The sequence below is a fragment of the Ananas comosus genome, linkage group 8 (assembly GCF_001540865.1).
Source record: "Ananas comosus cultivar F153 linkage group 8, ASM154086v1, whole genome shotgun sequence".
In the NCBI taxonomy this organism is placed as follows: Eukaryota; Viridiplantae; Streptophyta; class Magnoliopsida; order Poales; family Bromeliaceae; genus Ananas; species Ananas comosus.
Window position 1 is genome coordinate 5,724,104 of NC_033628.1, and position 72,089 is coordinate 5,796,192.

Sequence of the window (72,089 nt, forward strand, 5' to 3'; positions counted from 1 at the left end):
ACCCTCACAAGCATGTGCGAATGAGCACAAATGGCAAGCAAGCATAGTCCAAGTCTCAAATATCCAACCCTCATGTCTCTAACATGGTATAGTCACTAGCATCTCGAAGATCTAGTTCTAAGTCACAAATGAAGTTCCAACATTCTCTAGGTCTAGTGCCCCTTTATGGCACTTAGACATTTAATATTTAAGCATGTTCCACATTCCTCAATGGCCCTATCCACTAGGTTCCCACATGCCCCGAGCTCAATGCCGCTTGATGACATTAGCTCTCTAGAACACATACCTTCTAATGGCGATTTTGTCAACTTTCATGTCTCAAATAAACTTAGGTTTAAATGCATGAATCCAATCTCATTTACACTATAGGAGCATGAAACCACGTCTCATATAGAATGCTAAATGCAACTATAGGCCTACCAAGCTACTCTCTACTACATAGAGGTCCAAAATTTTATCATATGTAACATCTGCATTTTAAGCATTCTAAAAATCATAATAAATACATTTAGTATGAATATGCATGCTCTTTCAATTAACGATACTTAATTAAGCACAAATGAGAATTTCTCATTGTGTGGCTAGGTCAAACCCACCGAACCGTCGCGTAGGGCCTCGTTTCGCCGAACAAAGTTGTCCCCGAGTCCCAAAATACCCTAAAAGCATTGAGCAACAAGATACACGGGCATTACGATCAATCTATAAGGTCAAACTTTAACAAAATTAGCAAAAGGGCTAAAACTCACCCAATGTGTGGAAAATCTCTCTCAAGCTCCAAAAGAGAGCTAAATCCCTTCCAATCCAAGCCCAAGGAAGGTTCTAATCCAACCAATTTAGTTCCAAAAGCCCTAGATCAAAAAGCCCCAAAATCAACCCTAAAATCTCATTCTAGGGTTCCAATACAATAAAACCTCAAATCCAAGGTCTAGATGGAGAGAAAGGGCTACCAACCTCTAAGAAGCTCCAATCCAAGCTCCAAGGGTGAAGTTCTCCTCTTTGGAAAGCTCCAAGTCCAAGCCTCATGCACCAAGGGAGAAGAGAGGGTAAGGAAGATGCTCCAAGTCCACTAGTAGCTCTCAAACATCTTTTTCTTCCTTCCTTCTTCTCCTTCTCCTTGTCCTTCTTCTTCTTCTCTATCTAGGGTGTAGAGAGAGTTGAGAGGAGAGAAATGAGGAGAGGAGAGAGGGGATGGGTCATATAGACCATCTATTGTAACAAAATCCAGCTAGGTCCTCCAAAAATCCAAAATTGCATCAGCCCGGTCTGGGCAATTTTCGCCCAGAGGGACCGGTCTCTCCCCAGCAGGGACCGGTCTCTCGCTGCGAACCCGAAAAACCAACGTTTGGGAACCGGTCTCTCCCTGTGTGGGACCGGTCTCTCTCTGCGAAGGCGCGCACGGGGACCGGTCTCGCCCGCCAGGGACCGGTTGCCTCAGGGCTACCGCAACACTGTTCACTGGGGGACCGGTCTCTCCTCCCAGGGACCGGTCCCCGAGAGTAAAAACTCTCAGGACTTATCCAGAATTCCAGTTTTCGAACTTTTTAGGTCGAAAAACATTCTACAACCCTCCACCAAGTGCGAAAAAGCTCGAAATACATCCAAATACTCGAACCTCGCAATTTGCAAAGGCCCAGTGTGTTACAGTGGGTGGCACGAGTATTTACCGATGGCGGAGTTCGCTTACAATAACAGTTATCAGGAAAGTATAGCGATGGCGCCATTCGAGGCACTCTATGGACGTAAGTGTTGCTCCCCTATCCATTGGAGCGAGGTGGGTGAAAGAGTCACCCTTGGTCCTGATGTGTTGTGAGAGGCGGAGGAAAAAGGTTCGCCTTGCTCGCCAAAGATTGTTGACGGCACAATTGCGGCAACGAAGCTATGCGAATAAGCGCCGGAAGGATTTAGAGTTCGCGGTTGGTGACTGTGTGTTCCTCAAAGTATCACCCATGCGTGGGGTGAAACGGTTCGGAATTCGGGAAAAGCTTAGTCCTCGATACATTGGACCTTATGAGATCTTGGAACGTGTTGGGCCGGTGGCGTACAAGCTTGCATTACCACCGAAGCTTGCAGGAGTGCATAATGTATTCCACCTGTCGAATCTCTGCAAGTATTTTCGCAACTCCTCACATGTGTTGGAGTATGAGCCGGTAGAGCTACACAACGATGTCACTTATGAAGAGTTTTCGGTGAGTATCCTTGCTCGGGAGGGAATCAGACTATTCCATATAGGAAGGCCCAGTGGAGCAATCACTCGAGGCGTGAATCAACGTGGGAACTCAAGGAGAAGATGCGCGAGACCTATCCTCATTTGTTCGAGCAAATGAGCTAAGGTATGTGTTAAGTTTCGCGGACGAAACTACTTTTAAGGGGTGGGGAATGTAACATATCGAACCCCCGTTGTGTGATGCCGAGCTTCCGTCGAAATGAACGAAGCGCGGAGTCGGACGAGTTAGAACGGTCCACAAAGTGTTTAAAACGATTTGGAATGAGTTGCATAGGGGTTGGAGGACCCAGGAGAGCTAGCTGGGAAAGTTGCAACTCGAAATTTGCAACTTTTGCTCTCAGAGTCCGGACCCTGTGCAGGGTCCAGACCCCGTAGCCGAAATTTGCCAGGGCTGGCAGCCCTGTTTTGGTAAAAGTGGAGGGGGCTTTTTGAATATGTGTAAGTGTGTGTATGTATATGTTGGATGGCTTAGTGTTTAGCCTCCATTTACTTACACACCAACCACACTAGGGTTTCCCTCTTTCTCTCTCTAAGACTTTTCTCTCTCTCTTCTCTCTCTAGAGTTTCGGCAAGAGAGAGCTTTGGAAGAGCTTGGGTTGGAGAAGAAGCTTCCTACAAGGTGGAGGCTAGCTTGAGCAAGAGCTTTGGAAGGAAAGCTTGAAACCTAAGGTAGGTTTCTATTGTTTTAAGCTAGGGTTTAGCTTTTTGCTTCTAGTAGTAGATCTAGAGGTTTCTATGGTCGTTTTCTCCATACTTCTCCATGTGTTAGGGGTGTGTTTAGAGAAGATGACATTGTATAGGGTTATATTGGGGTTTATATTAGGGTTTGGTTCAAATGAGATCCAAATGAGGGGTTAATCTCTTGTAACCCTAATTGATAGGTTTTCTGACGCGTTGGTGAACTCGGATCGGCGATCCGATGAGTCTACGAGGAGAAATCGAGAAAAAAGCCTGTTTTGGCTCAGTTTTGCCGCAGTCGGATGAAATAGGCGTCTAAAAATCACGAGAATTGAATCATAGCATCTCGGCATTCCTACAAGGTGGGGGGTGCCATCCAAAATCTCTGAATTTCCTATTATATCTATGTTACCTTCATTTGAGCATATATGTATAGAAGAAATCATGCATCATTGGGCTATGAGATATGTGTTTATGGTTGAGAATCATATGTATGCTTCTAGGCTATAGAACATATGAATTGAAATGGACCATGTGTGTTAGAACCCTATGATTGTGTGATGTGGACTATGACAATAGTAAATAAAGGTGACATTGACATTAGCGAGCAAGATTGGCACCGAGAACATGAATGGGTGAACAAGGTTAAACCTATTATAGCATTGTGGCAAGTGTTGCCTAGATCATTGTGACATGTCGAATTATGATACTAGTTACATTATGACATTATGGCAAAAGAGGCCAAGTAAGTGATTGCTAAACATGGTATGAACCTATTGTGACATTGTGGTATCGAGGCAAGAGTGGCCTTGGGCTTTATAGTATTGTGGCATTGTGGCTTATAGCAGGTGTGGCTATGCGTTCTCAAAATTGAGGACGACTACACTCACTTTGGGTCTTGGCTTGAGGGCGGTAGCGCCCTCTCAAGCGGCGCATTCCGGAATTGACACCACGAGGAGAGCGGTCCCTAAAGACGGTCCCTCATGTGGTAGTGCTTGGAGCCTCCCTGAATCGATAGGGATTTTGGTTGTGAGTTTTGGGTAAACCAGGAATACCCCGTGATGATTGAGTAAAAGCCAAGTGAATGTAAAGGATGCATACATTTATCATACATATGATTATCTATTTGTTGATCAATTTTCTTGCAGGCATTGTAATAGCATTAGAGTGGTTTGCTATTTTCTTTTCTTTCATTATATATGCCTGAATAGACCTAGTCGGCGAGTCGTCGAGGTCGGCGGCCGAATCCACTGGGAACTTCTTTTACTTCTCACACCACTAACCCTGCAGATCCTACCACGAGCGGGGCGGCGGAGGATCGGGGCAAGGGTATAGCGCTATAGTTAGTGGCCACCGGAGTTGTAGTCGTTCCTTATGTACATTCAACTTTCGGTATGTTGAACTTTGATGTAAATGAGATGTAATCCTTATGTTTTGGAGTTGGATGGCTATGTGATGTATATACATGTATGAAAAGCAAAGAATGAATGTAATAATTTTAGTTCACTTGTATTTGGTTAAAATGTAATCAAATGACATGTGTATGGAATGGTTTAGTTTAGTACATAGTACTTTCACTTGTGACTGGTTGTTGTTTGCCCTCGAGCAAACCGTGTATAATTGCATTCATTTTGTATTGAATTGCTATGATTGTACATGTTGGTAGAGCCTTAGGCAGACAGGGGAGGTGCTGTCCGTTCGGCGTCTATTGACGTGCCCGAACCGACCAAATTGGCGGTCTCGGGGCATGACATGCGCACAGGGGGAGGTACTTTGTGCATACGCGGGTCTGTGCATGTGCCAGTTGGTGGGCACCCGCTGGTGCCCGGGTGTGACATAAAATATTTTTTATGCTTAAATATTATCCACTAATCCAATTTGTGATAAATTTAACTCTTGCGCATAATTCTCAAACTGATTCTGAGACGCTAATCTAATTCGGACTATCAGTTATAATAGAATTGAATAATTAAATCTAATTTGATTAAGCAATTTTTTATTTTTATTTTTATCGCTTTCACTAAACTCTTTAGTGAACGACTTTTATCCAAATGATTCGAGTGCACACAATTCCTAATGTGTGTGACTGTATAGGTTCATTACATTCCGTAGTGGAGCTCAACATCAAACTCTTTGATATTTAATTAGAACTCTTCTAATTGATAAATGAACAATTCAATTTGAATCATTTATATTCTCTCACTGTCCGTGAGTGATAGCTAGCAGTATATCATGCAGTCCAGAATGGTGATGAAGAATAAACCTTTCTGCTTAAAGTTGTCATGTGATTAATTCCTTCTAACATACAACATCCCAATCTAACAAAGGTCATGGTTACTCGCCAAACCTTATCATTGGACCATATGACTAGAATATCTGAAATCAACTCAATATGGCAACACAGTTGGAAACTCTTTCCACATACCATATACCCTGGCTAAGGGTTTTCCGAGTCGAGTCTGATAAACTGCATAGGACGTTCTCCCTCGTTATTGAGAGTGTTGGATTCTTTATTGCGCATTAACATGCATCCTCACATAAATCACTACAGCCAATTAATACTAAACATAGACCTGTGTCTAGAGTCTAAGTATTAATACTGTCAAACGGTCGCAACCTATACGTGAAACAATTATAATGCCTCAGGTTTGAGGAGTACTTCACACGACTGTAGCAATGAACTTGTCACTGGCGAGCATGAAACCTAGTAAGTACCTGTATGCTTGTTCTAGTGTACCTACATGTTTGCTTGTTCTAGTGTCCCTACACTAGTGACTTGAGATTCGTCACTTCAATAGAAACATAGCATATATCGGCCTATCCGGAATATTACCGTCCCCGTAATATTCCTCTGGTTAGGAGCATTTAAAGAGTCTCGTATAAAAAAGTACATATCTCAAATTCCTAACTCTTAGGAATATGTCTTCTCAAATAAAGACCCTATGGACGATTCATGTTAATATTGTATTGCTGTACAATAGACATGAATGAAATATCTGCCCTCATATTATGAATTATAAATGATTAATATATAAATACCCTTAAGCTAGTATCACCAGATTGGCTTTTGGGTATATAACTAACACTATGTACAAACAGTAATGGAAAGTTAAATCTTACCCGAATTTCAATTCAACTAGAAGCCATTTTTAACCTAAAAATTAATTACGGGCAAACAAACTCGCATACTAGTAAAAGTGTATGGAAATCTCGCAACTGTAGGCCATTATGAAATAGCTTCTTCAACTGTTTTCTTTTTCCTTTTATTTCTTTTTGATTGAGACATATATTCAACTTGTATTTTTTTTAATTTAAATGTTTATACCAATTAAAGTAAAAATTTTATCAAGTTTAATGACTGTATTAGTTATTAATCATAAAGTGACCTAGTATTATCTATAATAAAGTGATTAAAGTCTTTAGATTTGTGGAAATCGCTAATGAACGTCGGAGAGGAAAGCAGTATATATTATAGAAAGGTATTGCAGCAAAGTCAATTAAAAGATTTATTAATTATCCTTGGCCTGAATTCGGAGGTGGACTACTCTACTCCATACAGTCTACAGGAGTGAGGCTGGTATGTTTTTGGAAGTATGGAGTTTTCTGTGCTTTCAAGTCGTTTTCGATGTTGCTTTCGAATCGACGATCAGCCCTGTTAGGCTTGATCTAGAGTATTTGAAGTATGTAAAAAATAAATTTTGTAATTTTTCAATATCATTTATCTAATGATCAAAGGGGGTCAAAAAATTAATAATTTTAATGGCCGTGGTGAGCCATTTATAAGTTTAAAAGTGTAGAAATATCCAGATCACATCAAATTTTAATAGAAAATTCTTTATACTAAAGAAAAAAAGATCAATATTTTTGATTTAAAATTTTAATATCATCACATTTTGTAAGACTTTTATTTTCAATCGTTGATTTTGAGCCCCCTCGATCACTAGGCAAATAATATTGAAAAATTGCAAAATTTATTTTCTATGTACGTGCTTCAAATTAATACTCTATATCAAGTTTAATAGAGCCGATCGTCGATTCGAAAGTCGCAACATTGAAAACAACTTGGAAGCATGGAGGGCTTTTTATTTTCAAAAGTATACTAGCCTCAGTCCAGTCTACAGTAGCCTATATATAGGCGTCAAGCAAAAATTCTAATGGCAATAACTTATCTCTTATATATGCGTAACCAACTAATTTTAAGAGATAATCTAATGGAAATAAATTTAAGTTACTAATACGGCTAATTCTAAATTGTCAAAAATATTGGGTTACTTATCAACGATGAGTTCTGTAAAAGCTCCAAACATTTTAACTAAAATTACTTAATTCTAAAAAACTTTCAAAATGGTAGGTAACTTTCAGAATGGCACATAGTTGAGGGGGTCTCAATTCATTATTGCGGTTAGCTTGTTCATGGTGAATTGGTGAGCAACTAACGCGAAATCCTTAATTAGGATGGTCTTTAATCAATGTTTAAGCAAGTATGTTTAAGCAATTAAGTAGGGTATAAATAAGAGCAACGTTACCTATTATAGCAACGTAAAGATGCGCGAACTGAAAAAAAAAAATAATAAATAAAATAAAATATTTGTGTTACGTACGTGCTTCTTGGTAGTGTGCGAAAACTATACATTAAAATAATTATACATAAATCGGCCTGATCCACTACGGTCTGAGACCAAATTTTTTTGGGCCTATTAATAAAGTGACTCGAAATGAAAAGCTTTTTCTGAAAACAGTAACCTAATTAAATCCCGAATAAATGAATACAAAGCAGCCTGAACAGTTTCATGCATAGGGGTGAAAATAGATTGGATATTATTCGACAATACGTACCCTCATCCATGTCCAATCTCATTCGCATCCAAATTGATAATATACCGGATATTGATGAGGATAGGATTTTAAAGAGTCAAAAAAATCCGAATATACGAAAGAAAAGAATACCGATACAGATATCCAAATATTTTTTGTAGTATTATATAGAGTTCGGCTGTTGTGCTTGCATGTAAAAACACCAAGCATCTGTGCTTGTATGTTTTCTACCGTTAGATCTACCCATTTGATTATTTCCATCCGTTAGATCATACTATTCAACCAACTATTCACTCAATTCTACGGGATCACTATCATTCCAACCGCACATCCTTTAATTGAAGGGCCGAAAACCTATAAGCACAAATGACACTACAATAAAAACGGTGTATAATGACACTTTTAAATATCGGTAAAGATTAAAAAAAGTGCTGCTGTCTAAATTACCGACATTTTTTAAAGTGTTGCTATATATGGTGTCGCTATAAGGAGGGCCGTCTTAATATTTGGTACCAACTACTCTAGTGACCTGTGTTGAGGGAGAGGTGGCGATTGTAATCATCTATGGTCCCTATGAGATCCTTGTGGCCGAACTCCAGCCGCCGGAACCCTACTTGTCGATCTCCGACGGCGGAGGAAGAGATGGGGAGATGGTGATCATTTTTTTTTTCTTCCTTTTTTATTTGTAATCGGCCCAAGTGGACTGAGTGTGGTTGGTTGAGTAGAGGAACTTTTTATTTTTTATTAGATTGGGCTTTATATTTAAGCCTTAATAATTTTTTTTAAATTTTTTTGGCATAAATGGGACATTTATATAAAAATGTCTCAAGAATGTGTCCCTATAACCTAATTCTGTTGTAGTGTGGCTTGATATTTTAAAAATATAGAAGCTCAATTCGTAGTGCGTATTTACATCTATATTAATATTTAAGGGGGCGATAACATATATATTGTAGGAACATAACATAACACTTTGTAATCTTCTTTTGTTTTATTATGCGTTTTATATTAAAATTGCATTTATTAATATTTATTAAATCTTAGATTTTATTCAATAAAATAAAGGTACATAAATTTTAAACAAAAGTATAAAACATTAGTTAATTTGTTGTTAATTTTAGTTTGTAAATTATATTTCAAATATCTGTGTATATGATAATTCATATAATATATCCAAATTCAAACTTGATTCATATCCAAATCTGAAGAAATATATGATCACCTCTAAATTTATTTTCAACGGATATGTTAACGAAAATTTAACGTTCGATATATATCCGCACCTAAATTCATATCAGAAAGAAAAAAGAAGAATACATTTATGAATTTATCCAATAGCCAACCATATCGGATCGGTTTTCACCCCTGTTCATCTACATGGATGGAGCACACTAGAGAAAATTGAATATATATATACACACACACACACGTGCCTGTTGTTTGAAGTGATCTTAGTAAAAAAAGTAATTTATAATTAATGAAGCAAGTCATGAACAAGACATTATCTTCACAAAAGAGAGTAATTTATCATAAACACCTAATACGACTACAGGAAAAAGCCTCTGTAGAGGCAGTTGTACAAAGACGGTTGAAACAACCACCTCTACGGAATCTGTTACAGATATTTTAGAGGCAGTTTTAGAAACCCGCCTGTAAAATCCCGAAAAAAAAAAATCTAAAATCTTTTTTCCCCCAACACTACTCCTAAAAAACCCTAACTAGATCTATTTCCCCCCAAAACCAGCCACCTCCTCTCCAACCCTCTCCTTCCAAAAAAACCCTCCTCTCCAACCCTCTCATCCCAAAAAACCTGCCACCTCCTACCTGGACCCCGGCGGTGATGACCGATTTTTCCTCGATGGCTCCCACACTCCTTCTACTCCCAGGCCGCGTCCGCTGAGGTGCCGCATCTGCTCCGGCGACCTCTCCCCGTCAAAGTTATCAGGTACGCCGCTCCCCCGCTGCGCACCCTCCTGCGACCTTTCTCCGGAAGCAGGCCAACCTCCTCCGCCCGCGCATGCCCCCCGCGCCCCTCCCCCACCACCACGCAACCTACCCCACCCACCCCCGCTGCCCCTTTTCGCTCCGCCTTCATCCTGGCAGCGAACCACCCCCTCCCCCCACCCTCCGCGCGCATCTTTTCCCCCTCTGCCCTCATCCTAGCAGCGGCTCTCGCACCATTCCCCCCACCAAGGCATGTGTGCCACGCGCCCTCCCGCCCCTTTTGTAGGGGCGCCACGCCCCTCCCCGCCCCTCTTTGTAGGGACGCCGCGCCCCTTCCCGCCCCTCTCGTAGCTCGCGCCGCACCATCCGCAGCCCTCCCCAGCCACTGTGCCCCTCCCCTGGCAGCGACAACCTCCCCCCACCTCCACCCCCCGATCTGCCTTCCATGGTTAGCGCCCCCCCTGTAAGCGACATGAGATTTATTAAGTGCAATAAAACTCTCTATGATGATGTTTATGTGTGTGCTTAATTTAATTACAAGCACTCGTCAAGTTTCAGGAGGAAAAATAAGCCTAAAAGGAGGAAGATACACGTTATTAGTTATTAATTAATGTAATAGTAACCCGATTTTTCGGAAGGGCCATGCGAGATAGCAGTTGGGGCTTCTGGTGTGTATCGCGACTCCGTTCATTAGCAGTCCAAAGTAGTCATTTCGAGGATTCAGCTATTCTGGAAACTGGCACTGACGGATTTTGAGTTTGATCACGGATTTGAGGAAAACCAAAAAATACGCGTTTTATATGTAATTGTGCGTTTTTGGCCTTATGGAGGAGGAATGGATTTTCGTCGGAATCCCGTTGATCGAGGGTGAACGAAAATTTGATAGATCTGGTTAGTTACGAGTTGCTGATGCACGTCGTTGCAATCCGTTCCGCAATCTGACGGACGGATCTGGAATTGGCCGTTTTGATCGAGGAGAGGTCTGTATTGGCAAAACAGGTAATTTTCCGCAAAAGTTGACCAATTTCTTATGTACCGTTTCGGTGGGATCGCCGCACATGGAGGGGGTGAGACAACGCCGCCCACGACTGTTCGCGCGTTTACATACACTGTGATGGACTCAGTATTTTAAATACTGAGTTTGGTGCGACTATTTGCAAAGTCATGCACCATGTCACTTTAAGCATTTGTTCTACGGTTTGCTCATTGGGTACCCTACACCCAGCTTCTGCCCTGCCGCCCCAGCCACCTCTCACCCTTCCCCGCTGCCTTCGCCTGCCACCACCCCCGGCGCCAGCCAACTGAGCCTCGGACGGCAACGCCGCGCAGCCACCACTTCTCTCTCTCTCACCTCTCTTTCTTCTCCCTCTTCTCTCTCGGAATGTGAGGAGAACCAGAGACGCTGCCGCCACCTTCGGACCCCTCCTCGTGTGTCGCTCGCATGCTCGGACGCATCATCCCCGCCGACTGCGCGTCGCTGCACCGCGCTTGCACCCCGGGCCACATCTGCCAGCCTTGGCCGAGACCACTCGCGACCTCCTCTGGCCGCCCGCCGCCATGGAATCCTCCACCGCGCACGAGCCCCGCCACCCCTTTCCCACCGGTCGAGCGCCGCCCCAGCGCGCCGCCGCCGCCGCCTCGGCCGGCTGCAGCCGCCGCGGCCCGAGCCCAGCGCCGAGGACCTGTCGACGCTCTTCCTCGTGCCGCGCCCGCCACTGAGCCACTGTGCCGCCTCCCCCGACCTCCTTGCAACCTCCCTCGCCGTCCCCTTCCGGCGCCGCCGTGGCCGGAAACCCGCCACCCGAGCTTCCTCTCGTTGCGGGTCGTGGTTGCTCCGCCGACATCGCCGCCGACTTCTTCGCCGGCCTTACTGAGGTGAGCACCTCACTCCTACCTCCCCCGCACCCATCCCTGGCCTCCGCGCGCGCGCCGTGCCGCGGAAAGCCGCGAGCAACCTTGTCCGGACAGCCGAAATTAGGGCCTATTTTAGATGTTTTTGGTTCTGAGCTTCCCGAGCCTCCGCCGATCTACTGACGGAAGGGGCACGATGATCCGCCTAGCAAATTGCTGATCCATCGGCTGCTCACCTTTAGATTCTGTCGGGAGACTTGCGTCAGGCCTGTTTCGGCATTGTCGCGCCTATCTAGCCTGTTTGGTAGCTGTTTTTGGGTTTTGCGCACGCTTATTCGGCGATCCAGAGGCTGTCCCTGATGCCTCCGGAGGTGAGCACGGTGATCGGTATGGCAGTAACTGTAACAGTGCTACCTCACTTTTGGACTCAACAGTGTTCGGTTAGCGCCTTGTTTGGCGCGATCTCCCAGACTGCGCGCTGTTCGCAGAACTTCGGGTTGATCCCGCGCTTCCCACAGTGAGCCATTGTGCCTCCAGATCGTGAGCACCGGCCTCAGTACGTCGAGACTGCAGTACGTGTTCTCTGTATGACCTTGGGTCATCGGTATGCATGAACGAGCCATGTATCGAGTGCCGATTTTACATAAAATGTTGGGATTTTATGGGTAATATAGGCGGGCTTTAGGCCATATTGTGACTAATCTATGTGGCTACTGTGGCAGTGTGTATGAGTGTGATTTGACTTCTGGACTGATTGTCCATGATCCTGTAGCTTTGCGGAAATCGAAAAGTCGATCCGCGCGCGTTTTTCGACGACAATCGCCGACAAGAACGCGATTCAGAGTCTCGGATTTCTTCGACGTTGTTGGCGTTGCTCTGTGAGTAGTCAGCTAAGCCTTGTTGGGATGGTCACCATCATCACATTGTGGTTCGGTGATGAATGGTCCGTGTAGCGACGGTGAGGTTCCGGTGTCGGAAATAGACACTTTCCGGGAACCGAATTTCGAAATTATCCGCGCGCGCGGGGGGGGGGGCGGGAAAAAAAAAAAAAAAAAAACCCAAAAAATCATGTTGTCAGGTTTCGGGTGTTATTTGTGATTTACTTACCAAAACATCCAAATTGGGAGTGTTTTGGGGAGTACGGTGACTTCGTGCACACGAGTCGTGAGTTTCGGGACAATTAGTGGGTCCGACGGACGTCCCTGTGTTGGTTTTCCGAGACTTCCGGCGGAGTTACGTTAATCGTCGTAATTGGGAATCTGATGCTCCGTCGGATTGTTTGTGGTTATGCTTTTAGGGGATTTCTTAGTTGTGGGTAAGGAACTAAGCAGTGGATCCCCCTTAGGTCCGGTTGACGTTTTTTGCCAGTCAGGAGACAGAGCCTGACAGTGTGTCAGGTGGGGTCTTTCGACTCCCGACGTCGGACAGTGCTTCGGTGCACGCTTAGGTGACGGTTTTCTTACCCTTACTCTTTTGTTGTACTATCCATAGTATATTGAGCCTTGCACCCTTGTTTATCGATTAAACGACTACTCGCCCTGTTTGTATCTTTGTATACGAGTGGAGAGATAGAGCAGTTCTCTTTATATATTGCATATTGTTGATCTAGTATGGTTGGTTGTTTTCATTGTCGTATCTGTTACCCTAGCTTGGTCTGGTTGTTGCATCGAGGGTTTCAGTATCCGTTGACCAGTTGGTTTGTTGTTGATTCAGTATCTGTTGACCTGCGTCTGGTTTGGTTCCGACTCTCGTTCGATGACCCTTGAGGTCGGTTATACCGTAAGGGTGGGAATTGTCGGCTACGCCGACGGATTCTTATAGTTTACTCAGTTTCCACTGTTTGGTATGTTGCTTGACCTAGTAAGCTCAACAGTCAGACTTCATGAGTCCACGTCGATCGATGACCTTTGAGAGTCGGTGCTACCCTTAAGGGTAGGGATGTCGGCTGTTTCGAGCTGACGTAGTTGACTATACTCGAATACACTCCTGTGACTATATCGGTCGGGTTCTTGCGTTCGTATTTTAGTTTGACATCAGAGGCAATATCTAATTCTATCTATTTACTCTGCTGGTATGTTCATATGTTGTCAGTATCCTGATAGCGGTAGAGTAGATGCACTTCGTATACGTTAATTTGTGACCTGGTTGGTCGGTTCTCTATTTTGCATCGGTGACTGTTGGTTGTTCGGGGTTATTTCCGTATAGTTGACCATATTCGGTCGGTTCACGTTGTTACTTAGATGACTCCGGTACATGAGCAGTGATTATCGGTGATTGCGACGGTTGGCCTATTGATTTATATCGCAGTTGATCGCCACAGTCGAGTGCATTTCAGGTCACCAGCGGGTTGCATCCCCACAGGATGGTCCGGGAAAAGTGGTCGTACATCCGACCCGTGGAGCCCAGCGTGCTACTCGCTTTGTTAGGTTACATGCCAGGTGAGCAGGTAGTGGCTTTTGCCTTGACGGGTCCTTGGACCGACACGGGGTTTGATTGGGGTACTTTTTGGACTTCTCGTCCCGGTTGACGCATATAGCTATAGCTAGCGGTTGTTGATATGTATACTTCTAGTTCTTTATTCTACATGTTGTCTTGCTTACCTTAGTTTTATATCCTTGTATGCTCTGCCAGCTTGTACATTACTTTAAGTTAGCAAAAAAAAATTATAACCGGTGTTATGACTCTTCATATATATATATCTCGTTGTTCATTATCCGTTGCTACTGTATTTTACTTACCCATACTGTTGGTTATCTCTTCCTGATCCGGCTGATACTCCTCGCCTTCTTCGGCTTGCGGTTACCACTGGAGGGGAGACATGTTTACATGTTCTTCCACCTCCCCCACCATTTTTCAGTATTGCAGCGTTGAGTTTTGCGGACGAGACAGAGATGGTACCGTTCGTACGCGGTCAAGATAGAGCTTACCGACCCAGGTTATCGGTTTAGTTTATCCCTACTATTCTGTTGTTATAGCTTAGTGTTCAGTTTATATGGTTCAGTATTTTTATTACATTTGCGATATAATATGGACTTTCATGAATGTAATAAAAGGATTTCTGATTTTGGTAAAATAAAAGGTTTTCTACCCCTCCGTGTAGCTTTATAAAGATTAAAAGTTTCATCGCAGCAGCGATAATGGAACAGTTTTCAAAAGGTTTTCGTGGACTATGTTTAACCATCGAATGTAAAATTACGGTGTGAATGCGTGAATGTGATGAATGTATAGCTATCTGTATATTCATTAGTTGTGCTGTTGTAATACTGTTTTCCTTTGTACTTGCTCGCGACGCCATTGAAATACAGGGGAGACTCTGTCCGTGTGAACAGGGATCCCTGTATTGTGGGTGATCTTGCATTTACTCTGGGCGGGGGTTAGGGTTTTCAAAAGCAAAATTTTAACGGTTTTCCGCTCGACCAGCGTGTATCAAACAAAAAGGGGACCCCGGGGGCGTTGACCCCTCTTCCCCCCTGCCGCCCCTGCCCACAGGGCGCCGTGCACCACCCCTATGCCCCTCCGCCGCCACCGCGCCCCTCCCGGGCAGTGGGCCCACCCTCTCCCCGTAGGGCGCCATGCACCACCCCTGCACCCTCCCCTGCCACCGTGCCCCTCCCTAGCAGCCGGCCCAACCTCTCCCCGTAGGGTACCGCGCACCACCCCCGCACCCTCCCCTGCCACCGCGCCTCTCCCTAGCAGCGGGCCCTCTCGGATGTTGGCAATGATGAGCCTGAGCTTGGATCTGATACTGAAATGGATGATTTTGATGCAAAGCGAAACAAGGCGTTACTGCCGCGGAGAACCTTGGCAGTGAGCGCAAGTGCAGTAGCTAGTTCGTGCTAGAGTGCGTGACGGAGTTTTGATGATTCTTCTCTATTCTTTTGTTTGAATTTTCGTACAGTGCTGAATCTGCCAGGTACCTAGTTTGAATAATTAAATCTTCTTTCTTATTTATAAATTATTATTCAGTCAAGAAGGAAATTCAAATTCAAATTGAAATTAAAATTGAAATTGAAATTCAATTGCAGCCTCTAGTGCGTAATATTCATTTGTGCAAATTAGTCCGATATCTTAGCATTTATTCACTACTGGCAAGTTCTTTTAGCCAGCATATTCAAATGTGCCGTACACCCAAAAGTGGGTGGGTGTAAATTCCCATCATATGATGTCCAAATTTTCAAATTAGTCTAATCACCACTTTTATTCCGCATCATATGATGTCCCATATTTGAATGTACAAATATTTCTCTATTCTAATTGAATTCGTGCTGTTGTCAAGATGTTAGTGAAGTAACTTTTTATTTTGCATCCACATCGCAATAAAAGAAGAGAAGAATTGAGTTTCTCGGCATCATATGATTGATCAATTTTGTGTTTGGAACACTTGTTATATCTCATATGAAAGTCTCTTAACAATTCATTATGTTCTATTATGTCGAGTTTATAAATTTTATATTGCACTATATTGAATGCAAATGATCTTTTTATTTCAGTTATTTTTCTATAATGGATAAAAGTTGGATGACCAAACCTCGAAATAGTGATGCATATAAAAATGGAGTCTTACAATTTCTGGAATTTGCATTTTGTAATGCATCCTATAGTGGCAAAATAATGTGTCCATGTGTACGCTGTATTAATTGTTCATTACAAAAATATGAGGATGCGAAGATACACTTGATATGTGATGGCTTTCTAAAAGGATATACTAGATGGATTTGCCATGGAGAGGATGCTTTATCTTTTAATTCCCCCATTAATACTGCCACGTCTTCTTCAGCTTCTCAGTCTTTACATATGCAAGAAGCTTTACATGTGCAAGAGTGCATCCCAATTACCCAAAACTTTAGAAGATCAAATGACATACATGGACTTTTACATGATGCTATTGGCTTAGCCGGTGAACCAACTAATGAAACAAATGTACCAACTAACGAATTTGATGAAGGGGTGGGCCCAGAACAATCTACAGAAGAACCTCGCATGGAACAATCTAATGAAGAGACTAATGGAAATCATGATTTTCATAAACTACTAAAAGATGAAAATGAAGAATTATATCCGGGATGTAAGACATTTTCAAAACTATCTTTTATACTCCATTTGTTCCATTTGAAATGTCTAAATGGTTGGTCGGGAGAATCATTTACTATGTTGCTAGAGATATTGGCTGATGCATTTCGTGAAGGTACTTCAATACCCCGTTATTCATATGAAGCAAAAAAAATTATTAAGGCCTTAGGTCTTAGTTATGAAAAGATTCATTGTTGTCCAAATGATTGCATATTATTTCACGGTGAAAAAAAAAATCAGGAAGTGTGCGATGTGTGTGGGTAATCTCGTTGGAAAACTACTAGCACGGAAAATGATCACATTTCAAACAATGAAGAAAATACTTCTAACGCATCTGCCATACCAAAACAAAAGATGAAGATTCTGGTAAAAGTTTTGCGTTATTTTCCTCTTATACCAAGGCTGCAAAGGCTTTTTGCCTCTCCGAGAATATCAAATGATATAAGATAGCACAACGAGGGTCATAGGAAGGATGGGTTAATAAGACATCTTGCAGATAGTAAAATGTGGAAAGCATTCGATGAACGATATGTAGATTTCTCCTCTGATTCCCGCAATGTGAGGCTTGCTCTTTATAATGATGGTTTCAATCCATTTCGAACAATGAGTACTACTTATAGTACATGGCCGGTTGTACTGGTTACATATAATTTACCACCTTGAATTTGTATGAAACAATCATCTTTTATGTTATCGATGATTATTCCAGGTGAAAAATGTCCGGAAAATGATATTGATGTTTTTCGACAACCTTTAATTGAGGAATTTAAAAAATTATGGGAGGGCGTTGAGACGTATGATGCTTCAAGCCAACAAAATTTCCATATGCGGGCTGCATTATTATGGACTATAAATGACTTTCCTGCATATGCAATTTTGTCTGGCTGGAATACTAAAGGAAAGTTTGCATGTCCTCGTTGTGTGGAGCAAACACAATCTAGGTGGTTACGCCATGGAGGGAAGTATTGTTACATGGGTCATCGTCGTTGATTACTTGAGGGACATATATTTCGTTATCAAAAAGACATTTTTGATGGCACAGAGGAGATAAGGAGTGCACCTTTTCGGATAGCTCGTGTTGATATATTAAGGCAAATGCATGGCATGCAATTCAAATTTGGTAAACCACCTACAATAAATGACAAAGGAATAAATAGTAAGAGATCCAAAAAGAAGAGACAGACAAGAAATGATGACAATACAACAAGAAGCGAATGTCTTTCTACTTCAGAATCTAGTGGCGTATTGAGGTGGTGGAAAAAGAAAAGCATTTTCTTTGAATTACCATATTGGCAATATAATTTGTTGCGTCATAATTTAGATGTGATGCACATAGAGAAAAATGTGTTTGACAATTTTATTGGCACTTTATTGAATCTTGACAACAAAACAAAAGACAATTCAAAAGCACGATTGGATTTAGTAGAATTGGGCATTAGATCGGAACTCCATCCCCAGGTACTTTGCTAATGGAAAGACAAGGTTACCTCCGGCTTGCTTCATGATGTCTAAAAAGGAAAAAAGAATTCTTTGTCAAGTTCTCAAGAATATTAAAACACCCGATGGTTATGCTTCAAATATTTCAAGATGTGTGAATGTTAACGACTGTAAAATTAGTGGTCTTAAAAGCCATGATTGTCATATTTTGATTGAGTATATACTACCATTGGCATTAAGAGCATCAAGCCCATCTAAGTAAGTGATCTCGATCGCAATTGAATTGGCCTTTTTCTTTAAATCATTATGTTCGAAGATGTTGGATGTCAATGAGCTTGACAAAATACAAAGCCGCATTACACTTACTCTTTGCCACATGGAAAGAATCTTTCTACCCTCATTTTTCACCATTATGATTCACTTAATGATTCATTTTGTAGAAGAGGCAAGATTAGGTGGTCCGGTACAATATCGATGGATGTATTCTTCGGAGAGGTAAATATTAATTAATTACTTATTTCTTATTAATTTAATTATGCCTAATAAAGATATAAGCTGTCTTAACTTTTATATTCTTTATTATTTTAGGAACTTTGTACGAATGAAGTCATATGTACGTAATAGATCTCATCCTGAAGGGTCAATAGCTGAAGGATATATAGCCGAAGAATGCTTGACATTCTGTTCAAGATATCTAGATGATGTTGAAACAAGATTTAATCGACCCATAAGGAATCCCGATCCACCTAAAAACGGAACAGAAGGGTTATATTTATTTTCAAGTGCTGGTAGTCCTATTGGAAAGATTGAAAATATTATACTGGATGAACAATCATGGGTTCAAGCACATCGTTATGTACTTCGTCATTATGATGACCTTGAGCCTTTTCGCCAGTGAGTCAGAGTTATTTTACTTATTTTATTGATTCTTGAAATTTATATATAAATTGAAATAGAACTAACTTTATTTGAATATAGACAATTTATTGATTCAGAAAAAAGAAAACGATGCCGTCATACGCGTTAAGCATGATGAATTTGGTTTTACCCTTGTAAACTTTTCTCGCTTAATACATACCGGTGCAGAGTTGAAAGATGATCCTTATGTATTTTCATCACAAGTAGAACAAGTATTTTATGTGCAAATACCAAAAGATGAGAATTGGTCTTCAGTGGTGAGAATTAAACCGAGAGATTTGTTTGCTATGGGTAGAGATTTGATGGATGACACTTTTGTAGTTCCCTCACATATTCAAACTTTAGATGAGAATGAACATCCAAATTGGATCAGAGTTAATGCAAATGAAGATGACAATGATGAAGCATAATTTTTCTTAGCATTATTGAAATATGGCCATTTCTCATGCATGCATTTGATAAGTTTTCTTCTCAGGTTTGGTTGATGAATATAGTTTCACTCGATCTATATTTGGTTAATATAGTTTTATTATTTTGGATATGCTTGATTTACATGCTGATTGGTTGTCATATGTAGGAATTACAAAATATCCTCGAGCTCTCGAAGATTGCGCAATTGCAATATTGTCACTTCTACCTCTCAAGATGACTTACAAGGTCAAGAACCAGTAGGAGAGGAGCAAGCAAGTACCATCTTACTCGGAAAGCCTGACAAATTCAAGTAACACCGAGATTGAAAATAATAATCAAAATGAGTTGTTTCTTTGGATCATTGGTAGGCAAAAAATTGATTTTTTTTAATTATGTTGAGTGTAAGCTTGATCTACTATTGAAAATAACATATTTAAATTTATTTCAAGTACAGATAAAAATTGACGTAAGAAGCGAGGAAGAACAACATTGGCAGATATGTGGAACCTTCTTGAAGGAGAAAGGATTGATGTGGAAGTTGATAAATACGGGGTTCCATGCACCTATGCAGGATCGGTCCTTGGATCATTTTTAGGAGTAATCGCGAAGAATGGAACGTTTGCTCCTTTAAATATTCCGCGGTGGGATAATCAAACATTTAATCCATTCAAAGAAAAAATGCTAAAGCATATTGAGGTTCTTTCATCTTTGCTTATTACTTTACTTTTTTGTTTGGTATGTTTGTAAACTTTTATTAGAATAGACTTTTAACATAAAGCTTTTTATTTTATGAGTAGGCGAAGTTTAGATATTCCGAGGGAACAAGACATTGGGTGTTGGCATCATTGAACAAAAAAAAGAGAGATTATAAAAGTGAATTAAAAAGTGAATACTTTTCATATGACAAACCGATCCAAGAATTAGTTAACAATGTGCCACTCGGTGTGATTAGAGATCAATGGACTAGTCTAATAGCACATTGGTCCACCGAGGAAAGTAAGGTATAAACACTTTATGTTTATAGCAATGTTGCTTAATTAGAGTGTTATATGTTCATTTTTTAAAAAGTCTTTATTTTTTATCATAGAACCTTTGTCGAGTTAATTCAACTTCCACAAAATTGGCGAAGATGGCGCACACATCGGGCAGAAAAAGTTATGCAAGGAAGCGAAAGGAAATGGTAATAGCTTGACATATAAATTCTTTTATTTTAAATAATGAGTCATTATCTTTATCATTTAGAAATCATTATTTACAATTATATATAGGAAATTGCTCTTGGCAAAGAACCGAATCGGCTAACTTTTTGGGAGGTAACTCATAAGAAAAAGAATGGAAATTTTGTGAATGAGGATGCGGAGAAAAGTTTGGTAAGTATAATTTTCTATCGCATAGTTATATTTAATATTCATAAAATTATGACATAGTAATTTTTTTTCTCAAATTGCTAATAGGATGCAGCACGTGCAAAGTTTGTTACACTTTAACAAAGTTCTGAATCTGACACGAACAAACTAATGGACAAAGCCTTTCTAGATATCATGGGCCCTGAACATAATGGACGTGTGAAAGGCTTAGGGTTGGGACCTACGCTAAGATTATATTATGGCATGAAGCATATTAATTTACCCACAACAAGCGAATCAAGAGAAGGCCAACCAGGATAAGTAGAAAAGCTTAAAGAAGAAATGCAAGAGATGCGAGATGAATTGCATCGACTTAAAACACTATTTTCGGATACAATATTGCTCAATTCTCGAGTAAGCGAAAATTTTATCCTCAACAAATTTTATTGATTTTTTCATATAATTAATAATATCTATATTGTTTGATTCTTTTAGGTGGTTGCGGCCAATAATAATTTGACTGATGCACTTTCTCCGAACAATCATTCATCGAATGCGAGTCACGAGCCTACAAATGGAGGACATTAAAAAAGCTAATTAATTTTGTGTAAACAATTGACAACTCAAGTGTTGGCTAGTTTTGGAAGTGTTTAAACTTTTTATTACATATGTTGCTACTTTCTATACTAGATATTGAATGAGGTCATGTTTTGGATTATACAATATCTTGAATGATGAATTTTTTGTGAATATCAACTTTTTTTCGTATTGAAAATTATTTTGCTTGTGTTACTAATGTATGTTGTAAATTAAATGTTAAGTTTGATGTGCATTATTATTTGAGTAATATGTTTGTCAATGAAATTGTAATGTTATGTGCAACAAATAATTATTTAATTAAAATTTTTCATGCTATTTCTTACGTAAAAGCTGTTCAAACCGCCTCTAAGTATTATTAGTTTGCTTACCTATAGAGGCAGTAGCAACCGCCTCTAAAGAGCAAGCTGTCTCCAAATAAAATAGTAGAGGCGGTTTTGCTTAGTGGCGGTTTAAACCAACTCTATAAAATAATAATGTTAAAGGCGGTTTAAACCGCCTCTATGATACGACATTAATAGCGGCGGTTTAAACCGCCTCTATGTTATTAGGAAATAAAAATTGAATTATAAAAAAATAAATAAATAATTATATTGAGGTGGTTCAAACCGCCCCTACCGGACCGCTTCTATCATTCCTCGGCGGCCGGTCAAACCGCCTCTACGTCCGTAGAGGCGCTGTCTATGCCGGCGGTTTAGTGGCGGTCGTTGGAACCGCCTCTACAATTCGTACGATCGCTAAAAACCGCCTCTACAAGCAGTTTTTCCTATAGTAACTTTAATTAGTTTTTTATTATAAATGAATTTTGGCTGGCTAATTTTATCTTTTATCATCAGATTTAGATGAATATAACACATTTTGTTGTTTTCGTATATCTTCATCTATGTCGTATTTTTATTCTAATGTATTACTATTGTGTTATGAACCGAATACGTGGTGATACTAACTGGATCACGTTGTTGACAAAATCAAGTATTCCTTTGAGATCTAATCCGGTTTCTAAACTGACCCTCGAGTGCACCACTACTGATTCAAGTGACTCAGTTGAGAAGGGATCAGCTCAATCGAGTTCTTTCGCCAAATATTCACAAGTGAATCGAAAAGGTAAGCTTGGCTGAAAGAACCGAGCTATTTATATTGATGAACAGCATGATGACAAAGAATGATAGGGAATTAAAATCTACTCCTACAAGAACTCTCAAAACCAAAGGAAAAGCTCAACTAAGCTCTTAAAAAAAAGAAACTAAACTCTTAGAGAAAAGTAGTAAATTATCCCTAGAAAGACTATAGATGTTGAAATTAAAAGAAAATTGAAATTGTTTTGGTCTCTTGTTCGAGTGAACGACTTTTATTATAGATATGCCTTTTCCATTTATAATAGGAAGTTTTTCTACCTTCAGTATTGTGTGATCATATCGTGAAGGGTTTTTCGACCACGTTCTTTTTTCTTCGGGATATACTATGGTCGATTACTTGCTGGCCACGAAACTCCCCCTCCACGTCTTTAATTGTTCCCGCCTAAACTATCTTCATTTCAGGCATTCTTTCGTTGGCTCCCGGTGCACCGCATGTCACCTTTTGTTTTGTCCACCCTGTCTAGTTACGTAGACCGAACCGTTTACTTTGTGGCACTATTTTTTCTTCGCCAATAATGCCACCAGGCTATCTTCCGAATAGATATTTTGGATGACTGACATTGCTTAATTAACGGCTAGGATCAACCATACTTTGATCAATGGTCAAGACTTACCAGACTTTTTGGTCACATTATTCCTTCGCTCGGTGGCCTCGATTGGCCATCCCTTTTGTAACATACCGAAACTTCAGTAAGCTATATCGGACTTTAGTCAAATTGACTAAAGCGTGCAAAAGGAATAGTTGGGCAAAGTCCATCTAACATTCCAACAGTGTTGGAAAGGTCAAAAATGAGTTCCAAAAGAGTTAGAAAGGTTTTAGCATCGATTGGCGCGAAATAGAATAAAAAAAAGATGCAAAACTAAAGTCTAGGCATTGTGTTACCGGTTTAACATCAAAAGTGTACCGATACAAAGCAGCAACCTGAGAGAGGTAGCTCTCAGGTTTGAGTGAAAAGGCTGTTAAACCGGTGACACCCCTAGTTTGTACCGGTACAGTGCACCGTGGACCACGGAAAAAGGCTGTTGAATCAGTGACAGGATTTCGTGTAGCGGTACAGTGCACCGTGGACCGCAGGCGCAGCCTGCTGCATATATAAAGATTGGGAGGGCTTTTTGGCTATTGTTACAACTTGTAAAAGGCCCCAACACCTCTCCCCCTCTTGTTCACAGCAGCCAAAACACCTCAACCCCATTTCTCTCCCTCTCTATCTCTAACAACATGCTCCAAGGTGGATTTTGGAGGAGATCAAAAGGAGGATTTGGAGGTTTTGGAGCTTTGGGAGGATCAAGAGCTCACCTACAAGGAGGAGCTTGTTGAGTTCATGGGCTAAGGTAAGGTTTCTTATGAGATTGATGTTAGGGCTTGGTTTTATGCCCCAAATCTTTTGGATTTGATCTTCTTACATGTGTAGAAATCTAGTAGAGATTATAGAACACGTGGAAAACCATGTTTGCTCAAGTGCTCTCTTGGTGGATTTCTAGGGTTTGTTCTAAACACCCTAAGAATGGTTTAGATGCTTCTAGATGAGCTTCTAGATGTTGAACAAGCTCTCTTTTGCTTGTTCTAGAGATCAAAATCAAGGATTGAGCAAAGGGCATTGTTAAACCACCGGGATGCAAATTGCCAATTTCCGTCCCTCGATACAAGGCGTTCGCTTAAGCTCGATTCTTCATGCACCAACGCCGCGAATTTTAGACGAGAAAATATAGAGAGATGAAGAAAAGATTTTAAGAGAAAAAAGGACGAGTTTCTCGTCACTAGCAACACCATGAATGTTGCTTGTGTGGGTGGTCGCTGTAAGGAAGAACTATACTTTCTACTATAGTCAACATCTCAATATAGCATACCACTAATTCAACATCAGACGCTCCAAATCGACTTATCATTCGCCGGAACTCCTGAATATCCTTTGAGCTTCAAATTCTGACAGTCATTTTGGCTTTGCTTAACATTTACACCAGAAAATTAATATTTCAGATGTTCGACCCCGTTGGTCACCGAAAAGCTGTATCCAAACTAGCAATCTTATCAACTACTTTCCGATTTATCTCACTCACGGGTGCAAGAATAATATGAAAACTTAAAATTCTAGGCCTCATAAAAATATTTCTGACTTACCTCACAGTTTTTCATAATTTCTAGACACTTTGTGCATTTTCGCTAATATTATCTGCCCCGTTTCACACAAGAAATCTAATATTCTGTTTTGGCTTCCGATATCAGCACAAGGTCCATTCTTTACAACTTATATTTCAAACTTCTTTCTAATCCAATAAATAATAGTATCTTCAATACTATTTTTATTAATCTTCTTTTATATAAAATCGCAAGATTACATCCAATCCGATACATCATAATTTAGAAGTTCTGTAATCCTACAATATAATACATACACAATCGATAACTACAACGAGAGCACAATCAGTGCAAACAACCAAGAGGAAGATACAAGTATAGAACATACAAGTAATGATAAAGAGAGGAACATCTATCTATTACATTCATTCAGCCTTTATAATACAACTTGATTATACATTAAGCTTCTAAACATAATATAAAGCTTACATCTTCCAAAATATAAACATTAGCTTACATTCATTCCAGAATATCTCACATCCTATACATCATCTACTCTCAAAGCATATAAAGCTGACTCTAATGCAGAAATAGGAAAGTAAACTAATGCAACTAGGGCGCTAGGCCCTTACCGCGATCCTCGCCGTGTGAACTCGCGCTCGGCCCTGTAGTAAAATGGGGGTGAGAACTAACTTCCTTAGTTCCCGGTGGGTTCGGCCGCCGACTCCGCCGATCTCCCCACTAGGTCCAAGTAGGCACCAGTAGATAATCGATAGATAGATAGATAAGGAAAGCGGTAAATGACAGGAGCAAAGCTACGCTACTATGCCCAATCATAAATATATGAATGCATGTACAATGAAATAGATAAACAACTAACCCATTATCATGTCCAAAGGTAAAGCTATTTATTCGTTCATCAATCTCATTTACTTGTCATTAATCTCATGGCTTACCCGAAGGCTGGCCTACAGCTCACTAGCCATCTCGACGCGTAGGGAGAATTAACTCATACTACGAAACCGATACCGTCTGGCGGGGCCAAAATAGGCAATCCCTTGGGACCCAAAATAGGCAATCCCACGTGACCAACTCCGGAGCACACTACTTGTGTGGGGCTTCCATCACAAGATTTAAAAACAGACCGTGAGCATGATCCAATCCTCGTCTCGAGAATACCCTATCCTCTAGGGTTACAATCATCATATAGTCCATAAGTTTCATATACACTACGAGTCACATATGTCACTTGTTCTTTTGTTTACTATCTACTAGATGCCACTCGTTCTTTACAAGTTTCCAATGCAATAGCCAATACATTACTAAATTTCCATCCACACTTATCATCTCATTATAGGGTTCCACATCACATATATAAACCTCAAGCATGCTAGATATAAGTACTAAGCCAAATACATTATTCTACTAAAGAACATGCAAGGTATAGGACCAAACCATCATTTATAACCCTATAATGCAAGATGTCAATATGCAATTTGATCAATATAAAACTTAAACATAAAAGGGAGCCCAGTTGCTTCGGGATGGACACCACCAACCTTTTATCGCGTTCTGATTGCTCGTCGTCACTCGCAATCGGCCTCCCGCGGCGCGCGTGGTCCGGTTCAGGCCAAACTCTTGTGCGACCACCCGAATGGCCACCAATTCACGATCCGAAAATTAAACGTCTTCGGTTATGTGCCACGATACTTCAAATCCGTTTTCATGAGTATACGATGTCGCCTCGGCCCTCCAGGCGGAAACGAAGCCTAAACGACCGTTTCTTTAATAACTTTACAACGGCTCGACGAATCGCCGAACCGACTTCGCCAACGCGTTCGTTTACCTTGCAATTAGGTTTACGAAGGGTCAAATTGGATCAAACCCTCACATATTGAAAAATCTCATTTTTGAGCCCTAACATGCAATTACCCCCAAATAATCCAAATTAAATGGAGCAACATGCTAAGAATGCTCATTAGAGGCTACTAGAACTCTTAAAGCTAAGGATTAAGCCAAATCCCAAAAGCTTACCCCAATGTGAACGCCGCAACGAAAACACGTCGCTCCAACGGGTGCATGAATGCTCAATCCGTCGCCTCCAACGCGTTCGCAAGCTCGATCTCCACCAACGCCGCGAATTTAGACGAGAAATATAGAGAGATGAGAGAGATATTTAGAGAGAAAAAAGGGAGAGTTTCTCTCACTACACCATGAACGTGTGCTTGTGTGGGGTGGTGGTCGGCTGTGAAGAGGAAGAAGCCTAGTAGCTTCTACTTATAGTCAACACCTCAATAGTAGCATACACTATTCACATCAGGCAGCTCCAAATCTGATATCTTTTGCCGGAACTCCCTGAATATCGGTTTGAGCTCAAATCTGATAGTCATGTTTGGCTGTGCTTAACTTTACGAAAGAAATTTTAATCTTTCAGTTTCGACCCCGTTTGGTCACCGAAACCTGTACCGAACTGCAATCTTTATCAGATAGCTTTCGGATTTTATTTCTCAATCTACGGGTGTCAGAATAATATGAAACTTTAAATCTAGCCTCATAAAAATATTTCTGACTTATCCTCCAGTTTTCATAATTTTCTTACACTGTGTATTTTCTGCTAATTTATCTGCCCCGTTTCACACAGAAAATTCTAAATATTCTGTTTTCGCTCCGATTTCAGCACAGGTCATTTCCAACTTATATTTCACTTCTCTAAATCCAATAAAAATAGTATCTCATACTATTTTTTATTTATTTTCCTTTTTATATTAAAATCCGCATATTACATCCCACCGTAACTTCATAATTTTAAAAGTTCGGTATCCTACATCCTCCCCTCCTTAAAAAGTGTTTCGTCCTCGAAACTCAAATCTCATCTCAATTCGAGTTATCGAGAAACTGAGGGTAACAATGCACTTTTGCACTCCGGGGTGGCCTTTCTCTCATTGGAACTACCCAAAGGCCCACTACGGAGGATGTGAGACCAAACTCACTCACATTTGCTAAGCACAACACCAAATGTACATTACGGTTTCGTAAGTTTAGGTGGCAGCGTAAGCCGACACTCGACGACTCTACACGCTCCAACACCGCTTGCTACCGAATCTAGGGAGTATACTTCGATTCGATCACCGGCATTGTCTAAAAGCAATATCATTGGTGCATCGACCCATCACAAGTGCTACCATCACAATCGGATTTTTGCTCTACTACGAGATGGCACACTTCTGCACATCACCAATCTTAATCCTCAAGAGAGCATATTCTCAAATCTCACGTGGCAATCCTATGTCCAAGTGTCTCCAAGAGACCACTTTACTTTCTCTTTCCTTCGCCACGGCTAATATCAATTTGTTCCAGCAACGAATTCACACGAACACTTTGTTCGCGAATCCAAGCTAACTCACTAACTGAGTTACCGGCCAAACAGCTCACCTCGACTTTCCATGGGTGGACCAAAGGTCACCAACCATACGTAGGTCTATCGCCCAAACCTGTCTCAACACGTAGTGTCTCTCGCTTGCAAGCGTGGACCCAATCAACACTACTGGGCGAAATTCTCACTTGGGAATTCGCACACACTCCGACTAGGAGGAACTATGACCCCAAACCACGTCAGGTCCTCGGGTTGGGTTACTACACACTCGGTGTGTCATCAATCTCGTAATCCACACGTGGCATTCCACGCTCCCGGGTCTATGCTCGGACTACCGCCCTGACCAAAACTCTGCCTTATCCGTAGGTATCGGGCGGCTGTCACTCACAGCTGACTACGCCTGCCCAAAGGGCCCAGGCTCCACAGTTCACAAATGGTCCAGGCACGGGTCGTCCCCAAGCACTACCCGCCGTCATCGTCTTATACGACATACTCTATTGAGTTACACGTACCATTACCGGCTCCTAAGTGCCTAAGCACCTAGTGTGAGCCATCAGCCTTACGAGTGTTCCATGGCCCGCTTCACACTTAGCAACGCTAAAGTGCTACAGCCAACACACTCTCTCGGCTGAAGCAAATCCATACTCTACGAGTATCTACACTCGCACGTCGTACGCCTCTCTAACGCTCTACTCCGAATTCGAGCCTTAGGCACTTTTGCCCTAGCACATGGCCACACAAGCATGACTCAGCCATCTCAATTCGAGGCCGTAACTTGATAATCAACCAACCACTCTTTCAGCAGTGATCCTGCTTTCACTGTTTAATCTACCGGAACTACATCCGAGACACTCAAATTGCTCGGTTATGCACAAGTATCACGGCTCAACTCTCGCAACCAACTACCCGTTGTCTTGAGAGTCGCTTCACCGTTTCGTCTTTCCCACGAGTCTCACTTCCTGTCTAGAATCCACTACTAGCAATTTGCTAGTACCGTCTAACCCTCCATCTACTCCAGCAAGCGTTACACCCTCACGCGCAAGCATGCTCGGGTATTTACACTTATCCGTCACTTTGGTCCTTACTACATCGATGCATCGACGATAGCAAGCGACCACACGACTAATGCATGCAAGGTCCTTCGACCAAGGTCGCGTACTCACTGACGCTCGTTGCCCGCCGCGAACCCTCCGTCGTCACTTCCTCACCACTTGTTCTCTAGACCACTCTGTAGACTTCACATCCACAAACTGTCTCGGAGAGGAAGAGGCTACCTCCTACAACGCGACCCTGCAATCGACCGCACGAATGCCTATCTCACCACGCAACGCACACTACGTGCTCGGTGAGAACTCCCACAATCCCGCATCTCAAGGAAGTCAATAAAGGCACCTCCGAGGTTCGAGATTGCGATTGGAATCAAGAAGGTGCATTGCCCCAAACTGGGCAATTTTGAGCTACGGGGACCGGTCCTTGCCCGAGAGACCGGTCCTCGGGAAACCGGTTCCTGCTGAGAGACCGGTTCCCGAGAGTGGCATTTCCGGGACTTAGCCAATTTTTCGCTTCTCGCCGATTTCGCACACGGGGGGTGGGGGGGGGGAGACCGGTCACTCAGATCCAGGGACCGGTTGCATCAAGCAACCCCGCAACCATTGGCTACGGGGACCGGTTCCTCCCTGCCAGGGACCGGTCCCCGAGAGCAACTCCACCAAGTGCAGACCTTGCACTATTGCTCTCGTGGACTCCAACTCCAACGCACTTTTGGTGATTTAGACATCTTCGGCTTCTCCGAAGCCTACACACTCGACAATTAGTCGATTTCCGACGAAGTCAAATCCTCGGATTTCGAGAATCTACTTCCCCTACATAAACGACTTTAACAATGCCCGGCCGAAATCTCCGCACAAGCAATTCGGCCATGCCCTCGTCATCCCGCACTACGTGTAGGATGCATTTCACGACACGGGAGAACTCCCGCTCGTATCGTCTCACGGTGCAGTTTACCTGCCACAGCTTCGGAAACTTATCCTGAAGCTTCCCTCTATCACCATCGGGGAAGTAAACGTAGGATACTAATCCCCGAACTCATCCCAGACCATCGGAGGCAGACCAGGCAATCGATTTCGTCGAATGCCTTTCTACCACACCCTTGCCGACTGCTTACAAGCAACGTACGGCTAGGTGTGCCCTGCCTCACGCTACAACGCATAGATCCCCCAAAGGGAGTCTTGCTCTCAGTTCGTCACCAGCAACTTGCCGGCATTGACTACTCACCAATCCCCTTTAGGTAGGCGACATACTACCACGACTTATGCATGCTGGGGGGGGTAACTACACTGACCTGCGTCCTGGTTTCTACTATACGAACATGTAAATAGTAGTAAAAGACCACAAATAAAATGCATGCAATTGCTTAAATTGCTTCTTGCTAGAATGTATGATTGCTTAATTAAATCATACCTGCGGTGACATCACCAACAGCAGCAGGTTCCTCGACTTCAGCCGCGTATCCAGGGCCGCTTGGTGCTCCCTGAATGTCCTCCGGTCGCTCGACCACCCCAAGCTCTCCAGACCGCGCCACAAGCTGCACATCCACCATCTGACCCGGAGAGGTGAAAGTCGTCACTGTCGGCGGGAGTCGTCCATCGCCCAAGGGGCAATCATATTTCACGTGGCCAGACTGCCCACAACGAAAACACCTTCCCTCTCGCAGTGCATACCGCCGCGCCTGGTGGGATCCTCCACAAATCACACACCCTGCAGATACGGCAGTAGCAGACGGAACTCCTCCGAACTGCCGCTGGATCTCTGGGGCGGATGCAACTGACGGGCAGGTGGCACTCCTTCCGCGCACTGACGGGCCATATGTCCCGCCCGACCACACTTGAAGCACCGTCCCGCCCGATCCTTACAAGTCGCTGCGCGATGCTCTCTACCGCAGATAACGCACCGCATAGGTCCTTGTCTAATAGACCGCCCTTTTTGGTACTTCGGGGCTTTTTTGGAACTAGACTGTTCCCCCGAACCACCACCAGACCGTTTCTTCACTCCACTCTCCTTGAACGCCTCGCGTTCCTGTCTCACTTCCCCAGCTGCCGCATCGAGTATCGTAGGACCCGAAGCCGCCAGAGGGACACTAGATTGCAAGTGACTACAAGCAATCGGAGAGCGATTCGAGGTGGGTTGTGTTTACCGAAGCGACTAGGTCGCCTCCATGTCAAAGTGGAGCTTGAATTCATATTGATGCATATTATGGTAGTTGTAGCATTTCGGATGCATAGATGCTAAAGATATATAAACTGCCATTAGATAAAGACATGGACTAGAAATGCTAAGTGGATTGTATGTGCAGGTTAATATTATGATAACCATGCTAGTTGATGATTGCATAATGATGCATTGAGAATATATGCTAGAGGATAGATTCATGTTGGTATATATATGCATAGTGGAATAAATGCTAGCTACATGTTAGCATTGTGAGATCATGTTAGGGAGCATGCATATGGACATATTGTTGATTATGTTAGATAAGATGCATGTTAGCTTTGTAAACTTGATGTGGACAATTAGGATGTCAAATAGATCAAGTGGCATTGAACCTAGTGTTAATAAACATAGGTTGGACATGAATGACATTGAACCTAGTGTTAGTAAACATAGGTTGGAATCACGAGTAGTATTAAACTTAGTGTTAATGAATATAGGTTGAGAATTGAACCTAGAGTCAAGTAAACCTAGGTTGTGTGATAGGGGCATTGTCACGCCCCGAGACCTCTACCGATTTGGTCCGGTTCGGTCGCGTCGAACAGACGCCGAGCGGACAGCATCTCCCCTGTCCGCCGAAGGCTAAACAACCAGATCATGTACAAGAATTTGCCCAGGTAATGAAATTCTATACATACATAATCAACGAAGGGCACAACAAGTGCCAACAACTAAGAGCAAGAATCCACAAGCATACACAAGTGAAATAAAGAGAGTATTACTAACTATTACATCATTTGCGTTCAATTACAAGTGAAGGCTGTCTTGGTTAATGAAGTATTGAATAACCTTAACTTTAAAAAAGGATCTGCCGCTCCTTCGCGGCATTGGGCTGTAAATTGAGCGACGTGTTCGACCGTATTTTCGGTCTCATCTCCCGAAAATTTGTCAAATTTCCAATTTGCCGGATATGAGTGTTCTATATCTATATTAGCAGGATATGGTGATCTGAATATAGGCCGTATTGCCGGCCTTGTGCCTACTCCGAAAGTATTCCGGATCGCTTCTTCTATTTGCGCATATATCTCATTATTAATCCCCTGTATGGGGACTTGCGCTGGCACTGGATTCGGTGGTTGTTGAACCCCGAGATTCTGTACTAGGGGATTAACCCCTTGTGCATTCGGAGCCTGCCCCGTAGCCCCTACGTTTTGGGGCTGGTAGGTTGCAAGTGGAGGGGGTGGAGGTAATCCCCAAGCCACTTCCGGCTGTTGATCGGTGTTTCCAACAACCGGTCTGTAAGCCGCTTGATATTGTGCCCCCTGGTATTGGGGCTGACCAACTACCAGTGTTCCTGGATTTTGTAACACCAGCGTTATCACAGGCGCTTGAAGGCCTGCTATCGGCTGTTCGTTCCGAGTTAACAACTGCCCTATTCGGGCTATGTTCTCGTTAGAAGCCGTGATTGCGGTCAGAACGGCATCCAGCCGTGCGGTACTTGCGTGACTATTTTGGTCCAAAGTCTGTAGGACCCGAGTCATTTGGCCAAGTGCTTGGGTCAAACTAGGCTCCTGTTGGCCAGATTGACCACTGGTCTCACCTTCAACCGGTAAAACTGCTTGGCGCTCCACAGCGTTCTCTGAATTACTGGGTTGTTCACTCCCAGAATTTCTGGGAATAGCCCTATTACGGAGATTCATGGCGTTGTCATCAGCCATACTATATATATATAAATGCAAATTTACCTCAAAAGCGAGTCCCACTGGGCGTGCCAAAAAATTGTTGGGTGCCGAACGTCCCGACCCTTGACCCGGTCAATAATTCTCCTCGAGAAGATCGTCGGGATGCGAGACGGCTGCGGATTATGACCCTCGAAATATGCGCCCACAGAGGATCAAGCAATTAGGCCGATGAGGGATCAAATCAGCCGGGTTCGAAACCCTCCGCAGTAAATTCGCTTCGGCAGGATGAGCCGAATGGAGAGGGGAAGCCCAGAATTCGACTAAGAAACGAGCCGAATGGCCACACAACTTGTGATCTGATCGGCAGGAAGAGCCGAAGATGACTTTCTATTGAATAGCAAAAGGAAATACACAAGCAGGGGAGTGATGCCCGTAGGACAGACAGACTCTAAGTATGGGAACAGGGGAGTGATGCCCGTAGGGCAGACAGACTCCGAGTATGTGTTACGATATATTTTATCTATATTAGGATGTTACGATATATTAGGATATTGTGTATTATTGCCTTATATAGAGTAGTATCATTGCCTTCTATAGAGTAGGATTATATAGTATGTAATCCTAGTTATACTCCGACTATTGTAGTCATTGTTACTATAGTAAGACAATCTCTTGTACTATATATATTCATTAATACAACTCAAGAGGGTATGCACTTTAGCCCTTCTTTCATGGTATCAGAGCGGGAACCCTAATGTGGGGATATCGATCCATAGCCACCATCCACCATTAATCTCACCTTTTTCTATAGGTGTCTTTTCTTTTGGTTTTCTATCTTCCCAATATTGCTACAGTACTGCTACAGTATCATCGCTACAGTACTGGCGCTACAGTAACAGCGCTACAGTAACAGCGCTACAGTATTTCTGCTACAGTATTTTCAGCCTTTCTGTGATTTCTCTTTGCTCCTCTGGTGCCGCTCGGACTGTCCTACTGTTGGTTGCTCGTATCGCTCGGTTCTTTCCTTGGTGCGGTCGATCTTATTTGGTGATAAGTGGTTCCTCTCATGTGGTAGAATTCAGGTTTTTTTTTTATTCACATCCGCTACATTCCGATTTATCTTTCTTTCTTATCTAGTGGTGGATCCTTATCTTAAGGTAGTAAACATGTCTTCTTCTACCTCAAATTTGCCAATTGTTAATATCAAAACTCTCATACCACTAGAACTCACCGATTCTACATATCTTGTGTGGAAACAAGTCTTTCTTAATGTTCTAGAAAGTTTTGATGTTACAAAACATGTGGACGGAACTAGTGTTGTGCCTTCTCAGACTATCGATACTGCTGATAAGAAGGAGGTTATAAATCCTGAATATGTGAGTTGGAAAAAGAACGATACTACTATACTTTCATGGATTAATGCCACTTTATCTCTTAGCATATTACATATGGTTGTTTCTAGCTCACCTAAAACTGCATATGATGCTTGGAGAATTATTGAGGCATATTTTCTTGATAAGACTGCTTCCACGGCTTTTTCTCTAAAATCTGAATTGCGGAGCATCAAGAAAGGCTCAATGAGCATGAGTGATTACATGCAAAAGATCAAGACGATTGGTAATGCTCTTCAGGCGATTGGTGAAATCGAGTCAGACCATAATTTGGTCATGACTGTTCTTCTAGGGCTACCTGAGGAATATCGAGGTTTTGTTAGTGCTCTAAACACACACAGAAATAAGCCAACTTTTGAACAACTTCGTCCACTCTTGATGCAAGAAGAAACAGAAGTTCAGCGTCGCACTAGTGTGACTACGTCCTCTGCTATTCCCACTATTGACAGTGAAGCTCTTTATGCCAATCGTGGACGTGGTAATCGTGGAGGCCGTGGAGGTAGATATCGTGGAGGCCGAGGACAACGTGGTAGACACTATTCTGGTCGTGGATCTCCTGAAATCTACCCACAGTCTCAACCCAATTATCCTCAACAATCTTACACTCCAAATCAACAACCATATATTCCTAAGTCCGGCATACAATGTCAGATATGTGGAAAGTTCAATCATTCTGCTCTTCAGTGCAGACAACGCTTCAATCATTCTTTCGCTGCTGATGAAGTTCCTCAGACCTTTGCTGCTATGAACCTTCACGAACCCGGTGAGGAAGTCTGGTATCCGGATACCGGAGCATCAAATCATATAACCGCAAACTCTGGTATTCTCTCATCTTCTAAACCTTATAGTGGGCATGAAAAAATTCTTGTTGATAATGGAAATTTACTTGATATTACTCAGACAGGTGAAACTCAATTGAATACATCTTCTAACTCTTTTGCTCTAAAAAATGTTCTTGCTGTTCCTACTATTAAGAGAAATTTACTTTCAGTGCGTAAATTCTGTCAAGATAATAATTCTCTTTTTGAATTTGACTCTACTAGTTTCTCTGTGAAGGACAAGGAAACAGGGAAGGAGCTTCTTCGATGTCCTAGCTCGGGAACATCACTTTATCCAATTTCTTCTAGACTTGCAAGTCTAGGGAATAAGCAACAACTAGCTCTTATTGCATCTAGATTTAGTGGAGATGTCTGGCATAGATGGTTAGGTCATCCTAGTCTTCCTGTTCTTTCTACATTTATTAAAAATAATAAAATTATTTCTGATTCTGCACTGAAATTATCTGTCTGCAATGCTTGTAATATGGGAAAACATGTTAAACTCTCATTTCATGATTCAGAATCTCAATCTGCTTTTCCTTTTCATATTATTCATTCTGATGTTTGACAACCACCTGGCTTTGTGCATCCTTCGCTTCCTAGTCACGTTTGCCGTCTACGTAAAGCGATATATGGTCTCAAACAAGCTTCTCGGGCTTGGTTTCAGCGCTTCACTTCTTTTCTTTCTGAGATTGGTTTTGTTGGCAGCACTGCTGATCCCTCAATGTTTGTTTGTCATTCTTCCTCTGGCACTCCTGTTCTCCTCTTGTATGTTGATGATATTATTGTCACCAGCAGTTCCTCATCTCTTCTCGATGCTCTCATCGTTACTTTACAACGCGAATTTGCCATGAAGGATCTCGGACCGCTGCATTATTTTTTGGGTATTGAGGTTCATCGTTCTCGTTCTCCATCTGGTCTTCATCTATCTCAACAAAAATATGCGCATCAATTGCTTCAGCGACATGGTTTTCTTGACAGTAAGCCTGTTTCTACTCCTCTTTCGCCAACATCTTGTCTCTCTTCCCATGAAGGGCATCTTCTTGAGGATCTATACACTTATCGTCAGATCGTTGGTGCTCTCCAGTATCTTACTTTCACCAGACCGGACATTTCATATGCCGTCAACTCTGTTGCCCAGTATCTTTATACACCTCGTGAACCACACATGCAAGCGGTCAAACGTATTCTGCGTTATATTCGGGGGACGCTGACTTATGGCCTTCCTATCTCTCGTTGCGACAATTCTTCTCTTGTGGCCTTCGCTGATGCTGATTGGGCTGGTTGCCCCGATACACGTCGCTCTACTTCTAGATATTGCATTTTTCTTGGGCCAAATCTTATCTCCTGGTCCGCTAAGAAACAACCCACCATTTCTCGTTCTAGTTCTGAAGCAGAGTATCGTGCTGTAGCCTACACACTTGCTGAGACAGTCTGGATTCGTCGTCTCCTTCGTGACCTTCGTGTTTTCTTATGGCGCTCTATCAGTATTTATTGCGATAATCTCAGCACCACCTACCTTGCGGCCAGTCCTGTTCTCCATGCTCGCACGAAGCACATTGAACTTGATCATCAATTTTTGCGGAAAAAAGTTCAGTCTGGTGATTTGGCCTTAATTCATATCCCTTCTGACAAGCAACTTGCCGACATTTTCACCAAGCCCCTGACATCCTCTCGGTTTTCGATATTGCGGCTTAATCTTCACATCCGACCACCGGATGCTTAGCTTGCGGGGGGATGTTACGATATATTTTATCTATATTAGGATGTTACGATATATTAGGATATTGTGTATTATTGCCTTATATAGAGTAGTATCATTGCCTTCTATAGAGTAGGATTATATAGTATGTAATCCTAGTTATACTCTTACTATAGTGGTCATTGTTACTATAGTAAGACAATCTCTTGTACTATATATATTCATTAATACAACTCAAGAGGGTATGCACTTTAGCACTTCTTTCAGTATGGAAAATTACATGAACTACTCCTAAGGAAAGCAGTAAATGCGAGAATAGAAAGATGCAGAAAAATAAAGGTGGTCTTTTGTGCGCAGGGACGAAGACCCTTTTTAAGAGTATCGTATGCCTATTTATAGAACCGCCTTTGCGTCAGTTATCGCTCTTGCACGATCAGCCACTATCTCCTGATTCGTAGGACCACCTTCGGCCGATCGGAACCGCTCGTAACTGCTAGCGGTTGTTATAACTCCTCGATCCAGTGCGGCTTGTATGTGTCCGGTGTACTCTAGGTCTGCCGTTTTAGCTGTCTTACGGATATGGACCCGGTATGCCAGCTGTTCGCGCCTAACTGGCTCAACACTATGTTTATTAACACTAGATTCAATGCCACTCGATCTATTTGACATCCTAATTGTCCACATCGACTTTACAAAGCTAATATGCATCTTATCTAACATAATCAACAATATGTCCATATGCATGCTCCCTAACATGATCTCACAATGCTAACATGTAGCTAGCATTTATTCCACTATGCATATATATACCAACATGAATCTATCCTCTAGCATATATTCTCAATGCATCATTATGCAATCATCAACTAGCATGGTTATCATAATATTAACCTGCACATACAATCCACTTAGCATTTCTAGTCCATATCTTTATCTAATGGCAGTTTATATATCTTTAGCATCTATGCATCCGAAATGCTACAACTACCATAATATGCATCAATATGAATTCAAGCACCACTTTGATATGGAAGCGACCTAGTCGCTTCAGTAAACGCAACCCACCTCGAATCGCTCTCCGATTGCTTGTAGTCACTTGCAATCGTCCTCCCGCGGCACCCGTTGCCCGGTTCTGCCCGAACTCACACTCGACCACCAAACAGCCACCAATCCACAATCCGAAAATTAAAGGTCTATAACTTGATGCCACGATGCTCCGGATCCATTCTCGTGATTTTTGGACGTCGTCTCGGCCCTTCAGGCGGAAACGAAGCCGAAACGTCCGTTTCTTCAATATCTTCGCGTAGACTCGACGAATCATCAAATCGACTTTGCCAACGCGTCGAAAATACCTTCAATTAGATTTACAAATGGTCAATTTACATTTAAACCCATCTAGGACAAAAGCCCAATTTTGGTGCCCTAGCAATGTCCTTTGCTCAATCCTTGATTTTGATCTCTAGAACAAACAGAAGAGAGCTTGTTCAACATCTAGAAGCTCATCTAGAAGCATCTAAATCATTCTTTGGGTGTTTAGAACAAACCCTAGAATCCACCATGAGAGCACTTGAGCAAACATGGTTTTCTACGTGTTCTATAGTCTCTACGAGATTTCTACACATGCAAGAAGATCAAATCTAAAAGATTTGTAGCATAAAACCAAGCCCTAACATCAATCTCACAAGAAATCTCACCTAGGCCCATGAACTCAACAAGTTCCTCCTTGTAGGTGTGCTCTAGATCCTCCCAAATCTCCAAAACCTCCAAATCCTCCTCTTGATCTCCTCCAAAATCCACCTTGGAGCATGTTTTTAGAGATAGAGAGGGAGAGAAATGGGGTTGGGGTGTTTTGGCTTGCTATGAACAAGAGGGGGAGAGGTGTTGGGGCCTTTTACAAGTTGTAACAATAGCCAAAAGGCCCTCCCAATCTTTATATATGCAGCAGGCTGCGCCTGCAGTACACGGTGCACTGTACCGGTACACGAAATCCTGTCACCGGTTCAACAGCCTTTTTCCGTGGTCCACGGTACACTGTACCGGTACAAACCAGGGTGTCACCAGTTTAACAGCCTTTTTCACTCAAACCCAAGAGCTACCTCTCTCGGGTAGCTGCTTTGTACCGGTACACTTTTGATGTTAAACCAGTAACACAATGCCCAGACTTCAGTTTGTATCTTTTTTTGATTCTATTTCGCGCCAATCGATGCTAAAACCTTTCTAACTCTTTTGGAACTTATTTTTGACCTTTCCAACACTGTTGGAATGTTAGATGGACTTTGTCCAACTATTCCTTTCGCACGCTTTAGTCAATTTGACTAAAGTCCGATATAGCTTACTGAAGTTTCGGTATGTTACATTCTTCACCCCTTAAAAAGAATTTCGTCCACGAAATTCAAATTACACCTCAATTCATCTCCTTGAGCAATTGAGGGTACCAATGCACTTTTCCACTCCGGAATGGCTTTTCGCTCTTTGAACCAATTCAAAGGCCCACCACAGAGGGTACAACGCCAAACTCATACAACTTTGCAAGGTGCATCTCACAAAGTGCATTACGGTCTCCGTCATTCTTGGTGGTAGCGCAAGTCAAAACTCGACGCCTCTACGTGCTCCAACACCAGTCACCACTAGGCATGCAAGAACTCTTCTTTGCATTTACCCTCCCTTTAGGGAGCATAATCCAATTCCATTACTCAAACTCCCCGTGGCTTGATACTAGCTCAAGGCCTCACCAAGAGCACTTTATCTTCTAATACCATATGCCACGGTCAATCTCATATCACTCTCGTAACGAGCTCACACGAATGCTTTGTTCGTGAATTTGAGCCAAACCTCTCGATAAGGCTATCCACCAAATCGCTTTCCTCGGTTTCCATAGGTGGACCAAAGGCCACCAATACTACGTAGGCCTACTGCCTAAACCTGCCTCAACATATGCGCAGCGTCTCTCGCTCGCAAGCATAGACCCAATCATGATCGGGGGCGAAGTTCTCACTTGAGAATTCACACACACTCCAATCAGGAGCAACTAAAGTCCCAAACCATATCAAGTCCTCGGGTTGGGTCACTACCGCACTCTCGGTATACTATCAGTCACACCACACACTCTATCGAGCACACGTACAATTGTAAGATATGGATCCCGAGGATCTAAAAGGTAATTAACACCTAGAGGGGGGTGAATAGGTGTAAAAACGGCAAACTCAAAAATCTCGATGCAAATAAAACGAAACAGCGGAAAAGAAAACAGCACACCGAGAATTTAATGTGGGAAAACTCCAAATCGGAGTGAAAAACCCACGGGACCAATCACGCAAAGAAAATCCACTAAGAAAACATGAGTACAAGTGATTTTGACCAAAACACACGACTCAATTTACCAATTTCCCGTAGATGATGATCTTCGCCGGTCCTCGATCGATAAGAATCCTCCAATCGATCTCACTGCAACTCCTTGCAGCGTCAACGCCTCAACTCCTTGAAGCGTCCACCGAATCCTCGGCTACACGTGAACTCCACACGTCGAATCTCCTTCCGGAGCTTGTAGAATTGAAGATTTGTGGTGATTAAGCTTTAGAATCCCATAAGCTATGAGGATCTACCTTTAATCAAACATCTACTTGATTCTCGTATGATTTCTCGAGTAAAAACAAAGAATCAAGTCGATTGTTGATCGTTAGAAACTTGTTATTAGAATCAAACCATAAGAACAAGAATAACTAGTTTCTAGGGTTTAGAATCAGTAGAAATTCAAAGCCTTACCTCTTTAGATGACCCTCATAGCTTATTTATATGTTTAGAAGACTTAGAAATAGACTAGGATTGTAAAAAGTCCTTTTTAAAAACCTGTGTCGTCCTCAGAGACCGGTCTTCTCGAGGAGACCGGTCTGTGAGAGACCGGTCTCTCAAGTGAGGAACCGGTCCCTCGCTGCGTGACCAAAATCACAACGTTCGGGAACCGGTCTCTCAAGCTTGAGACCGGTCCCTCGCTGCGCGACAGAATCACCAAGGTTCGGGAACCGGTCTCTCATCACAGGGGACCGGTTGCATCAAGGTTCACGCAGTGAGGACCTTAGGGGAACCGGTCTCTTGAACTCAGAGACCGGTCCCAGAACACAGAAAAGTTCAGTAAAGTAGTTTTAAAGCCATCTAAGCCTTCTGAACTTATTCTAATTAGATATCTTCACCACAAATGATCTTTTCTTCATACCTTAGGTGTCGAGCTTTCCGAATAAGTCTTTGTTCTTTAATTTGAATCTTTTCTTCAAAACTTCTGCGATCAACTCTTCAAGACTCCAACGAACTTTACGAAATTCGCCAACCTATAAAATCCTTAACAACAACTACCAGCTCCTAAGCACCTAGTGCGAGCCACCATTCCCACGAGTGATCCATCGCACGCTTCACACGTAGCAAAGCTCAAATGCTACTGCCAACACTCACTCGGCTGAGCTAAATTCGCACTCTACGAGTAACTATACTCGAGCATCGTACGCTTTCCATACTTAATCCAGCATTAGGCGACTTGCCTATGCACATCAATTTCACGAGCACAATTGCCCTACCTCACATCGAGGTACAACTAGGCCCACAGGCCAAAACTTGGCACTAACCATCTACTCTCTCAACAGTGATTCACTTTCACTGTTCGATCTACCGGAACGACATCCAAAATTTTCGAATTACTCGGGTGTCCTCAAATATCATGGCTCAACTGTCGCAATCTACTAATTAAGTTGCTCTGAAAGTTGCTTCACTATTTCCATCTGTACCACAACTCTTATCATTAGACCATCACTAGCAACTTGCTAGTGCTATCTAGTTCTCTACCTGCGCCGGCAGGTGCTACGCTCTCACAACGCAAACACGCTCGGGTATCTACACTTACCCATCCTCTTGGTCCCTACTGTACTAAGGTATGAGTAGTAGTAAATGACCGTATGCTCAATGCATGCAATGCACCAACTCTACATCATGCAAAAATACATGATTACATCAATTAAATCATACCTGCCATGAAGTCGTCAGTAGCAGCAGGTCCCTCAACTTGGGTCGCGTATCCATGGCCACTTGCAGCCTGTCGCGAACCCCTCAGTTGCATCATCCTCGACGGCCGCTCTTCTGACCATGCCGCAGGTGGCACACCTGCGGGCTGTCCCGGAGAGGAAAAGGCCGTCAACAATGTCAAAGCCCGGCTATCACCTTGCGAACACTCATCCCGTATATGGCACGGCTGCCCACAACGAAGGCATCTCCCATCGCGCTGTACACATCACCGTGCCCAATGAGAACCGCCACAAATCACACAGCCTGGGGAGGATCGGGTAGAGGACGGCTTCGAGTGTTGCCTAGAACTCGGCTGACCAACCGAACCGCGCGATAATGGCCTCACCCCTCCTTGCTCATGCTTATGAGAGATGCGCTCCTCATGCACGAAAGCCTCACCATGCTCTGCCCACAATGCTCGATCCAACACCTCTGCGAAGGTTGTGAGCTTGAGGATTTGCACCTTCTTATAAATATCTGGTTGAAGTCCATGTAAAAATCAATCGGCCATATCCTTGTCATCCCGTACCATATCCGGGACACAATTCACGATACGGGAGAATTCCCGTTCGTATTCTCTCACAGAGCGGTCTCCTTGCCGCAGCTTCCTAAACCTGTCCTGAAGCTTTCTCTTTTCACAGTCGGGGAAGTACGTAGAAAACACCAATCCCCAAAACTCTTCCCAAACCATAGGGGAAAGATTAGACGATCGGTTCCGCCGAATGCCTTTCCACCACACCTTCGCCGATTGCTTCAAGCAATGCACGGCTAGGGGCACCTTGTCCCGCTCTAATGTGTACAGCTCCTCGAAGAGCGTTTCCATGGAGTCAATCCACATCTCCACGATCCACGGATCGACATTCTCGCCATCAAAAGTAGGCGGATCGAACTTCTGGAAGGTCATGAGAGCTGCCAAAGCTCGCTCTTTCTCTGCCTCCACTGCCGCACTTTCGGGAGTCGGATCGCCCGATCCCGACGGAGCAGTCTCCGCCTCAACACCCGGCCGTCCTCGACGAGCCGCAGCTGGTGCAACCACCAGCTGGTCTACTGTTTCTTGAAGTCTTTTAATTCGCTCCTCCTGGCGCATAGCAACCTCCTGCTATCGCTGCGCCACATCAGCTTGTTGCCTCACCACACCCACAAGTGTGGCCAACTGTTCACGAAGTTCCAAGTCTTCGCTCGCCTCTTATTGCTCGGGGACACCACTTGTCCCTCCCCGCGTCGATCTGGACGAAGATTGCCTACGCGGTGCCATCGTTTCCTGAAACATGACAACTCGATTAATCCTCAACCTTTGTAGGTCGAGCACAAAACAATTAACATCGACTCAATTCGGGCGAAAGTCATACAAGGGCATTTATTCTCATCACTCGGTTTCATGTTGTACACGTCCAAAATGAACACCCTCGGTTGAGAAGAAACCACACCTTGAATCTGCCTCTAATATCCTTTTTAGAGGTTTACAACATAACCCAATCATTAACCTTTCGCCACAAGTCTCAAGTTCTCGTCTCTCACGAGCCTTAATCTCCTATGGTTTACTATCCTAGGGTCTCCTAGGTCCATCTAAATCATTTTCTTTATATTCTTTTTTTGTTCTTTTTATGCTCTGATACCATCTTATCTGTCACGCCCCGAGCCCATCTATTTGGTCGGTTTCGGGCACGCCAACAGACCGCAGAACGAATAGGGTTTCCCCTGTACCGCGGACAGAGTCTCTCCTGTACGTCCAAGGCGTTACTGTCACGCCCCGCCCCGAAACCACTACAATTTGGCACGATTTGGGCGCGGCGAGCGGACTGCCGAACGGACAGCACCTCCCTTGTCCGCCCAAGGCTCAACAACAGGAATGTGTACAAGAATTTATTCAGGAATTTAAATCCTAAACATACACATTCAACGGGGCACAAATAGTGCCAGCAACTACAAGAGCAAGTCATCCTTTTCATTTACATCATTTTCTTTAAATGAATACATCTTTCATCCAAAATGCATAGCTCTCCAAATCCTCACCTACAATGAATCTCTCTCAATACATAGGTGTACTAATGCGAAAAGGAAAACTACTATGCTACCACGGTCTCACTGGTCGGGCGCGATGCCCTTGCCGCGGTCCTCTCTCGGCAGCCTTGTACCTACCACTGGAAATAAAGTGGGGTGAGAACTATCTTCCATACTTCCCAGTGGGCTCGGCCGCTGACTCTGCCGATCTCCCCACTAGGTCCAAGTGGGCACATGCAACAACGGATAGATAGATAGATAGATATCTGAAAACTGTAAATGCAATAGTAGAAAAACTATGCTACTATGCCCATAATCATGTATAATGGATGCATGCATCATATAGTAAAGGTTTACTATCATGCTAACGAATTCGATCCATGTTCGAATGATAATGTTCAATGACATTGTTCATTGTTCTTTTTACCCAATCTGTAGCGAAGCCCTTGGGTTCGCCAATAACTCACCTTTCAATCCCAAAGTGGGGAGGGAGCTCCAAGTCTACCCAAGCCCGGGACCGTCTGCGGACCTCCATGTGGTCCGGACCTCCAAGTGATCATAGTCGCACGACACTCCGGAGTACTCGACGATAATCCCCTCCATGTGGGGATATGGATGGCTATACCACCCCAAAGGGAGACTGTGAGCTAGATCTATCCTCTCCAAGTGAGGATACCATACAACTAGGGTCAACAACCCAATCGAATCCTCTCCAAGTGAGGATGCTCTACAACTAGAGTCAACAACCCAATCAAATCCTCTCAAAGTGAGGGTACTTAGGTTTACTAAGTTCTTTATCTACAAGGCATTTTCTATGGGATCCACCTATCCCTAGGTTCTCAAACCTCTAGTGTCATTTACACTACATTAATGCCACTCGTTATTCTTTAACATTTGGATGCCACTCGTTTGTTCTTTGACATTAAACACTACTTTCTATGTCATCAACACCCCCATCGGGTTCATCTCTATCCTTTCGCATCATAGGATCCACGTTCCGACCCAATCCTTACCTATCTAAGTTACCAAGCGTTCCAAGTACACTAGGTTATCAATTAGAAAGCATAAGGAATGGAGCTACTATGCAATCCTACAATGCAACATGTAAGAGATGAGATTAAATGCAATCTAAGACATAAAAAGGAGTTCGAAAGCTTCGGGATGGCACCCCCCACCTTTTATCGATGTAGAGGCTTTAGAAACGCTCCTCGGCGAACCTTACGACGTGGTCTCGGCCTTCTTGGTCCAAGACAAGGTTAAGTCGGCCGTATTTTGCCGATAGCTCCCAATCCACTAGTCGAATCGTAAAATCGACTTCGCCCTCGCGTTTTGTGACCTACCAATTAGGTTTACAATGCATCAAATGAGATCAATCTCATACTTTACCAAAAAATTCCATTTTGGGTGCCCTAGGGTTCCCATCTTGCCATTGCAATTTGGAACCCTAACTCTAGCTTTGATCCACCAATAATGGTGCTAGGGGTCCATTTGACCCCATTTCCAAAGCTCAAAATCCAAAAACCCTAAGTTCTACAAGCTAGGGTTTGTAGCCTACCTATTGAGCTACACCAATGGAGAGGAGAGAAAGAGAGGAAGATGCTCAAAGCCTTCTCCTTGATCTCCTTATTCTTCTCCACCTTCTTCTCTTTCTTATTTTTTCTTTTCTTCTTCTCCTCCTTCTCTTCTTCCTTTTATTTCTAGAGAGAGAGAGAGCAAGAGAGTGTGAGAAAGGGAAAGAGATGAGGGGATGAGAATGAGAGGGAGAGAGGGTAATTTCCCATATACACCCCTCATATGGTGGCCATTTTGCACTTAAACCCCTCCACTTTTCCATCCTTGCACTGCCTTCTGGGCAGAATTGGCGCGGAGGGACCGGTCTCCCCGACTTGGGACCAGTCCCCGAGAACCTCCCTCGGGCGCACGCGTTCGGGAACCGGTCTCTCCCTGAGAGACCGGTCCTCGGAAGACCGGTTCCTCTCGGAGAGACCGGTTCCCGAGAGCTGAATTTTCGGGACTTAGCCAAATTTCGGCATTTCTTGCTGGGACCACGTTCGGGGACCGGTCCCTCCCTGCCAGAGACCGGTTACATCAAGCAACCCCGCTACACCCAGCCGATGGAACCGGTCTCTCACCTCCACAGACCGGTCCCTGAGAGTAACATCAGCCTAATGATGCAGTTTGCACCATTTGCTCTCGTGGACTCAACTCCAAGGCACTTTTTGTGCTTTGGACATCTTTAACTTCCCCAAAGGGTATTCTCTCGACAATAGTCGATCCTGGACGAAGTACAACTCTCGAATTTCGAGAATTCACTTCCTTACAGTTACAATCCAAACAATGCAATGCATGAGGTTCCAACCTGTAACACACTGGACCTTTGCAAATTGCGAGGTTCGAATGATTGGATGTGTTTCGAGCTTTTCCACACTTGGTGGAGGGTCGTAGAATGTTTTTCGGTCCAAAAAGTTCGAAAACCTGAGTTCTGGACGAGTCCTGAGAGTTTTCACTCTCGGGGACCGGTCCCTGAAAGAAGAGACCGGTCCGCTTGTGAGTAGTGTTGCGCTGTCGGCGAGGCAACCTGTCACACCCCGCGACCAACCGCCAATTTGGACCGGGCCGCGGCGCCGACGACAGACCGCCGAACGGACCGGGGTTTCCCCTATACGCGGACAGAGTCTCCCCAGTACGTCCTAGGTGTCGCAATCCAAAACAATACAAATGGTTCCAACCAGGAACAGATATCAATTTTGATTGCGTAAGGAAGTATCAAACAACATAAACACATCCTATGTTATTACATGCATTCACATTAGATTCATTTATTTCCATCAACTTCCAAACCAACTAAGTTATTACAAATTTAATACATTTATTCCTCTCATTTTCTATACCCCTAAGCTACGTCGACGGGGTACTGCTAGCTCTGGTCTCTGGGGATAGGAGGCTATCTATGGAGCTACGCCCTTGCCTCGCGCCGCCGCGCCGCTCACGTGCGAACCTGTAAAACCCCAAAACAACGTGGGGTGAGAAACAACTCCATGGTTCCCAGTGGGTACGGCCACCCAAGGGAGGAGCTCGACAAACAGGTCCAAGGGAGGCAAATACAAGTTAGTCCAATAAACAGATAGATATGTATATCATAAACATGCAACTAACTTTACCTTGCTTTGCCTCACAACTGCAATGATGCCATGCTATATGCAACAGGAATATATGCAACATAAATATATGCAACAACTAGTAGAATTATTGATTCTATAATCAATCTCGCTAATCTTAGCTCATGTCATCCAACTCTAAGGTTTCTACTACCTTAGGTTTACACATTTACCACTAGCCCTCAAGATTCTATCTACCTTATTCCAGCTAGCCACCGGACTCAGCCTCGAGTCAATCAACAGCAGATAATCCGCGCTCTGCCCGGCTCGAGGTGAAGGACCCTGTCACAACGCACCTCAGCCTGCAAGCCAAGAACCACATCGCCCAACGGTCCGCCCGAAGGTCCGTGCACCGTGGTCAGGGATCCGCCAGAGGGAGAGGAACATAGCCGCATACACCCATAGCCAAGACCCCCGATAGGGAAAGGAACATGCCGCGTACACCCTAGCGCTCTTTGTTCTTACTTAGTCACAATCCTCAAAGTTCTTCCTTCTTCCGGTGGGAGAGGAACATGCCACATACACCCGCGGTCCAAGAACTATTGAGTTCACAAGTCTCGAGATTTCGTAATCCACTTCACAAGTCAAGGGTCCATATCCAACCCTATACTATTGACCTATCTAGGTCCAATGCACTTTTCACCCTAGGTCCAACTGACTCTAGGTCTAATGCCTCGATGTCACAACCTAGGTTTACTTTAACTCTAGGTTCAGTTCTCAACCTATGTTCTTTAACACTAGGTTAGATGCCACACACCTAGATCCCGACTCTAGGTTCATACTCAACCTATGTTCTTTAACACTAGGTTAGATGCCACTCGTTATTTATCCTAGGTTCAACAACGCTAGGTTCAATGTCATTTATGTCCGACCTATGTTTAACACTAGGTTAGTGCCACTCGATCTACTTGATTTCCTATTTGTCATATCGAGTCCATTTGCACATGCATCTTATCTAACATGCTCACATGACGTTACATGCATCTAGCATACATTTCCAATGCACACATACATTTGCATTATCACCAGCATGCATTCTATATCATATCATTTTACATGGATCTACTTAGCATTTACATCATATTATTAACATGCATTAGCTACATGAATCAACCACATGCTTTATTTACATTTATATGCATCATCATGGATTCTTAATCATCTTAGACATAAAGGGCGACCTAGTCGCTTCGGTAAACATAGCCCAACTTAACTCGCGTTCCGATTGCTCGTTGACACTTGCAATAGGCTTCCCGCGGCACTCGGCACCCGTTTGGGCCCTAACTCACAGTTGCTCTCCAAGAGCGCGCTGCTGCGCCGTTTCAAGTGCTAACGGTCTTCGCCTCGCCGTTACGATGCTCGGGACCCGATTTCATGATTTATGGACGTCGCCTCGGCCCTCCAGGCGGAAACGAAGCTTCAAGCGTCCATTTCTTCAATATCTTTGTAACGGCTCATCGGATTGCCGAATCGTCTTCGCCAACGTGTTTCGTTACCTATCAATTAGGTTTACAGAGGGTTAAATGAGATCAAACCCTCATATATATCAAAACGCCATTTTGGAGCCCTAGGTTTGCATCTAAGCAAAAACCACCATTTGAACTCTAGATTCAAGCATTAAACATCTATTAAGCTTGCTAGAATTGCATCTAAACCATCCTTAGGGTGCATAAACCAAACCCTAAGAAGTTACCATTAGAGCCCTAGAAGCTTACCTCTCTAGGTTTGCTCCAAGCACGAGGAAGACGAAGGAGAGGATGAAGATCCCCTTCTTGATCTTCTTCTCCTTCTTCTTCTTCTTTCTCTCCTTCTCCTTCCTCTTCTTCTTCCTCTCCTTCTATTTCGTTTAGAGAGAGAGAGGGACACGTTTGGGGCTAAACGGGTGAGGGAGGAGAGAGGAAGACCTAATTTCCTCTTCTATACACTTAACCCATGCATAAAATGCAAATAAACCCCTCTACAATGCCTCTCTTGCAACAACCCGAACTGGGCATTTTAGGGGTTCGGGGACTGGTCTCTGCATGCGGGACCGGTCCCTGAGAGACCGGTCTCTCTGCTTGGGACCGGTCCTAGAGAGACCTCCAGCCCAGACTTAGCCAATTTTCAGCTTCGTCCGTTTTCGCTCCGTTTTCGCCCGTTTTCGTTCATTTGACCTCCGATTCATTTCAAATCGAACCGAGACTCTCCAAATATATTTTCAAACATGTTTTCATCATCTTTCCATCCTCGCTAATGCCGGATTTAGCTCACGGCCCAACTTAGCCTTTCGGGTTCCGTTTTCGCGCCTATGCGCACTGAAATGCCCGATTGCTCCAGAACTTCACTGAACCTCACGAAACCATCCAAATGGCTTTCCAAAGCAACGTACACCATAACTTCATAGTTTTAGAAGTCCGGTACCTTACATCCTCTCCTCCTTAAAAGAGTTTCGTCCCCGAAACTAACTCACTTCAATCCAATTAATACTCTAACTTGGTTTATCGAGCAATGGGGGATTCCAATGCACTTTTGTGTTCCGGAGTGGTCTTTTACTCATTGGGATTATCCAAAGGCCCACTACGGAGGATGTGAGACTAGATTCACTCACATTTGCTAAGCGTAACTCTGAAAGTGCATTACGGGTCTCCGTCATTCCTGGTGGTAGCGCAAGTCGAAGCTCAACGACTCTACGCGCTCCAACACCATTCACCATCTGGCATGCAAGGACTCTTCTTTGCATTCCACACCTTGTCAGGGAACACACTCCGATTCGATTACCGGCGTTGCTTAGAAGCAATATCCTTGGTGCATCGACCCATCGCGAGTGCTCCAATCACATTTGGACTTTTCTCTACCGTGAGATGGCCTACCCCGGCATATCTCAAACCTCCAATTCTCAAGAGAGCATTGTCCACAACTCCATGCGGCTATCTGGTATTCAAGTGTCTCCAAGAGACCACTTTTCTTTATTTCTCAATTGCCACTTTTAACCTCAAATTGCTCTACTACGAGATGGCCTACCCTGGCACATCTCTCGAACTTCAATCGACGAAAGAGTGTTATCTCCAAGTTTTCCAAGTTTTCCCAGCATAACCCAGCCTGCCCGGGCAAGTTTCATACTCGGGGACCAGTCTCTCCCGCCAGGGACCGGTCCTAGAGGACCTTCTCTAATTCACGCGTTCGGGAACCGGTCTCCCTGGCCCAGGGACCGGTTGCCTCGCGCGTCGTTGCAACCACTAGCCGGTGGGACCGGTCTCTCCCTGCCAGGGACCGGTCCCCGAGAGCAATTTCTGCCAAGTGTAGATTTTTGCATAACTTGCTCTCGCGGATCCGTTACAATGCACTTTTGGTGCATTTGACTTCTTCAGCTTTTACAAAGCACTCCCACTCGACAATTAGTCGATCTTGAGCGAAGTTCAACTCTCGTATTTCGAGAATTCACTTCCCTACTCCAACTCCTCCACAGAGTTATCGGCTAAACCGATTACGTCGGCTTTCACAGGTGGACCAACAGTCACCAACATCACGTAAGCCTACCGCCTAAACCCGTCGCAACTACGCATAGCGTCTCTCGCTCGCATCGTAGACCCAATCCTCATTTCCTGGCGAATTTCTCACTTGGGAATTCGCACACACTCCAACAGGAGCAACCAAGACTCCAAACCACACCATGTCCTCGGGTTGGGTCACCACACATTCGGTGTGTCCTCGATCTTATGATCTAACACGTGGCATTCCACGTACTCGGGTCTAAGCTCGGACTATCGTCCTGACCAAAACTCTCCGCCCTACCTATAAGTATCGGGCCGCTGTCTCTCACAGCTGACTGCGCCGGCCCAATGGGCTCAGGCTCCACAGTCCACAACTGGTCCAGGCACGGGTCGTCCCCAAGCACTACCCGCCAACGTCGTCCTACACGACATGCTCTACAGAGCTACACACTCTATCGGCTCCTAGGCACCTAGTGCGAGCCACCAGCCCTCACGAGTGATCCATGGCCCGCTTCACACTTAGCCCTGCTGAAGTGCTACTGCCAATTCACTCGACCGGCTGAATCAAAACCGCACTTCACGAGTATCTATACTCGAGCGCTCTATGCCTCTACGACGTCTCACACGAAGTCCAGCATCAGGGAGCTTAGCCCATGCGCACCGGCCACACGAGCAACAACTCGTCCACCTCAATTCGAGGTACTACTAGGCCCACAGGCCAAACTTGGCCTCAACCAACCGCTCTCTCAACAGTGATTCTACTTTCACTGTTCAATCTACCGAAACAACATCCGAGATGCTCAGGCCACTCGGGTATTCGCAACGTCACGGCGCAACTCTCGCAATTTGATACTCATTGCCTTGAGAGTCGCTCCACCATTTCACGTTCACCACAAGTCCCATTCTTCGTCCAAGAACCATCGCTAGCGATTCGCTAGTGTCTCTTGGCTTTCTACCTGCTCCAGTAGGCGCTACACTCTCACGATGCAAGCATGCTCGGGTGCTTACCTACTCGACCACTCGGTCCCTACTATGCAATATGTAATTAGTAGGTGCTGCTCATATAATAAATGCATGCAATGCATCAACTTGAGATTACGCAAAAGCATATGCTTATTTAATTAACTCATACCTGCAACGGCATCATCGATGGCAGCAGGTTCCTCAACCTGGGTCGCATATCCCTGGCCACTTAGTGCTCGCCGCGAACCCTCCAATTGCATCGTCCTCAACGGCCGCTCCCCCGATCATGCCGCAGGTGGCACACCTGGAGGCTGTCCCAGAGAGGAATGGGCCGTCGCCAGCATCAAGGCCTGGCTCTCACTTTGCGGGCACTCGTCCCGCACATGGCCGGGCTGTCCACAACGGATACACCGTCCATCACGCAGCGCACATCGCCGCGCCTGGTGGGAACCACCACAAATCACACATCCAGAGGAGGATCGGGTAGAGGATGACCTCGAGCGGTGTCTGGAACTTGACTGATCACCCGAACCACTCGATAATGGCCTCGCCTCTCCTCGCTCATGCCAACGAGATTCGCGCTCCTCACGCACGAAAGCCTCGCCATGCTCCGCCCATAAAGCCCGATCCAACACCTCGGCAAAGGTTGTGAGCTGGAAGATTTGCACCCTCCTATAAATCTCCGGTCGGAGTCCACGCAGGAACCAATCGGCCTTATCCCTGTCATCCCGTTCCACATCCGGGACACAATTCACGATGCGGGAAAATTTTCGTTCGTATTCCCTCACAGAGCAGTCTCCTTGCCGCAGCTTCCTGAACTTGTCCCGAAGCTTTCTCCTTTCATTGTCGGGGAAGTACGTAGAAAACATTAATCCCCGAAATTCATCCCACGCCATAGGAGGAAGACTAGGTGATCGATCCCGTCGAATGCCTTTCCACCACGCCTTTGCTGATTGCTTCAAGCAATGCACAGCTAGGGGCACCTTGTCCCGCTCCAAGGTGTATAGCTTCTCAAATAGCGTCTCCATGGAGTCAATCCACATCTCCACGATCCACGGATCGACATCCTCTCCATCGAAGATAGGCAGATCGAATTTCTTGAAGGTCATTAGGGTCGCCAAAGTCCGTTCTTTCTCCGCCTCCAATTCCACAGAACCAGGGGCCACCGCCCCCGAATCCATCGCGACTCCTGTTGGTACACGGCACGCTGCTACCGGCGCAGCCGCCGCAGGCTGTCGTGTCTACAATTCATAGAGCTCCTTGATCTGCTCCTCCTGTCGCTGCACTATACCCATGAGCGTATTCAATTGCTCGCGGAGCATCGGGTCTCCGCTCACCTCAGTTTGCTCAGGAACACCACTTGTCCCTTCCCGCACCGATCTGGATAAGGATCGCCTACGCGGTGCCATCGCTTCCTGAAACACGACAACTCGATTAGTTCTCGACCAACTTGGGTCTAACACGAGACCACTAACAACGGCTCAAAAGCCAATTAGGCGAAAGTCACGCGAGGGCGTCTATTCTCATCACTAGGTTTCATGTTGTCGTACGCCAACATGAACATCCTCGGCTGAGAATAAACCACACCTCAAGTCTACCTCTAATATCCGTCTTAGAGATTTATGACACAACCCAATCCATTAAGCTTTCGCCACAATTCATAGGTCCTCGTCTCTCACGAGCCTTATTCTCCTATGGTTTACTATCCTAGGGTCTCCTAGGTCTGCCTAAACCATTCTCATTCTCTACTTTATTCTCTGATACCACTTTATCTGTCACGCCCCGCGACCAACCGCCAATTTGGACCGGGTCGCGGCGCCGACGACAGACCGCAGAACGGACCGGGGTTTCCCCTGTACGCGGACAGAGTCTCCCCAGTACGTCCTAGGGGTCGCAATCCAAAACAATATAAATGGTTCCAACCAGGAACAGATATCAATCATGATTAAGGAAGTATCAAACAATATAAACACATCCTATGTTATTACATGCATTCACGTTAGATTCATTTATTTACATCAACTTCCAAACCAACTAAGTTATTACAAGTTTAATACATTTATTCCTCTCATTTTCTATACCCCTAAGCTACGTCAACGGGGTACTGCTAGCTCTGGTCTCTGGGGGTAGGGCGCTATCTATGGAGCTACGCCCTTACCTCGCGCCGCCGCGCCGCTCACGTGCGAACCTGTAAAACTACAAAACAACGTGGGGTGAGAACCAACTCCATGGTTCCCAGTGGGTACGGCAACCCAAGGGAGGAGCTCGACCAACAGGTCCACGGGAGGCAAATACAAGTTAGTCCAATAAACAGATAGATATGTATATCATAAGCATGCAACTAACTTTACCTTGCTTTGCTTCACAACTGCAATGATGCCATGCTATATGCAACAGGAATATATGCAACATAAATATATGCAACAACTAGTAGAATTATTGATTCTACAATCAATCTCGCTAATCTTAGCTCATGTCATCCAACTCTAAGGTTTTTACTACCTTAGGTTTACACATTTACCACTAGCCCTCAAGGTTCTATCTACCTTATTCCAGCTAGCTACCCGACTCGGCCTCGAGTCAATCAACAGCAGATAATCCATGCTCTGCCCGGCTCGGGGTGAAGGACCCTGTCACAACGCACCTCAGCCTGCAAGCCAAGAACTACATCGCCCAACGGTCCGCCCGAAGGTCCGTGCACCGTGGTCAGGGATCCGCCAGATGGAGAGGAACATAGCCGCATACACCCATAGCCAAGACCCCCGATAGGGAGAGGAACATGCCGCGTACACCCTAGCGCTCTTTGTTCTTACTTAGTCACAATCCTCAAAGTTCTTCCGGTGGGAGAGGAACATGCCACATACACCCGCGGTCCAAGAACTATTGAGTTCACAAGTCTCAGGATTTCGTAATCCACTTCACAAGTCAAGGGTCCATATCCAACGCTATACTATTGACCTATCTAGGTCCAATGCACTTTTCACCCTAGGTCCAACTGACTCTAGGTCTAATGCCTCGATGTCACAACCTAGGTTTACTTTAACTCTAGGTTCAGTTCTCAATCTATGTTCTTTAACAATAGGTTAGATACCACACACCTAGATCCCGAGTCTAGGTTCATACTCAACCTATGTTATTTAACACTAGGTTAGATGCCACTCGTTATTTATCCTAGGTTCAACAACACTAGGTTCAATGTCATCTATGTCCGACCTATGTTTATTAACACTAGGGCCACTCAATCTACTTGATATCCTATTTGTCATATCGAGTCCATATGCAAATGCATCTTATCTAACATGCTCACATGATGTTACATGCATCTAGCATACATTTCCAATGCACACATACATTTGCATTATCACCAGCATGCATTCTATATCATATCATTTTACATGGATCTACTTAGCATTTACGTCATATTATTAACATGCATTAGCTACATGAATCAACCACATGCTTTATTTACATTTATATGCATCATCATGGATTCTTAATCATCTTAGACATAAAGGGCGACCTAGTCGCTTCGGTAAACACAACCCACCTTAACTCGCGTTCCGATTGCTCGTCGACACTTGCAATCGGCTTCCCGCGGCACTTGGCACCCGTTTGGGCCCGATCTCACAGTTGCTCTCCAAGAGCGCGCCGCTGTGCCATTTCAAGTGCTAACGATCTTCGCCTCGCCGTTACGATGCTCGGGACCCGATTTCACGATTTATGGACGTCGCCTCGGCCCTCCAGGCGGAAATGAAGCTTCAAGCGTCCGTTTCTTCAATATCTTTGTAACGGCTCGTCGGATTGCCGAACTGTCTTCGCCAATGTGTTTCGTTACCTATTAATTAGGTTTGCACAGAGTTAAATGAGATCAAACCCTCATATATATCAAAACGCCATTTTGGAGCCCTAGGTTTGCATCTAAGCAAAAACCACCATTTGAACTCTAGATTCAAGCATTAAACATCTATTAAGCTTGCTATAATTGCATCTAAACCATCCTTAGGGTGCATAAACCAAACCCTAAGAAGTTACCATTAGAGCCCTAGAAGCTTACCTCTCTAGGTTTGCTCCAAGCACGAGGAAGACGAAGGAGAGGATGAAGATCCCTTTCTTGATCTTCTTCTCCTTCTTCTTCTTCTTTCTCTCCTTCTCCTTCCTCTTTTTCTTCCTCTCCTTCTATTTCGTTTAGAGAGAGAGAGGGACACGTTTGGGGCTAAACGGGTGAGGGAGGAGAGAGGAAGACCTAATTTCCTCTTCTATACACTTAACCCATGCATAAAATGAAAATAAACCCCTCTACAATGCCTCTCTTGCAACAGCCCGAACTGGGCATTTTCGGGGTTCGGGGACCGGTCTCTGCATGAGGGACCGGTCCCTGAGAGACCGGTCTCTCTGCATGGGACCGGTCCCAGAGAGACCTCTAGCCCAGACTTAGCCAATTTTCAGCTTCGTCCGTTTTCGCTCTGTTTTCGCCTGTTTTCGTTCGTTTGACCTCCGATTCATTTCAAATCGAACAGAGACTCTCCAAACATATTTTCAAACATGTTTTCATCATCTTTCCATCCTCGCTAATGCCGGATTTAGCACACGGCCCAACTTAGCCTTTCGGATTCTGTTTTCGCGCCTATGCGCACTGAAATGCCCGATTGCTCTAGAACTTCACCGAACCTCACGAAACCATCCAAATGGCTTTGCAAAGCAACGTACACCATAACTTCATAGTTTTAGAAGTCTGGTACCTTACACAACCGGTCCCTGGTGGGCGAGACCGGTCCCCGAGCGCGTCTTCGCAGTAAGAGACCGGTCCCGCGCAGGGAGAGACCGGTTCCCGAACGTTGGTTTCTCCGGTTCAACACGAGAGATCGGTCCCTTGCAGGGAGAGACTAGTCTCTTTGGGCGTAAACCGCCCAGTCTGGGCTGTTGTAAATTTGAGTTTTTGAGGGGCCTCTCTGGATTTTGTTGCTCTAAATGGTCTTTATAGCCATTTCACTCTCTTCCCTCCTCATTTCTCACCCTCTCTCTACACCTTCTAGAGAGAGAAGAAGAAGCAGGAGGAGAAGAAGAAGAGGAGCTTGCTTGAGGAAGCTTGGAGCTCAAACCCTTTCTCTCCTTTCCACTTGAGGCATCTAAAGAGGTTAGCACTTCGATTCTACCCTTTGATCCTTATTTTGGTAGATTTTACCATATGAAACCCTAAAATGGAAAATCTAGGGTTTATTTGGGGCTTTTTGCTTGGAGGCTTTTTGAGCTAATCTAATGAGATTAAAAACCTTGGTTTAGGTTGCTTTGGGAGGATCCTAGCCTTCTTTTGGAGCTTGTGAGGGTTTTTCTCCACCTAGGTGAGATTTTAATCCTTTTTGCCTTGTTGGTTAATGTTTGATCTTATAGATGATCGTAACGCCCGTGTATATCTTCGCTCAATACTTTTAGGGTGTTTTGAGACTCGTGGATAACTTTGTTCGGCGAAACGAGGCACTACGCGACGGTTCGGTGGGTTTGACCTTGCCACACAATGAGAAAAATCTCATTTGTGATGTTTTGAGTATCATTAAATGAAAAAGCATGCATAATCATGTTAGATATATTTATTATGAATTTTAGAATGCTTAACATGCATATGTTATGTATAGTGAATTTTTGGACCCCTATGTGGTAGGATGCATGCATGTGGGACATAGCATTCTAGTTGGAACTTGGAACCTTGATTCCTATGATGAAAATGAACGTTACTTTCATGCATTTAACCTTTAAGTCCAATTGTGACATGAGGGACTTTGGAAGCCTAGAAAGGCTTGGGGACTTAGACTATTTGAGATTTTGGGCCAATGTCATAAAGAGGCATTGGGCCCCGGGCTATAATGAACGTTGGTATAATGTCATATTTGGAACATAGAACATGAATTGAGCTTGATTAGTTGTGATGCTTAAGTGTCATAAAGAGGCACTAAGTAAGTGAGTGTTGAGTTATCACATCGTGACATAGAGCTAGACCTTTGGGTTACTAGTAGCTATTGCCATGTTTGAGACATGAGGGTTGGATACTTGTAATACACTGGATCTTAGCAAATTGCAAGATTCGAGTGTTTGATCTGTGTGTGGAGCCTTTCCACAGTTTTTTGAGTGTCGTTGATAGTGTTCCGACCCCTGGCACGCACCCCGAGGGTGTTGGTTTGAGTCTTGGCACCAAGATCCCAAAATTAGAATTTTTGGTCAGCCCTCGGATAGCCTGCAGCAGGGCTTGTACCGGAACAAGAATGGTCTTGTACCGGTACAAGGGTTGATGGTTGTACCGGTACAGCCATCGGGCTTGTACCGGTACAGAGCCGCAGACCGAGCAACCCGAGCTTCGGGTTTGCATTTTCGTCGGCCTTGTACCGGTACAAGAACCCGTGTACCGGTACAAGGAGGCAGATTTCGTGCAGTTTGAACTGCAGGGGGTTTTTCGCGATTGTGGGCTTCTTATAACAGCACCCACGCCCCTTAGGGCTTTTTTTGTGCTGGAACCTGAGGAGAGGAAGGTGAGTGAAGCTCCACCTTGCCCCATTTGATTTTGATCTCCATTTTGCTTGGTTTTTGATGGATTTTCTTCTCTTTTGCCCTTTGGTGCCATTTCCACCATGGATGACAGGCTCAAGCTTGGAATTGGAGCTGAAGGGGACGATAATCTATGGATTTAAAGAGATTTAGAGCTGTGGTTTGAAGTTCTAAGAGGTAAGCAACATGTTTCTCCTCTATATTCGAGTTTTATTGGATTTCATGGAGATGAACAAGATTTAGTTTTAGGGTAAATATTGGGCATTTTTTGAATCTACGGGCTTTTGAGCTAAGATTGAGTGGAATGAGGCTTCCTTTGGGTTGGATTGGATGAGCCCGTAGCTTCATTGTTTGGCTAATTAGAGGAGATTTTGGCACTAGAGGTGATGTTTCCATCACCTATGATTGATTAGCTTAATGTTTGAGCTAAGTTTGTTTGTTTGGCCGGTGACACATGTTCTATACTTTAGGGTATAGGAGACCTAAGGATCACCCTGCGTGTGGAGCCACGAGGAGTTTCGATTGTCATCGTGGGGGTTTGGCTTCGTGGAAATGGGGCAAAAATGGCCTTTGCTTCTTTCTACTTGTTGTAAAATATTTTAGATTCATTTCTATGCTAATAGAAGTTTATATATGAATCTTAGCAGCACTTCGAAATGCATGCCTTGTGTATTATGAAATTTCACTATATGGTAAAGTATATGAGTAGATGATGCATACGGAAGTGCTTGTTTTGCAAATGAAAAATACATCTCTTTATGATAGCATGATGACTGGAATATGTACTTTGGGAACAATAGTTGCCATGTTTTGACATGAGAGCATGGTTGTCATGAAAGGGGCACTTGAAACTAGTAGAACCATGAAACTGCAATATAGGGAATATTGTAGGCACTACATATTATGGCTATATTCTATGTTGAGACTGATGGCTAGGGATAGGCCATTTGATTTCCTACACATTTTCCATGTTATTAGACATGAGGACTTGGTACTTGGCGACAGATCGTTTGACTACTTGCCATTGTGGCTCATTCGCACATGCTTGTAGGGTGCTCCTACAGACGGCCACTACGGAGATAATGCACGCGATACAATATTCGCGTGCGGATTGGCGCGAAGTGGATTTGCGTGGGCAGGCTCATTCGTAGGGTGGCGGAATGATGACTACCACGGCATTTGGTCTCGGCCGGCCAGGACAACCCTAGCGGTGGGTCTCAGGGCCATAGACAGCCTTTGGGTGGGTCTTTCAGATTGGATTTTATATCGTTATCATGTGAAGATGATGACTTAGAGTATTAATGGACATTGACTAGAATAGTAACAAGGAACTTTACTATTTCGCATTGTGAACATTATGATAGTTGGAGACTTCTTCATGCATAGTTTCGTTTCATACTTTTACTATCTGCTAAGTAGAGATATATGTCGTAGTAGGCTTATATTTTTAGTTACTGCCACTTTACTTCATAGTACTGACATCTTCTGTAAGGCTTTGGCTTTGTGTGCATTACTGAGTCAGTAATTGCCACTGGGAACTATTTTTAATAGTTCTCATGCCCCGTTTTGTGTTACTTTTCAAGAGCCTTCGGACGGCGGAGGCACGGGATCGCGGAGGGGATCGCTTAGGTAGCTAGCGAGAGCGGTACTTTGCTAGGTCGGTTTACTCTTTCTTTTTTAGTTGAGAGAGAGTGAGAGATTTTGTTCATGTATAGAGACGACCTATGTATACTTTTAATCTTGTATTTGGGATTTCTGTTGTTTTTACTTTATATTTTATTATAGTGGATTTACAGTTTTATCTTTATTCTTTGTTGTAGCCATTTGACATTTACTTGCTCTGATACTCCTAGATGTCTTTTATTATTTTGTTTTATTATCGTGTTGTTTAGACGCTTATATGTTGTAGACTATGGCGGCGTCTGGACCACAGCGCCGGGTCGGGCTTCTGCTGGTCGGGCGTGACTAATACTTGAGCCTTGACTACGCTTGCTTGCCATTTGTGCTCATTCACACATGCTTGTGAGGGTCGCTCCCTACAAGCCGGCACTCCGGAGTTAGCCACGCGACTTATGTTCGCTCGTGCGGTATTGAGAAGCCTACGGGGTCGGGTGGGACAGACACATTCCAAGAGTAGGGATGTTGGGCTACCACAGGCACTTAGGCGGCACAAGCTGGACTACCTTGGGTAGGTCCTTAATTGGAAATGAAAATCGACACAGTGTCGAGTGTGTTATTATCACTACTAGATAGAGAGTAGTAGTTGGATTACTTGGACTTGCTTCTAGCATAGTTTTGAACATTTGAGTATACATACATACATGTAGCATGCTAGGAGAGGTTGCTTATTGTATTTATATATACATTGTTGCCCTGATAAAGCATGATCTTCATAACTTCATTAAGTAAACCGTGATATTTACTTGTGGCCATGTAGAGACATATTGGTATGACAAAGTAAAGGTGCATCATATTAACATCATGTTTAATCGCAGTATAGTAGTTTAGCATTTTACTTATGCTTTTACAAATGCAATTTATTCCATTCTATTGCCCTTTTTGGCTTACCCTTTCTTTTGGGGCCTAGTGGTGTATTGAGCTGAGGTCAGTAATTGCCTCACTAGGAACTATAAATTATAGTTCTCACGCTCTCTGTTTTATGTTTCCTTCCGAGCCTTCCACGCCGGGAGAGGCTAGGGACCGTGGGAAAGGAGTCGCTTCGAGCTAGCTTCCTTCGAGGACGATTGGATAGGTGGTCTACCTCCCATGGCTTTCTTTTTGTAAGAGGTTAAGAGTTTACCCATGTACTAGAGACCACCATTTTGTACCTTTTGAGGTGGTTACTGTATTACCTTATGTTTTACTTCTATGGTTTAGTGGTGATCTTGTACTCTCTTTATAGATGATAGAAACATACTTGCTCTAATATCTGTAGCTGTAGATTATTTCTTGCTTTTACTTCCGCTTTTATTGTGACGCCTTTATATGTGTAGACGTATGGCGGGTCTGGGCACGCTACCGGGGGGGCCTCCGCCGGTCCCGGGGCGTGACACAACCAGGAACAGTATTCAACAAGGATTGCATAAAGAAGTATCGAAAACATAAATACAACTATGCTATTATAAGCATACATCTCAAATTTTGCATATTACATGCATCTTACTTTTTAGTCTTCCAAATACAATCCAAATTATTACAAATTATTACAATCTTATTCTTTCCATCACTAAACCCCTAAGCTAAGCCGACTTAGGGTACCGNCTTTTTAGTCTTCCAAATACAATCCAAATTATTACAAATTATTACAATCTTATTCTTTCCATCACTAAACCCCTAAGCTAAGCCGACTTAGGGTACCGCTATCTCTGATCTTAGTGGTAGGGCGCTAACTATGGAGCTACGTCCTCGCCTCGCGCCACCGCTCCGCTCACGTGTGAACCTGTACCCCCAAAAACAACACGGGGGTGAGAACTATTGTCCATAGTTCCCAGTGGGTACGGCCACCCAAGGGAAAAGCTCGACCCACCAGGTCCAAAGGAGGCACTACAAACATGTTAGTCCAACAAATATTCACAGATATATAATTTATGCAACTAACATTAACATGTTCATGCCTCACAATATGCAACATGCAAAACATGCAACTAACCAAGTAGATTAATTAATTCTACTCTTTATTCTTAGTCATTCTTTACTCTTAGCTATTCTTTACTCTTAGCCGTTATTTACTCTTTATTCTTTATTCTTTATTCTTCATTCTTAGTCGCAACTTACTAATTGGACATTCTTTCCTAAGGTTACCTTTAACTTAGCAAACTATGCCACTTGACTCGGTCTTGAGTCAATCCACCGCAGATAGTCCGCGCTCTGTCGGGCTCGAGGTGAAGGACGTCTCACATGCACCTCAGTCTTAAATCCTCTCGACTCTAGGTCTACTCACAAGGTGAGGATGTCCATTGAATTCCGGACCACAAGTCGCTTAATAGACCTACGGGCGAGGAGAACCACACGTACCCGCGCCCCAATCTCATACTCAAACCGGACGAGGAGAACTACACGTACTCGATGAGTCACTGCCAGGCGAGGAGAACCACACATACCTGCAGTTGCCATACAATTGCACTCGTTCGCAAGGCTCATCCGCTGCACTAGCAGCCGCTGCACTAGCAGCCGCTGCACTAGCAGCACTCATTCCTAGGGATTCTGGAATCCACTTCCACAACTCTAGGGTTGGTCTCATCCTATAGTATCGACCTATCTAGGTCCAATGTTCTTTCCATCCTAGGTCCCATTGACTTTAGGTTTAATGCCTGTAAGGAAGTGAATTCTCAAAATCCGAGAGTTGGACTTTGCTCAGAATCGACTAATTGTCGAGTGGGTAGGCTTCGGAAAAGCCGAAGAAGTCAAAAACTCAAAAAGTGCATTACAATGGATCCTCGCGAGTAAGATGTGCAAAAATCTGCACTTGGCAGAAATTGCTCTCGGGGACCGGTTCCTGGTGGGAGAGACCGGTCCTCGTAGGCTGAAAATACAGCAGAAAACTCTACGCGCGAAGTTTGCTCTTGGGGTCCAGTCCCTCAAGTGGGGACCGGTCCTTGAAGGTCCGGTCCCTCAGGCGAGGACCAGTCCCCGTACGCGCAGCTAGCGAGAACAAAGAGAATTTGGCTAAGTCCTGAGAGCTCTGCTCTCGAGGACCGGTCCCTGGCGGGGGAGACCGATCCCGGTACGCGTAAAAGCTGGCAGAAGAGCTCTGCCCGCAAATGTTGCTCTCGGGGATCGGTCTGTCCATAGAGGGACCGGTCCCTGTGCCCGAAAACTGCCCAAGCAGAGCAGTTTGAGATAGGCAAAGTGGAGGGGCTGGGGTGCAATTGTTACATTAGTTGAGGGGTATAAGAGGGATTGCACTCTCTCTTCCTCATTTCCCACCCAACACACACAAACACTCTCTCCTCTCTCTCTCTCTCTAAGCTCTCTCTCCTCTCTTGAAGCAAAGAAGAAGGAGAAGAAGGAGAAGAAGAAAAGGAAGGAGAAGAAGGTAGAGAAGAAGGTGAAGCAAGCTAGGAGAAGGCTTTGGTCATCTTCCTCTTCCTCCTCACACCATTGGAGCTAGCTCAAGAGGTGAGCTTCTCAACCCTAATGGTAGAAACCTAGGGTTTTGGGATTTCTAGCTTTTTGATAGGGTCAAATGGATCCCTAGCATAGTTAATAGTTGATTAATGCTAGAATCTAGAGTTTCGTTGGTGGGTTTTGCATAGATGCAAACCTATGGCACCCAAATTGGGGTTTTGCTCAATAGTGAGGTTTGATCTCAATTGATAGCCTCTAAACCTAATTGATAGGTGTCTAAACGTGTTGGCGAAGACGGATTGAGCATTCGTCGAGTCGGTAAAAAGTTATCTGCAAAACAAGACCGATTGAGCTTCGTTTCCACCTAGGAGGTCGGAGCGACGTCGAAGCAAGTGCCGAATAGTGTTCTTAGCACCCCGACATCGTCGAAAGGTGGGTGGTGTCATCCCGAAGCAACCGGGTTCCTCTCTATGTCTTAGTATTTCATGATTTGCATCTCTTGCATGTTGCATTGTAGAATTGCATGTTATTCCATTCCTTATGCTTGCTAATGATATCAATGTATGAGTTGAATGCATGATGATGGTTAGATGAGGATTGGGTCTTGACATTGAGTTCTACAGTGCTGAGAAAAGAGATGAACCCGATGATTGTTAAAGACGTAATGAGTGGCATTGACTGTTAATCAAACAAAAACGAGTGGCATATAATTTAATGTAAATGACACTAGTGGCATGTGAACTTAGGGATAGGTGGATTTCCTAGTAAATGACTCGTTGGACAAGAAATTAATGTAGCCAAACATTCGTATTTGGACTTTGGGATAGGTGGATTCCCGAGTGACTTGTAGCCCTAGCCAGTAGGGTATCCTGGAGTTGAGAGGATTGATCATACTCACAATCTGTTCATACTTGTGGTGGTTGCTCCACCCAGGTATTCGCGCACTTCGGAGCTTGGTGCTAGAGGGGCAGAGTTGATGCCCTACAGGCAGCCTCGGGTTTGAGATCGAGATGTGTCTCCTTACCATACGAGGTTTGAGGTGAGTCGTGGGTGAACCCAAGTGGATCGCCAAGGATTTATTGAACATGAGAATGGCATTGTCAATTGAACATTTGCTTGTTGGACATGGATAGTGGACATAGTGGCATGTTAGTAAATCATTTACTATATGATGCATGCATATATGACATATGATTGGGCATAGTAGTATAGCTTTCCTATTATGTCATTTACAGTTTTCATATCTATCTATCTATCTACCTACTTTTGCCCACTCGGACCTAGTGGGGAGATCGGCAGAGTCAGCGATCAAACCCACTGGGAACTATGGACAATAGTTCTCACCCCACTTTGTTGCAGGGCCTAGTTCGAGCGCGCCGTGCGAGGATCGCGGCAAGGGTGTAGCGCTCGAGCAGCAGTATAGTAGCTTTCTTTTTTGCATTAGCACTAACCTATGTATATGAGTGAATTATGTAGGTGAGGATTTGGAGAGCTACGATGTATTTTGATGGTTATTTAGTAAGCCATGTATCCATTTTGAGAAAATGAAAAATGCATGATTATATGATTAGTATTATGAGGATGTGCTAGATTATATATGCATGTGAAATGTAGAATACTCAATTGAATAAGTGTGGCATGTAAACCTAGAGTTAGGAAACATAGGTTGAACAAGTGTGACATGTAAACCCAATGTTAAAGAATATAGGTTGAACAATTGTGGTGTTATTGAACATAGGTTGAGTATGAACCTAGTGTCATGGACCTAGGATGGATAAGAATGAATATGAACCTAGTTTTAAAGAATATAGGTTATGGGATAAACCTAGAGTTAAAGTAAACCTAGGTTGTGTGGTAAAAGCATTAAGCCTAGAGTCAAGTGGACCTAGGGTGGAAAGAACATTGGATCTAGATAGGTCGATACTATAGGGCTAAGACCAACCCTTGAGTTATGTGAAATGGATTTCGGAATCCTAGAGCTTATGGAACACCGAGAGTGGTGTTGGGCGTGTGCGACGATTTCGCCGTCCGGGGCTATACCATCGACGTGGCGTGTGCGACGATTTCGCCGCCGGATCGGTGAGCTGAATTGTGGTTTATACCGGTTGAGCCAGGTTGTGGATTATACCGTTGGTTGACTCGAACCACTGACGTGGCTTGTGCGACGATTTCGTCGCCGGGTGGCTAGGTCATAGAGCGCGGTGAGCTGTGGAAGGCTGAGGTGCATGTGTGAGTTCCTTCACCTCGAGCTGGACAGAGCGCGGATTATCTGCCGTTGATTGACTCAAGACCGAGTTGACTGGCATAGTGTGACCAAGATAAGAATAACCTTAGAAAAGAATGGCCAATGAGCAAGTTGTATCTATGAATAAAATATAAAGAATAGCTAAGAGAAAAGAATAGCTATGAGTAAAGAATAGTCAAGGACAAAGAATGACTAAGATTAAAGAGTAGAATTAAAGTAATCTACTTGGTTGGTTGCATAGTTTCATTTTGCATATTGAGAGGCATGACATGTAGTTCAATATCAAGTAAATGTATAAATATCTGTTATATGTTATTGGAGTAACTTGTTGCAGTGCCTCATTAGACCTATTAGTTGAGCTTTTCCCTTGAGTGGCCGTACCTACTGGGAACCATGGAGTTGGTTCTCACCCTATGTTGTTTTGGGGTGTTACAGGTTCGCACGTAAGCGGCGCGGCAGCGCGAGGCAAGGGCGTAGCTCCGTAAATAGCGGCCCTACCCCAGAGACCAGAGATAGAAGTACCCCAGTTGACTAGCTAGGGGTATAAATAGTGAACAGAATACGAATGTTTCAAACTTGTAATCATTGTAATAACTCGATTGTATTTTGGAAGTTGAATGTAAAAGAAAATTGTGATGTAAAATACACTTAAGATGAATGTTGTAATAACTTAGTTGTTTTATGTTTTTGATACTTACTTGTGCAATCTTTGGTTGAATTCGGTTCCTGGTTGGAACATCGTGAATTGTATCGATTGCGACGCCTTGGACGTACAGCAGAGACTTTGTCCGCGATACAGGAAAACCCTCTCCGTTCGGCGGTCTGTTGGCGTGCCCGAACCCGACCAAATAGGCGGGGCACGAGGCGTGACAACAAGTCTCACGCCAAGTGATCTTGGATTGTGTGTCTGGTGATCTTGGATTGTGTGTGTGTGTTGTGTGTTTAGGGCTGACGAGGACGTCAGGACCTAAAAGAGGGGAGTATGTGACATCCCAATAGTCCCACATCGGATAGAATTAGGGTTGACATTGGGTATATAAGAGGATTCCACTCTAGTAATAATAACTGGGCTTAAGCATTTTGGGCTGGTGGTTTGGGGCCAACGAGTTATTATTGCAAGCGGTTCGGGCCGTTACAATGATCAAATTCTCTTATGTTATCTAGAGAACCCACCACTAACCATGGTGACTATCCCGGGATCGACAAATTCCTGCATATTAAAACTCAAAACTACTATTTGCTATACATCGTACTCCTAAAATGTAGCACCGATTGCACTGAACAACTAATGGGACACGTGGCAACAAAAAAATATCTTCCACAGTGGGATAGTAAATTACTGAAATACCCTCATTATATGAGAAAAGGATAGAAATTATAGCAAGAAATTTTAGTCTTTTAGCACCTTTGAGGTGCACTTGTCACATTCATATTAACTTGTCCATGGTGCACTGGTGTATGCAATATCTTAAAAGGAACACATGTCGCGTGTAGAGGATTGCTCCACGCAGATTAGAATATATGTATAGATGTATAGATACTATGTTAGCCACTTGCATCAGTAATTATCTATTATATAGATCAACTAGCATGTAATTTAATTACATGGCAATAAATATAATTGAACCCTAACAAGCAAAACTACACACACATATAGAGTTGAGTTGGAATGCTATCAATAGCAAACGGACTTCATTGCCACCTATTTATTTTCGATAATGGAGCCTCCAAATCGATAATCGGCACCATTGAACATGATTTATCACCAATTGAAGTATCTAGAAACCAAAATTTCATATCTTATTGTCATCATTGGCCTAATGAATTGGTCATAGAGAGAAATTTTACTGTTTCAAAGAGCACCACCTACCTTAGTCAGTTACTAATTGCAAAGATTTCAAAGCAATTGGCTTTTCGATGTCTATTCGGCAAGCTTCAAGCCTAACGATTGAAATTCCTCAATTTTCTCCAATCAGAAGCCGTAACCTTGTCATAATCCATTGGAGTTGTCCTCCTCCGCATCGAACTATCCTTCAATTAGGGATTTATAGGCTCAATGTGGTCTAAAACCTCATAAGAATAAAAACTCCAAATCCAATCCCTAAGTTTGTAGATCCTCAAGAATACCCAAAATCATGGTGAATCCTTTATTTAAATTAGTTTAGAAACACCTAGGGGTCTTAAAAACACAAATTTTAAAGAATTTAATAAGAATTCTAACTCAAATCACAAAGATCTCACCTTGGTCATCTTGCTCTCCAAGCCTCTCCATGACATCTTGCTCTTCGAGCCTCTCCATGACCAAGGTAGCTCCCACCACCTCCAAGCTTTTTCTAAGCTTGCTCTCCACCAAATCCTCCAACCTTGAGAAGGGAATACAAGAGAGAAGGAGAGAGAGGTGTAAGAGAGAAAGAGATAAGGGTTTCTCTCGTGCGTAAGGGAGAGAGGGAGAGAAAGAGGCTGTGGGGTCTATATATAGGCCCCCCAAACACGGGGTGTCAGGACCCTTCGATCATCAGGGTTTGAACTCAGAACCCAATTTGTACACTTTGCGCAAGCAGGGTCTAGACCTTCCTACAGGATTCGAACCTCAAGAGTCAAATAGCCATAAACCACATTTTCTCAAACTCTCCATTTTTTGCTCCACAGTGCTCTAACTTGATTCCAATTGTTCCAAAACCCTCAAAATCCATAAAAGCACTACCACACCCTCATTTCTTGACTGTACTTCACCGAACTTGGCCAAAGTTCAAGTAAGTATACTAAAATTCAGTTTACTACAAAATTACTTTTCAGAATCTAGGCACATACTCCCTAATGCTCCCCAAAAAAATGAATAAATTATCCGATTAATGAAAATCACTTACGATTCAACCTTTTTATTTTCGAAGTGTGAGCATCTGAATAATCACCGACCACATTGAGCAAGGCAAATCTAATTGTTTTCTGCTAAAAAGAAGGAAAAATGAAAATAGTTAAATAAGTAGATAAGTAAAAATGCAGCTATTTATTAGTCTAAACCGACTTGAAAAAATTAGAGTTTAAAGAGTTCATGCCTCTCGGGTACTCGTAGGTACCCAGTTAATTACATCCTCTCGTTACATACGGGCCACCTCCGATTAAGCTGGTCATAATTAGAATATCTTTCCTCCAACTAAGTGAAATAATCAGATTGAAATTTAAACCGAGTCGGGAGATATACATATAGTCAAAATTTGAAGCAAACAACATTAAAATATAAGACTAAACGGGGATATAGTTCTTGCATAAGAAATCCTCTCTTTTATGTTTAGGTGTGTTGCATACTAGACATTATGAACTTTTTTTTTTTTTAAAGGAGCTTAATCAGCCTTCTTGTTTTTATACATATACATATATACATATATATAGAAACGAAAAGATTTTTTTTTAAAAAAAAAGAATAAATAGTCATCACCTCTAATAGAACTAACCATAGTTGTATAGAACCATAATTTTATTATACTAGTTTGAAAAGAAGCTTGGTGTTTGAGCCCTCCTTGATATAATGCAGACTTGGGAAAGGTTAATCACAACAGTAATATAGGCAAATGCACCACATCATAAGGAGGTTTATGCTCCTGGTTACTTGTTAAAGGTGGAAAGTTATTATTATTAATTTTTTAAAACAAAATATTTAAATAAAACTAGCAACAAAAGGAGTTACATGTCTTTTATAAATAGAGTTAATATTGTATGTACGCAACAAAGATCACCAAATTATGATCCCAAATGTTATTCAACAGAAAATTAATTTTGAAAGTTACTAGGATGCCTAGTTTGGGGTACACTTGCATATGCTCAAAATAAATGTGTGCTCTACTGTAACATATTGAAACCCGGAAGAAATTATCGAATTTTAGCCAAATTGACTAAAGTATGCGAAAAAGATGGATGGACAAGTTGCATTTAGCATTCCAACGATGTTGGAAGGGCTAAAAGTAAGTTTAGAAAGAGTTAGAAAGGTTTTAGCATCGACCGTCGCAAAGTAGAGTCGAATCGAAGCTAAAACAGCATTCGGGAGCAAGTGTACCGGTACAACCATCGAGTTGTAACCGGTACAGGCCAGCAAAACGAGAGATAGCAGCTCTTGGGTTTGATATTTTTTGCAGAAATGTACCGGTACACCCTTGGTGTGTACCGGTACATTTTAGTAAAATTCGAGAACATTGCTCTCGGGTTGCCTCTGCTTAGAAAATGTACCGGTACAAAATCCCGTGTACCGGTACACTTTGGTCTGGCAGCAAGAATTTGGTCTGTTGCAAATTAGAGAAATTGGAGGGCTTTTTGGCTATTGTTATAACATGTAATATACCCAAACACACCCCTTCACAGCAACAGCCCCTCTTCACCTCTCCACTTCATTTCTCCCTTTCTCTCTCTAGAGATCTTGCCCTAGAGCAAGGAGAAAAAGGAGAAGAAGACATTGAAGGTGAACTTTGGAGGATCTAAAGGCTTTAGAAGCTCTCCAACATGGAGGACTTGCAAGAGCTTGGGCCAAGATGAGTTGCTATGCAAAGTAGGTCTAGGGTTTTGGGCTTTTACCTTAAAACTTGGAGTTTTGATCCTCTAGTAAGGCTAGGATCATTGTAGAGGCTATGAACACCATGAAATCCATGGTTTCTAAAAAATACTCTCATGGTGAACTTCTAGGGTTCATGTTTGATGCCCTAAGAATGGTCCAAATAGCTTGGAAATGATATTAGAGAGCTTCTTGAAAGGTTCTAAGCTTCATTTTGCTTAGAGATGAGATCAATTTAGGAGAAATTCTATTATGGCATTGTTAGGGAATGAATTTTAGGGCTTTTGCTTCCGGTTGTTTCCGAGATAAATTGACCTCTTGGAAACCTAATTGGGGGTATTCCCGACGCGTGGGACAACTCTATTTGACGTTACGAAAAGTCTAAGTAAGAGATCTTGTATATAGAGCCTAATTTGGCTTTATTTTTGGGTTTAGGTCGCGGGAGAGGCGTCCTGAAATCACGAGAGTCGAACCACAACCCTTCTACAATATTCAAGGTGGAGGGTGCATGCCGGAATCATCGGATTCCCCTTTATGTCTATTTTCACCTTTGTTGAGCATACTTGTATATAGAGTCATTCATGCATATTAGGGTAGTTCACATGTGAATGATGGTTTAATTTCATTTATATGCTTCTAACGTAGTTGAACATGGAAAATGATTTGAGCCATAGTGGACATGTATGTTGAGACCCTAAACTTGTGTGAATGTGAGACTTGGACCAAGATAATAGTAAATAAAGGTAACATTGACATTAGAGACATGATTGGCATTGAGACATGACTCGTTAAACAAGGTTTAACAATTAGTGGCATTGTGACGAGAATGACTTAGAAAGTGGCATGAACAAATAGGTAGAAACCTATTATGACAACGGCATTGTGACTAGTTGGCTATATATCCTCAAGTTGATGATTGGATCGATACTCACGATAAGTCTTGGCTTGAGGGTGGTAGCTCCCCCCCAAGCGGTGCGTTCCGGAATTGTCACCACGGGGAGCGCGGTCTCCGAAGACGGTCCCTCGGATCTTGTAGTGCTTAGAACCTCCCCGAACGAAAGGGATTTTGGGTTGTGAGTTATTGGGGTTAACAAGATTAACCAGTAAGATTGGGTAAAAGCCAAAGTAAAGATACATGCATGCATATTTAATATTTCTTTGATTATATAAATCTATTGGCAATTTTCTTACAGGCATAGTATTAGCATTAGTATGGTTACTACTTTCCTTTCCTTTGAAATACTTATGCCTGAATAGACCTAGTGGGTAAGTCGGCGAGGTCGGTTGCCGAACCCACTGGGAACTTCTTTGTAGTTCTTACACCACTAACCCTACAGGTCCGAGCTCGAGCGGGGCAGCGGAGGACCAAGGCAAGGGTATCGCGCCATAGCTAGTGGCCACCGGAGTTATGCATTTTAGTCATTCCCTTTTTGGTTCATGTATCAACTTTCTTTTGTTGATCTCGAATTGTAAAGTTGTAAACAATCATGTATTTGGAAGAATGACAAGTATGAAAGGGAATTGGTGAGTAAATGGAAATTGAATGTAATAGTTGTAGTTTACAAGTATTTCGTTTAAATGTAATCAAATATTGTGTATGGTTGTATGTTTAGCTTAGAGGTTTCGCTTTCGTTGTTGTTTGCCCTCGTGCAAGCCTTGTATAATTGCAAATTACTTTGGATGATTGCTTAATTATACTTGTAGTTGGAGCCTTGGGCAAACAGGGGAGATGCTGTCCGTTCGGCGTCTGCTGACATGACCCGAACCTGACCAAATTGGCGGGGATTGGGGCGTGACATCTACTCCTATCCTTTGTCTTTGTTCCCAAGCGGGTGCGGCCTTGTTGGATGGCGGCGACGGCATAGTTGGACGGGCCGGCACTGCACAAACACCGAGCTTTCCTCTTCTCTCTCTCTCTCTCTCTCTCTCTCTCTTTTATCCAACACTTCTCCTCCTCCTATTACTCCTTTCTCTCTTCTTTTCTTTTTTCTTCTTCCTCTTTTATTTCTTTTTTTATTTTAGTGTGCGTGTGGATGGGTGTGTCTTGTGGAGAGAGGATCGCATCCTCTGCCTCCTCTCCCTTTTTTTTTTTCTTTTTTTCGTGTGGGCTTCTTTTGGCCTTTCTGTAATACACTGGATCTTAGCAAATTGCAAGATTCGGGTGTTTGATCTGTGTGTGGAGCCTTTCCACAGTTTTTGGTGGGTCGCTGATAGTGTTCCGACCCCTGGCACGCACCCCGAGGGTGTTGGTTTGAGTCTTGGCACCAAGATTCCAAAATTGGAATTTTTGGTCAGCCCTGAAAGTTTTGAGGAGCCCAAGGATCTATCTAGATTGTATCTATCACCTAGAGGGGGGGTGAATAGGTGTAACGGCCAAAAACCACAAAT

General features: G+C 43.6%; 4 protein-coding genes and 1 long non-coding RNA gene across 5 annotated transcripts; 4 read left to right on the top strand and 1 right to left on the bottom strand.

Annotated features, from left to right (window-relative positions):
* On the top strand, nucleotides 1,800–10,128 carry LOC109714126 (leucine-rich repeat extensin-like protein 3). Its single transcript, XM_020238566.1, has 2 exons — nucleotides 1,800–2,186; nucleotides 9,604–10,128. Exons 1-2 carry the CDS (start codon nucleotides 1,800–1,802, stop codon nucleotides 10,126–10,128), a joined length of 912 nt encoding a protein of 303 aa, XP_020094155.1.
* LOC109713895 lies at nucleotides 20,474–20,831 on the top strand. The gene is made up of 3 exons (XR_002217204.1): nucleotides 20,474–20,528; nucleotides 20,617–20,718; nucleotides 20,803–20,831. It is a non-coding gene; the product is annotated as an uncharacterized LOC109713895 (long non-coding RNA).
* LOC109713693 lies at nucleotides 33,841–35,530 on the top strand. The gene is made up of 2 exons (XM_020237870.1): nucleotides 33,841–34,977; nucleotides 35,214–35,530. Exons 1-2 carry the CDS (start codon nucleotides 33,933–33,935, stop codon nucleotides 35,249–35,251), a joined length of 1,083 nt encoding a protein of 360 aa, XP_020093459.1. The 5' UTR covers nucleotides 33,841–33,932; the 3' UTR covers nucleotides 35,252–35,530.
* LOC109714127 (uncharacterized mitochondrial protein AtMg00810-like) lies at nucleotides 35,700–36,701 on the top strand. The gene has a single exon (XM_020238567.1). The coding sequence runs from the start codon at nucleotides 35,700–35,702 to the stop codon at nucleotides 36,699–36,701; it is 1,002 nt and encodes a 333-aa protein (XP_020094156.1).
* LOC109714128 lies at nucleotides 51,178–52,496 on the bottom strand. The gene is made up of 2 exons (XM_020238568.1): nucleotides 51,620–52,496; nucleotides 51,178–51,308 (listed from the first exon to the last, which is right to left on the bottom strand). Exons 1-2 carry the CDS (start codon nucleotides 52,494–52,496, stop codon nucleotides 51,178–51,180), a joined length of 1,008 nt encoding a protein of 335 aa, XP_020094157.1.

Excerpts from the sequence above, each read along its gene's own strand:
- LOC109714126 (XM_020238566.1), top strand. The coding sequence starts at position 1,800 with ATGTGTTGTGAGAGGCGGAGGAAAAAGGTTCGCCTTGCTCGCCAAAGA. Across the intron at positions 2,187-9,603 it reads TCACTTATGAAGAGTTTTCG|GCCGCGTCCGCTGAGGTGCC; the intron begins GTGAGTATCCTT and ends TTCTACTCCCAG.
- LOC109713693 (XM_020237870.1), top strand. The coding sequence starts at position 33,933 with ATGTCTTCTTCTACCTCAAATTTGCCAATTGTTAATATCAAAACTCTC. Across the intron at positions 34,978-35,213 it reads TCATATAACCGCAAACTCTG|GACAAGGAAACAGGGAAGGA; the intron begins GTATTCTCTCAT and ends TTCTCTGTGAAG.
- LOC109714127 (XM_020238567.1), top strand. The coding sequence starts at position 35,700 with ATGTTTGTTTGTCATTCTTCCTCTGGCACTCCTGTTCTCCTCTTGTAT.
- LOC109714128 (XM_020238568.1), bottom strand. The coding sequence starts at position 52,496 with ATGGATTCGGGGGCGGTGGCCCCTGGTTCTGTGGAATTGGAGGCGGAG. Across the intron at positions 51,309-51,619 it reads CTCTCTGGGACAGCCTCCAG|GTAGAAAGCCAAGAGACACT; the intron begins GTGTGCCACCTG and ends CTACTGGAGCAG.